Source organism: Microchirus variegatus, assembly GCF_963457635.1.
Source record: "Microchirus variegatus genome assembly, chromosome: 9".
NCBI classification, from domain to species: domain Eukaryota; kingdom Metazoa; phylum Chordata; class Actinopteri; order Pleuronectiformes; family Soleidae; genus Microchirus; species Microchirus variegatus.
The window spans coordinates 9,869,905-9,941,993 of NC_139810.1; the positions used below are offsets into that span (position 1 = coordinate 9,869,905).

The following is a 72,089-nucleotide window of genomic DNA, read 5'->3' on the forward strand; positions in this document are numbered from 1 at the left end:
TGTGTGTGTGTGTGTGTGTGTGTGTGTGTGTGTGTGTGATCATACAGCCAACTATTGTAATTACCAACCCCCCTCAAGACTTCTTACAGATGATGTCACTTGTGATGTCTTCAGATCTTAACTGAAGTTGGCTGCAGTAACTTGTCATTACAACACATACGAGCGATAGAATAGACCATGAAACAAGACCCCCATATATTGGGGAAATTATTTTCCTTAAGGTATTTCTGAGTGTGTGTGTGAGTGAGTGGGAGAGAGTGGGAGAGAGAAAGGGAGGGAGAGGTCACTGCAGCCTGAAGGCCATTGTAAATTCCTCGCTGGTCGAACCAAAGACATTCTTCACTGTTGTTTTTCTTTCTAATCTCTATGCTCAGATTACCAGCTAGAGGGCCTGACCAGATGAGAGGAGAGCCGGGTGGCATGCATGCACTACACGCATGCACATGTGCCCAAACACGCACAAACACACACACACAAACCAAGTTTTACAGACACGGGATGTTACTGCACCTCACTCCCTCCTTCCTGGTTAAGTCTGCATCGATCGAAGCTGAATTTAGTGTCACACAAATGAAACAAAAACACACCGACACACTGAAGTCATTACCTGTGAGGTTGTTTTTCTCTCTCCCTGAAACCTAGAGAAAACAGAGCCCCCTGTGGAGAATGCTGAGAGGATTCCCACATGACTGCCACCCAACCCCACACACAAAAGTCACAAAACAGCATCTAAAACGAAAAGAAAATCCTCACATCAAGCCTTTCCAGATGTGGCCACATTCACTGCATCTCAGGATCATTGGCATTTGAAATGAGATGATGTGGAAGTTTTAATATAGGTTTATGGTTGGCGTAGTGCGCCGGGCACAAGACAAAAGGTGTCGCGGCGCTTGGTTGTGCACTGCTGAATTTTCGTAACTGTTGACTGCGGAAAGTGCCAACTCTGAGCAGGACTCTTGTGCCGAGAGCACCGAGACAGTCAAATGGCCTTATATTTATGGAAGGAGATTGCTAAAAAAGTTACAAAAAGACGATGGTTTTTGCCGTAGGACGTGGACAAACATGAGGGATCGCTTTGTGAAAGTTGTTGTTTCCTACTGTTGCTAGGCAGTGTACTTTACTTACGTCATCTCTACCGTCGTTCATGTTGTGCGTTTATAGCACGTGTCCTGTATTACTTATTGATAGAAAGGCACCACGCAACAAAACAGTAAAATAACTCTGCTAAAGTCGTATAAAGATACAGCGTGTGTCACCATGTTGTATAATGTCAGACTTCTTATACACTGAATATTTTGGTTGTACGCCCCCTGCTGTTGACGCGAATACTGATACAAACAACATGTTGAGCATAAACGCCTCTGTGCATGCTTATAGGTCGCATGCCGTCTGCTGAGCCCTGCACCACATGTGCTCAAGCACAAACAAGGCTTTAGGCAGGTGTGAAAAAATGCTGTAAAGTCTTCAGAGTAAAGGAAACGCTGGTTTCCTCTGCTTCTCTGCCCTGACGATGAATGTCTAAAATAATGCTGTTGCTGCCTTGACCTTATAGCCAATACCTTGGATAGGATGTGTGTGTGTGTGTGTGTGTGTGTGTGTGTGTGTGTGTGTGTGTAGTGCCATAAAGCAATACATGTGTTGCACTAATGGCCCTTTTCCACTATGGCCCCGGCTCGCCTCGGCATGGCAGGGCACGGTTTAGGTTGCATTTCCACTACAAAAAAAGTACCTACTCAATGTGGGCAGAGTCATCACTGCACGGCTTTATGAAACTTCGGTGAAGCAGTTGTTCTCAGTGTAACTGAATCATTAGAATCAGTTAATTAAAATGACTTGTTCAGTACTTCCTCAATGACCGGAGCAAAGACTCCGACACTGATGCCGCTCATCGCTCACGACCAGCAGTGCTGTTGCTAAATACACCAGACTCCTCTGTTAAATATTGAGATTTTAAACATTTCCCTGGTAATTGTTGGAGATTAACCCCCATTTTTAACTGATCTACAGTTCGGCATGATTCTTCTGTCGGACATCTCTTCCAGTGGCCGGCAGTCTGGTGACGTCACGCATACCAGTTACTATGTTAACACGCCATATGGTCCCAGAAGTTACACCTGATATTGAAAGTGGGAGATGACAACAGTGGCAAGTGGCGGTGGGGGTGTGTGTGTGGGGGGGAGGGGGGCGTTGGTGGCAGAGTAGACTAAAGGCCACATTATACTTCTCCGACTGCGTATGTGTTATCCGACTGCGTCACCACGGAGACGACTCGAGCCTTCATACTTCTGCGTCGTGGTGACGGACATGCGCTGCAATTTCCCACCCGATCAGTAGGCGTCGCTGCGCAAGGTTGTTGTGCTTCTGGCTACAGTGAGCAATGGCGTCGAGAGAGAAAGACTGTTGTTGTTGAAACAGTTGCCGTTTCTCACTTTTCTGTGTGACGGAACGCAGTTTTAAGATAATTTGAGGCGAGAAATTGTCCATTTAGAGTCTAAACATGTGCTGTGTGTGTTAAGATATGACGTATTTATAGTTTGGCAGCGACGTTGTCGGCGGGGATGAGCTCCGCCTCTGTGGACGCTCGGGTGCGCACTGTGAGCCGGCACAGAGCAGCCTAGCTCGGCCTGTCCTGAGGATCAATCGCAGCTCTTGCCGTCTCCGTTGACACTTAAAAAATATTTTGTGCAGTCGGAGACGACGCAGAGGCTCTTCGACAGGCTCTGCGTCGACGCAGAGTCTCTGCGTAACCTACGCAGAGCACTTTACGCAGAAGTATAAATTGGGCTTAACACTCACACCTCATGACTCAGCCCCCCCCTGTGTCGGCATTTCTCAGGCAGGGCGGGCTGAACCAGCATGAGTCCTCACACTTCAACAGGTGTGGAGGGAGAAGAAAGAGGGGAAAGGGAGCAAATGATGAAAAGAAAGGAGCGAAGGAATTAAAAACCTGCAGCTTGTTTTTTTTTTGAGCACCTGTTTTTTTTTTGACTCCCATGCCTTCATCCGTGCAGGCCAGGACTTGCACTGCCCTGCCCAAAACAACACAGTCATGCCTCAGCGAGGGAGGCCTGATCAGCTATGTCAGACAGTCTCCAGGTTTGAGATATATAAAGTCAAAGAAGTACTAGTTATTATTGATCGTGTTAGTTAATCACCAATTTATAACCCTGAAAAGTTGTGACACAACAATTTTAAAGGAAATTTTGCACTTTTGCACATGCTCTACATTAAAAATGTGTTGTTCATTGTGTTGTTCAAGAACAGCGTCATTATTGACTGGTATTGCTATTTCCATTCAAATTTTAAAGTGCATATCGGAAAAATGCTCAGACGGGGAGGAATGGGAGGAGCCAAAGGTGCTGGTGTTTAAACTATTTCAGAGTTATTTGGAGTTATTACTCTCCAGCACATTAGCAACAAACACACATACACAGCCTGTCTGGTCATCTGATCTGACCACCTCTGGTTTTTTCAGACGTCTGGAGGATCCCTCTACCTCTTCCCAGCTCACCCCTTTACTCTATCAACACACACACACACACACACGCGCGCGCACGCGCACACGCACACGCACACGCACGCACGCACGCACGCACACACACACACACACACACACACACACACACACACACACACACACACACACACACAGTAACAGCATGCCTACAGAGACTCACTGAGGCTCATTAACCTCCTGGTGTCAGGGGGTGGGAGTGTAGTGGTGTGGGGGCATCAAAGTGGCAGGATTGCTGCAGACTGCACCCAGCAATCCTACCATGGGGGTCTGGAGCCGCAGTGTCTTACCCCCTAATGAGAGGCCATGACATGCACACATCCACACACAGTTTGACCCCGCAACACCAGCTGGAAAAGAGAGTCTGACATGCCTGTAGCAAGTCCCCACCTCCCCCTCCTCCTCCCCCCATTCCTCTCCTTAACTCCTCACATTCCAGCCACGACACAGCACCTCGCAGTCACCACCACTGGCTCGGTCTCTGGCCTGTACCAAGTTTACCTTACAGTAATCCACAGGGAGACCCCGAGGGAGGCACAGCACTTGTTGATCTAATGTCGAGCTGAGATTAACATTTATATCGACTAGTATACTTTTTAACAAACAACCCATGAGTTGTGTGGACTGGAAAGATTATCACTGAAGTGTCAAGTTTGACGAAGAGGGGAGAAATCCTCACCCTTGAAAACTGCTAATTAAGTACAGGTCTGGTTTTACCTGGAAATCACATCATTATCATTTCAGAGGCTTTGGCTGTGATATAATATCACTATAGTATATTTACATTTGATTGTGAAATTCAGTGAGACTATTAGAGAAAACACAGCTTAGGTGAAATATTTTATAGTAAAATGCTGCTAAATGACAGGGATGTATGGAATAACTGAAGCTACTTTACTATAAAATTATACTTCATCAAAAAACAGTGATTTATTTTCCACCTGTGGCTCAGTCAATTGTGTATTTAAAGGTGAAACTTGTATATTTCCTCGTTAGGACCATTACTAGGCATACATTTTCCCGAATTTGGTTAGTTTAGGCATGATAAGCGTCTGGTTAGGGTTGAGAAAAGATCACTGAACAATTTTGGGGAAGGGGGGGGGGTCTGTCTTAAATTTCACAATTTAAATCAGATTTTTTCAGTATAGTTGGTGAAAATGGAAATTAACTTTCATTTTTAAAATCGGAGCCCCTGAAATGTTTTGTAGGGGATCATAAATGAGAGACAAATCAACAAATGCATGCCTTAATCAGCAACCACTGATGTGAAGAGTCAAACACAAAAGTAAAAAGTTGTGTGGGAGTGGGTGAGTCAGGAGAGAGAAAACTGAGGGATGGAAGGTGGGGTTGGAAAAGCTTTCTACCAGAAAAGCAAGTGCAGTAGCAGCAGCGCCGGTGGTGGTGGTGGTGGGGCGATGGAGGAGTGCAGGGTCGAGGGAAGAGGCACCTTGCAACAGCTGGTCTCAATTATCTGTGGAGGGGCTGCTAAGCATACAGGACCATGTGTGTGTGTGTGTGTGTGTGTGTCAGGTTGAGGCTTTGCAGGGGGAGGGCTGAGACCACTGGCGCCAGAAGGGGAGCAACAGGTCAGGGAGGATGAAGATTATAAAAATACTAGCAGGCAGTTGGCCTTGGTCCTGCACATTATGAGTGTGTTGTAGATATTCCCCGCCTGCCACAGTGCCACAGGATGTGGAAGCGTGTGTGTGTCTGCTTACATCCTGTGTATAACCTTCCTGCTAGAATAATCATCAAAAACAAAAGGCTCATCCCATATTTTAATTGTTCAAATTTGACCCAAAGTTCATATTTCGTGATTAACTTGAGCTTCACAATAACACAATTGCAAATTCTTTCCCCCCACTATAAACATATTCTTGCTGAGATTATCCAATTTTTGTGATTTATTCTCATGATTTTTAATATTTTTTATTTTTATTTTGATGCATGATTTGCTTGCTTTCATTGACCGTTACCTCATTGACGCCCTTGTTGATGCGTCAACACACAGAACAATTAATACAACCCCCCCCCCCCCCCCACCAACATATTAAAAGTAAATGAATAAATACATTTAGGAAACAAAACTTTAAAAACAGATGCACGGATTAAAATTTAATACAATAGTTCAAACTAGAAGGGATAATATGTATAAATAGATTAAATAAAGTAAAAATAAATACAATTCAATTATTTTCCAACTAAATGATCAGAACAGACAAATATATAGAGAGAGCTGATGTAATTTCTGAGAATTGATATATCATATGACAAATATCATATATAGTAGGCTATGTAAATGATGTTGAGGAAGATGGAGCACCTGCCTCAGCCCTTGGACCACAGCACAGAACAGTTTTTAAATATAATTGAGCGTATGGCTCCCCCTAGTGTTCCAAAAATTTAATTACAAGAGAACGCTGCTGTTGTCCCTTTGATATTCTGTTAATGATACTAAACATCTGCAGAAATGGACAATATAAAAAATGTTGGTATTTATTAGTATTTTTTCATATTGTTGATTTAAAAATAAATAATTAAATAAATGTAATTAAATTTCGATCACAATTTCTATACTTTTTAGATAAATGCAGAAATTGTATTTGGATTGAGGTGAAATATTGAGGTTGTTGATACCTTGATACCGCTCCATCCTCTGGTTTTCTCTAAAGTGGAAACAAAAAAATCATCTTAAAGATCCATTGAGTAAAGGTTAAAGGACTGGGATTTAGTGGCATCTCAGGGTGAAGATGCATTATTGCAACAAACTGTACTTTTGTTTCAGATCTTGTGATTCCTCATATTGGAGTCCCAAGTTCATGTACAGTTTGGTTTCGATACGTGAAAGCGTTCCTGATAAACGAGATAACTTCCTGTTTGGCGGCTATGCCACTGATTTCGTCTGGCTGTGACGGGCAAATGCTTCCGAAAATCTAAAATCCTTCTGGTAACTTTTGTGAGGCTTGGTCCAAGGATCATGTACGTCAAGTTTCGCGAAGATCGGACACAATTTGTGACCTGTAAAAGTTTAGTTTCACTTTCTATTCAAACCAATATGGCGGAAGAACGACAAGGGTCAGTAACACTATCTTCAATTTCGACACTACACCTGTTGCGGCCAGACGTTCCAGAGTTGGACCGGTGGAGAGATCTCAAAATGTCTCGGAGCAGGAGCTGACCAAATATCTGGCTGACAGGAAAAAGAAAACTTAAGGACAATAGTGTGCTGCCTTTCAGCAAGCACACTAATTATATTTAATTAGTGTTTTTAATGAAAACAACAGTCGTCTCCACTTTTTGTTTGCAAAATGATTCTGCATCATTTTGCATTTTTGAGTGGTCATACATTGTTTGTGGGTATACGCCATATACCTGCAGACCGGTTTTTCCCCCGGCTCGCCTTGCCTCTCCTCGGCACGGCACAGCAGTTGTGTTTCCCCTAGCATAGTACCTGGGACCTGCTCCCAGTAAGTGGTGAGGTTCTAAGCACGCTGAGTAGGTACTATATGTGACATCAGCAGACTGCTGGTCACTGATTGGTCAGAGTGTCGCCACAGGAAGAGACGTCCGACACAAGAATCATGCCCAACTGTAGATCAGTTAAAAAGACTTAACAATCCTAAAAACGTAGTTAACAATTACCAGGTAAATGTCTTAAATCTCAATATTTAACAGAGGAGTTTGGTGTATTTAGTGACAGCAATGATGATTGTGAGTGACATCACTAACCCTGCCGCTGTGTTTCAGTGCAGTGACTGTGTCAGACGGAGTCTGTGCTCTGGTCATGGAGGAAGTACTGAACAAATATTTTAATGAACTGATTCTAATGATTCAGTCACACTGAAAACAACTGCTGTGACTGTTACTAGTCAATAGTCACTCGTTTGTGTGTGCGTGTTGCGAAGTCACTGCACTCCCGGACGTTATGGCAGAGACGGCACAAAAACCGAAGAGGGAGACCACACCTCCCAACACCTCCCAACAGGCCATATACCAATAACAATGACCCTGAAACTGTTTAAGTAATGTAAAAATCCTGCAGAGTTCTGCTTTAAGAAGAGAATAAGAGGCTGGACAAGGGAGAATATTGCTCTTGCTGTCATTCTGCTAGCAGAGGGAACCAGAGGGCAACCTGGTCTATCAAACTATTAAGTGTTAACTGTTTGCTTGGAATCTTTATCTATAGAACATTTGAGATTGTCGGTGTGTCAGGCTGTGTTACTGAAGTGACCTCATCCACTTGTTTATCGTGTTACTTCACTCCCACGTAGTGAAATATTGTTTTTAGTGGATATGTTTGTTTGTGCTTCCTCACTTGCACTTGCCAATATGACCAACAGAGGCCGCCAGAGGCTTGTTTGCGTGAATGCGGTGTCATCTCTGACTGCCTTGTTCATACATCAGTGTGCATACGTTGGTTGGGGCGTTCATTTATATAAGCTGGGTTGGGATATTTAAAAATAAAATAATGTAACCAAATTTGTCGATATCTACAACATAGGCTTCTGTACCTGGTCTGAAGACATGGTTGTTAATACACGAGTACAACGTCTTTAACCTCTGGTAAATGGTATGAGACCTCCCTTTATCGTACCCATGTATGCTCGCCCCTACAGTTGGTAAACCTCAATGTTGTAGTTCTTTGTAGAAGTTATATAGTGGCACTGCAGGCGACGCAGATGTGCTATTCATAATATTGGAGACATTATTTTGAAGGGTGAAATCCTACATCGTGTCGTTTTAATTATTCAATTTCTGCTTATTATCTTTTGTCTTTGGTGATCTAAAAAAGAAACCACATAAACTGAATATCTTATCGAATTGAATAATCAAGAAAATAAGAGAAAGTTTAAGCAAGAATGGAAATAAACTGTGTGAAATCACAAATGAGAGAAATAGTTTTATTTCTAAAACTTTTTTCCTAAAGGAAATACCTCGTCTCGTCAAACCCACTGTTTTACATTTTTCAAGAAATATTTTTTTTTCTTATTCAAACACAAGAAACCCTGCTATGAGGCAACTTTGAGCAGACTGCGCCACACTTCGGTAAAACATTGAAAATGGTATAGATAAAAAAAATATATAAATACCATTTAAAGTATTTATGTAAAGAAGTGAAGAAATTATGACAAGAACAATAAATAAAGGGCAATTTAACAAACCACAGCCAATCATAAAAAAGGAAATAAATATATTTAAGGTAAGGTACAGTTTCTCAAGTTAAAACCAACACTCTGCATCTCACACAGTATAGTGACAGCTGTAGATCCTGTGCGCTCATAATTCAAAGACAGGTTATTGCTTAGCATAATGGTCAAATAAATGTGTCCACTTAAAAATGAGACTAAAATAAACCCTGATGTAAGTATGCAAATAGGGCTTCACATGCATAATGGAAGGTAGGTCTGTTATATAAGAAAAACCCTGAGTACAGGCCCACGACAACTGTGTGCTTTTTTTTCTCCATCTTTTCTTAATTTTTTTGCTCATCAACACACTCACCTTGTAGAAAAATAGATTTCCCACTCATACATCTACCAAAAAGTGTAACAGAGACATACGTGCGCTCCTCCACTTATTTAAAAAGCTGAGTTTTGGCTTTTTTCGGCCCTGTGGCTCGAACGCTGCCCACGCTGCAGCTGCCATCTTCTTCTTGATTTTGGTTGCACCAGCTGGGTTTCAGAGGGGTCAGCTCAGGGGCTATTATGTCTCCATCCTGTGTGTGAGATCATCAGCATTGGTATTAACAGAGGACACAGTGTAGAGTCGATACAGTGTAATTACTGAACATTGCAATAGCTCCACATTCACATTTAAGAATTTAGCAGACGCTTTTATCCAAAGCGATTTACAAAAGAGGGATAAGCTGCATAGTAGTCGTCTTGGAAAGAACTCCACTAGATGGGAACAGTGGACTGAGAGGGTGAGAGTGCTGAGGAGGATCCAAGTGCAGAAGGAGATAAGGTAAGTTCTAGGACAGAAGATGCTCTTGTAAGAGCTGGGTTTTCAAGGGCTTCTTGAAGATACAGGGACGCCCCCCCGTTCTGGTACAGTCGGTAGGTCATTCCATCAGCGGGGAACGACACATGAAAAGAATCTGGAATGTCTTGAGTTGGGCGTTGGCACTGCCAGACAACAATCCTTTGATAAACGGAGCAATCGAGGGGTAAATAAGCCTTTAGGAGAGCATTTAACCCTTGAACACTAACTTTCATTTTTGTAACACCATCACTAACGCTGGGTATATTTTACTTGATATAATATACCTGAATAAAAACAATACTTCTCATCAGAATATACAAAATCACCCGACATTCTACGATTAAGTAGGTGGGAGCAGAGCCATGAAGAACTTTGTAAGATAGCATCAGTGATTTGAATTTGATGTGGGCAACTACGGGTAGCCACTGGATCTCAATGAACAGAGGGGTGACGTGCCATTTTAGGCAAATTGAAGACCAGGTGCGGAGCCACGTTCAAGACCATCTGTAGTGGTTTCACAGCACAGGTCGGTAGATCTTGTTAGCAGGGAGTTGCAGTAGTCAGGGCGGGAGATGACCAGAGCCTGCACTAGGAGCTGTGTAGCCTGTTGAGTTAGGTACAGCCTGATTTTTCTTATATGGAATAGTGCAAAGCGACATGACCAGGTGACAAAGGCAACATGATCTGTAAAGGTCAACTCATCAATCATGACACCCAGATTTCTTGCTATCTTGGAAGGAGCCAGAGAAAGGGAGTCGATAATAATGCAGATGTTATGATGTATTGTTGGCTTGGCTGGGAAGACCAGCAGTTCAGATCTGGAGAGGGTTAGCTGTAGGTGATGGGCTTTCAGCCACGCAGAGAGACAATCTGAGATTCGTGCTGAGATCGTGTGGTCGTCAGGTGGGATTTGACAGATACAGATGGGTATCATCAGCATAGCAGTGATATGAGAAGCCTTGTGAGTGGATGACCTGGCAAAGAGGAGAGGCCAAAGCGCTGAGTCCAACTTCTAATTTGCCACAAGAGGGCGGCAGCATTTCACCTTAAAACTATACATGATCCACACTTTTTTTTCCCAGATTCTTTGAAATGTTTCTTGACTATGACATAATTTTCTGCATAGACTACTGATTTTCTGTACGGATAATTCGCGACCACTCTTTCTCGTTGTTCACATACACTATATGAACATATGGCAGTACTTGGCCACACCTTTTAAGTATTGACTTCAGGTGTTTACATCAGGCTTTGATCTCTAGGCTACTTTATCTCCAACAGATGACATATAACACTTCGGCGTACCAAGACATTTTGGACAACGCTATGCTTCCAACTTTGTGTTTGAGGAAGGTCCTTTTCTATTCTAACATGACTGTGTTCCAGTGCAGAAAAGCAAGGACAGTAAAGACATGAGTTTGAGTTGAAAGAACTTAAGTTGGCCCCCACAGTTTATGTCGTGACAGTTTTGACCTTAAAAAGCCATGGTTGCTGAAAACGTGGCTGTGTTATTTTATTTTTAATCAACTCATATTTGATCTGAACTATTTAAAAAAAATAAATTTCATAAAGTAACAACACGATATTCCAAGAGATCCACAGAAAAGTGGTTAAATCCTTTTATTTCTGACATTTCTAACTGGCCAACCTCACCAATATCTCAATCTCAAAAATATTTACCGATACCAATGTTGTTCAGATACAGTTGTTTTTAAATATAATTTTAATGATAAAGCTGTTAAATCACTGATGCAATAATTACCACCTTGTCATAACCAGCCAGTTCAAAAACACATAAAATTCTGCATAACAAACACTCCTAATAGAAATAAACAGGATACATTCTTAGAGTCTGTGGAAGATGTGCAGTACGATGAAAATGCAATCAGGAATCCACCATTCTGACGAGGACCAAGGGAGTTGAATTGGACAGAGGTGGAAAAAGTACTAAAATATTGTACTCAAGTAAAAGTACCAATACTTTGATGAAATATTACTCAAGTAGAAGTAAAAGTAGTCATCTGAAAATGTACTAAAGTAGAAGTAAAAAGTAGTGCATTTGAAATGTACTTTAAGTAAAAGTTACTTAGTTACTTTACGTGGGGTGTGAGGGTAGTAGAAATATGACAAGGGGTCAGAAATCCAAAACCATTTTGGAGCTCGCGCTCGGCGCAACACAGGATATTCAGCTGTGCCTTTTCTCCAACCTTCATACAACCTTTGGAGAACGTTCTCCCAGAATGTTCTCCTAAAGTTCCTTTTTCACTGCTGGTGCTAATCACATCATCATTCGTCTGGTTCTGGTGTATATTTTCCCCCTGTAGGTCTTCATTGTGCTGAATTTTTATTTTTACTCAGTAACGGATAGGATTTATAAAGTAACTAAGTACAATACTTGAGTCAATACGTACTCAAGTAACTACAAAATACAAAATACACAAAAAAAGTATTCAATACAGTAACTTGAGTAAATGTATTTAGTAACTTTCCACCTCTGGAATTGGAGGCCATCACATAAACATATGAAATTAATTAGAATCCAAATAAACTCCAAAAGGGAGCTGACGAAGGGCTGCTTAGATCTGAGTTCCCCGTTTTCTGGAGTACCGGAAAGCCGACAAATTTGTTGTCATGCATTGGAAATGTTTGTCAAAAGGTAAACAAAGAACATGAGAACGTCAGCCTAGGATGTGAAGACGGGAGACAAATAACAGAGTTTTCTAGGATTCGACTTAACTCTGTGGGCCACCTGCGTGGTCTGAAATGATACTGTCTCGCTACAATAAAGTTCTCTTTGTTCATACAAGCCTTGTGTCAGCAGAATCTTTTCCTACATCATCAACTCTTCATTGGTTGTGTTGAGTAGAAGAAGGAAGCCTGACATTTATCATGGAAAGTTTCCAACCCTAATCCTGTTTGATCAATATAGGCACATATCTGAAGGAACATATCTGTAATTGGTTGGCATTGGCATTTGTGTTATGTTGTGTAAGTTCATTATGTCTACTTATTGAACTGTGCTTTATGCTCAAAACGATTGAGATTGAAATTTGCACCCAGAATAATGCTCCCATAATACTTTAAATTCTCCTCCAGATTTTAAAGGAACATTATAGAAGACATGCATTATACAAGGTCATAAAATTATAATATAAATTTATAAATAAAATTCAATATCACACCAAGACACTGGCTTCCACAAGATAACCACTGTAAAGCCAGTATATAGAAAGAATAACTGTTCATTTGTGAAGAGAGAGGATATTAAGATTGATTGATAAGATTGATCATTTTGTTATGTGGTTACAAAACAAGACATTTGAGATTCGGAAAAACACTGGTCAGAATTTTCTGGACCAAATGATTTCTTGTTTAAATCGAGAAAACAATTGACAGAATAATCAATTACGTAATTTGTGATGCATCCAATGGTGGACTTCATAGCCCCCACCTTTACACCTGGCATTAGGATGATTATGTTTTCTGTGATCAGAAAGTGATCGTATGGCACTTCACCACATGCATCTACACCTGGTATTAACATGCGTATCCAGTGTCCACATCAGGATCCAATTGCTATCTGATCATGATCATGATCATGATCTCCCCCTCCCCCCCCTTACGTCATCTTCCCCTCTTCTTCCAGCAGCAGACTACAGCATCACTTCCTGTGTGCCACCATATCAAAAAGAACAGAAGTTATGTATGGACTCCTCTTTGCTTTTTAAAGAAGAGGAAGAAGTGGGAAATGCATCACAGGGCCACACATACAAACAACACATCCACTCTCATACCACTGAAGAGTGAAATAGTATTGTTTGCTACAAATACTCATGTTTTTAAAGTAAATCTTTAAAAGGGCAGCATAAAAATAACCGGCTCAGAAGAGACAACAAACATATACAATAAACTTACACTACAGCAGCAGATGTTTCATTACCTGAGGCTTTGTGAAGTCCATGTCCATGCACCACTTGACAAAGTGCTTCTTGGCAGCATCCAGACTCTTTTCATCAGTCTTCTTGAAATAGACCGTGATCAGCTGCTCGGCAAACTGCTCTGGCAGGAGCTTTGACACCTGACAAGAATGGCAGTAGCATATTGTAGTTAATTTTGAGCTGTACATTTAAAATATAGGCAGTGGCATAGGGCAGTACCCTTTGATGGACAGATTCCTGTAAGCCAACAAATGTTGTGGTAATGGAGCCGACTTTTGCTCTTTTTGCTTGTACATTCAGAAAACATCTTCGAAAAACAGAAGAAACCCCAAAGAATTCCCAAGAGATTACTGTGGGAGAGAAAACACCGGCAAAGTTGAACACGGTGGAGACGGGTGGATGATGAAAATGAACGAAGAAGCCTCCGTAGTAGAAACCACGACAGGTCGTTCAGACAGACGAGACCGTGAGGCTACTCTGTCGAAGACATCCAGGGCCTTGAAAAAGTTCTATCATAACCCTGCAAGTCCTGGAAGAGCTAATAATCGATACAGCATCACAAGGTATGTAGCAGAGCCCACACGTGGAACGGTCGCAATTCTGTCGTCATTATGTTAAGCCCGCCCACCAACTCCATACATGATTTGAGTTTCTAGACAGAACCCTGGCAACACATTAAACTTGCTTCCGCTAGGGTGCATCTACATTTCTTGGGCAGGGCAAGGTATAGATATCATATCCATATTGTGAGCTGAGATAAGATGTGGTCATATTGTGATATAATTAGGGCTGTCAAAATTAACGAGTTAACGCAGGAGGATTTATTTGTGGAATTAACGTGTTAATTTTTTTTAACGCATTAACGCACTTTCTCACTTTCATCGCGCTACGGGTAGACGTGCAGTTTATGAACAGGCAAGGCGGCAGGCAACTGCGTGGGGCCCCGAGACGATAGGGGGGCTCCCGACACTCGGAGCCTAAAGGCATCAGTGAGCAGCTGCATCCCCGTCTCCCTTAAACAACAATGGTTGATTTGCAATGACATCTCGGTCGGAAACCTCCCTAAAGGAGCCCCACGTCTCCTCACGTTAACCTGTGTGAAGCTGAAGGAAAATGAAGAGGAGTTATCAATCAGGAAGTTAGAAGAGGAAGAAAAAAAGAGGATGAAGAAAAAAGAAAGAAAGACAGTTGTAAGTGGCGCTACTGGCGCAGATAAAGATATAATCATAACATTAACAGTCACTGTCTAACTAACGGGGACACAGACAGCAGCTAACATTAGCGTCAGAATTAGGGTTGCCACCTTTCAGAAATGAAAGTAAGGAACGCCCCACCGCGACTCCTCGGGGCCATGACCACCACGGAGCCGACTAATGTAGGACATCTAGGCACGTGTGTTGTAAGGGTGTCTGGGGTTTTTCTAGTAAAATTTCACTATTGAGAGTACATGGCGAGGGAGCAGAGCGACCGAGCGGAGGTGGGCTGGTGTGGAGCATTTGAAAATTTGAGGAAAAAATGGGGCATTCTGAGGCTTTTTGAAGGACCATTATGGTGACTCAAGGCCAAGTAACTCAAAACATTACAGAACTCTGTATTACAGAAAACATCTACTTTGGGAAGCAGCTGGGGGAACACATGAACAAGAAATGTCTTTATTGGCAAGAGCAATATAACTAGGGATGCACCGAAAATCAGGAAACAGTTGGCCGAAACCCGAAAACCGAAATGTTATTGTGCTAATTCTGTACCATTGTTTTTTTTTCCTAATTTTGTTATGGCAGGGACTGTGTGTGCTGACCTCACCAAAGTCAAGGCATTGCAATTAAAGTATATTATATTATAGAGTGCGCCCCCTCATCTGGTGCAGCGGGCCTTCTTTTCTGCGCACCGCACCTGCACTGTGGCTTCTCTCTTTCTGCTGTGTGTCTCAGCGCAGAGCGCTGCTGCGCTCCAAGCGATCTTTCCGTATCAGGGGATCCGAGTAGATCTTAGTGTTAACAACTCTTAACAGCGCACTTTTCATTGTTTTCACTCCGTGGTCTCAATCTTTTTGTAGAAGAGCTTTAGTTTAGTTGTAATTCAGGGAATAACAGATTAATCAGATGAGCTGATGTCTTTAGTTAACTGTGAGCAGCACCGATGTGTGGCGTCTGTTGCTAGGCAACCGTGACAGCAGCACGCGCACAGAGGACCTGAGCCGGGGCGGCCGAGATCCTGCGTAGATCCCGCCACGACAAGTTTGCTGGCCTTATTATTCCCTGTGTTTTATTTTCATCTTTATCTTTAGTGTTGATGTGTGTGTGACAGTCATGTGGATTGGATATTTAAGAAAATACGGAACAAACCTGACATTTAATTGCCAAATAAAGGACGACTCCATATTTTACGGGACGGGTGGCAACCCTAGTCAGAATGCTAGCTGACGCTAACGCTAACCAGTAGAAGCAGTGCTTCAAAGTGCTGATGAGGAATTTCCTGCTGTGGGTTTAGTAAGAAAACTATTTAACTTTTTGTATATAATGTTATATATAAAGTTATTTACAGTGCAATGTATAGGTTTTTTTTAAAAGTTATTTACAGCATTTTATTTTTTCTATTTATTTATATTGTCTTATAATGTGTTTTTTTTTTTTTACAATGTAATGTTTATTTTTTACAATGTAATGTTTATTTTTTAAGTTTGTATAGGTTTTTACAAGTTATTTACAGTATTTTATTGTTCTTTACATTCATATTTTCACATACTTTATTTATCTCTCCGTTCCTACAACAATATAAAGAGAATTTTTTTTGGCATATTTACGAATGGTAATTAATCGTGATTAATCTGATTAAAAATGTTAATCTTTTGACAGCCCTAGATATAATGTCAATTAAAAGGCTGTTGCATTGATAATTTGAACATTTGTGAAATATTATAAATTAAATATACTATATCGATAAAAAACAAAACAAAAAAAAAAACGTTTAAATCTTTTAAAAAGTCACTGAAAATTTTTAACACTGAATTATTTTTGCAAAATTTGACCATATTTATAAGTTGTTTCTAAAACATGTAAAATATCCTTCATTTAACACTAAGTAGCCAAACAAATAAACCAGGTTTTATCTGAAATGAAAGGTAATGTGTATTTTAAGATCATGTAACACAGATCATAAACAGTAGTTGATTTCAGAGTGTATTTACAGTGTATCATCACTCTCCGTTGAGAAGCACAACCATCTCAAAAGAAGACCTTTCAGGAGTCCAGAGAAACCTTTATATACACATTTATTTATACAACCTCATATCTAGGGCTGCATTACTCGATTATTAATCGTTTACTAAATCAACTGTCAACTCGTTGATAATCGATTACACGGGTTTGAGTTTTCAGTTCCTTTATAATGTAAATATTTTCTGGTTTATTTGCTCCGTACAAAGAAATCATTAAAACTGAATCATTTTGGTTTGTGATCAAAACAAGACATTCGAGAACATCATAATTTACAGGTTTAGTTAAAAATGATCGTGCATTTTTCAACATTTCCTGACATTACACTAACCAAACTCTACAGCTCTCTACATCCATTCAATTATGGTGGTGGCTCATATACATAAAGATTTTAGCTCCCTGGCAAGTCATACCTGTTTCTTGAGTATCTTGATGGCTTTAGTTGGGTCTTCCTTGCAATAGAAACGCACTTTGTTGATGGGGTTCTTTTCCTTCATCCCATAGTCCATACCAATGACCTAAAAGACAAAGGGTATAAAGGTATTATTTTTTTCCCCTGTATTATATGCCAGAATATAATTTAAGGGATTAAAAAGAAATTAGATGAAAAACCCACGCTTATTTCAAAGTCCTCGGGGTTTAGACCGACGCCCTGAGTGTTGTTCTGAGGGAAGGCCTCAGCCAATTTTCTTTGCCAGTGATTTTTCTTCTCCTGACAGAGGTGAAAGAAAGAAAAGTGTGAAAAATGTCATTTCATCTCAGTTGGTTGGTATTGTTGGCATCTATAATGTTGTACGACTGCATTGTTCCCACATCCAAAACATCATTCCGTCTTCGCAGTGACATGAACACACACCTGGGTGACCGTCAGAGATTTTTGCGGGTGAGTTCGGCCCAGACACTTGTAGAGGCGTCGACAGATAATGTTGCGGAGAACCTGCCTGGCCTCAGCCAGTTCTTCGGAGGACGAGTGGAGTATTTGTTCAAACACATGATCTATGGGAGAAACATCGTTTTTTTGGTTCATTTTTTTTTCAGGTAACAACAGCTGATAAGTCATCACGTCATCACCTGACATCAGGTGACAGTTCTGAGGAAGGCAGAAGATACTGTACATGCTGAAACTGGTCAACAAGGTAAGGGAAAATGTACCTAAGGGAAACAAACCGAAAATCTAAATTCAATCAGTCGACTGAGAATGAACAATCTATGGGGTAAACAGAAATCAACTACTCATTCAAAAGAGACCTATATATATGTAACATAAAAAAATGTTAAGGGAAGATTATTAAGGAATATTGGTTGACAACAAGGGCTGAACTAGTCTGTGCAATAACTGACTATATTTTGCATACAGAGCAGTTAATGGCAATGACAAATTAAGTGTCAAGTGTAACATAAATGTGTATCCTAAAACTTGCTTCATGTTGTCAAAGCAGTTTGATGCCCTGGTACAAACATGCTGTTCTTCTCTATATCACGTGACAAACTCCAGGCCGGTGAGGTAATGTTAGGTCTTTCCTCTGTAAAATAAATGAACTAATAAATATCTATAAAGTGGGCTCTTTCTTTCTTTTAGCTCTCTCTCTTTTAGCTTTACACCTTTGGTAAAAATGATTGAGTACAGCAAAAGACACATGGAAATAGTATTACTATACTGCTGATTTCAATGGACTTCACTAATCTGAATTTAAACCTATTAAACCTATAATTTAAAGTATTTTTAATTAAGTATGGAAAAGTTGTTTTATTTATTTAGAAACTAAAGGAAATTAAAGTGCTTTCCAAATAAAACAAGAAAAGCAGAACAAGTTGTCCTCTGTGTCCTTTGAGGTGTTTCAAATGCTATTCAAGTTTGGGCAGAAGTGGAGCAAAAAGACCATGTATAACTTGACAGTTCTGCTTGACATGAAATGACAGACAGATATATATGTTTACATACAGACCTGTCAGTTTGGTGTAAGCCTCCATGTCATCTATGGCAGTGGAGAGAGTGAAAGTCTTCCCTCCTGAGCCTTCAATCTGAATGTATGGATCTGCTTTTAAAAAGGCCTCTGTGATCCTGGATGATTACCAAAACAACTTTATCACTGTTGTTCCTACAAGAAACACAATCACCAAATACAGAAGCTGATGCATCACAGGAAGCAGCTACTCACATGGTCTCTATGATGTTGCCAACCTTGTGCTGATAAGCTCTTCTGTGGAGACAGTTCCTGGTGTGGAACATGTCATACAGATTACCCACCTCCTGTAAACAGAGTCAACTTTATTTTAGTTCGTCAGAAACTGTAAATCAACTGTTGTTTTTACAAGCAAAAGACAATCTGCAATTTCACACCTGATTTGAAAAGCTCTACTGTTAGAGGTGAGCGAGATGTTCCCTTTAGACCAGGGCTAATCAACTTCAGAAGTGGGAAGACCAAAAAGGAACATAGCTGGCAATTTTATGTCAAATAAAAATTAATAAATAAAATATTTTGCCAAGCATTTACCATATTTTGAATCTTGAATTTGACATTATGATCAAATTCAGACAGAAGCCAGTCCACTTTACAAGAGGGACAGAGTTCAACATTCAAGAGAGGTGCAAACATTAAGTCCCACACCAACAGACAAGAGCATGAAGCATTTTGTTCCATCAACAATTACACAGTGATCGACATGAAGTCACTTGACTGTGTTGAAAATGATGCTAACAGTACCTGGAACCCTGGGTTAGCATATGGACAGTGGGGAGTCGAGCTGCAACCAACGATTATTTTTCATAATTAATTAATCTGTCGATTATTTTCTCGATTAATCGATAAATTGTTTGGTCCATAAAAACGTCAGTGTTTGTCAAACCTGGAAATGACGATGATCTTGAATGTTTTGTTTTGTCCACAAACCAAAAACGATTCGGTTTTAATGATTTATTTGTTATGTGGAGCAAAGAAACAAAGACAATTTTCACATTTAAGAAGCTTAAACAATCAGTTGAAGTCCGCACCTTGTCTCGTGTACAGATGTTCTTCTGCCCTTCCACCTCGCACACTCGGGCAAACTTGAGGAAGCGGCGGTAGTCAAAGTTGTTTTGAATGCCCAGGTGGTGGCAGTCCCTAAGAGACGGGGAGAGAAAGAAGTCGTTAAATTAACAACACATCTTAGTGAGTTTTCACTTGTTATTCCACAAAATAACAAACCAAACAAGAATTCACCTGGCAAAGTAGTCCCACTTATCCACATCAATGCCCGTTTTTTTGTTGGACACTATTTCATAGAGAAAGGACTTGTCTTCTGGGCGGCCTTTGTACGGCCACTGTTGAGACAACAGACAACTGTAGTGTTAGGGATTACTGAATTGAACTTCAAACAGCCCCTCCATGTTGATGGTCAACATTCTCTGGGGCTTGGTCATTTTCGGACAGGAAGAATGCAGCCCAAACAGCCACACTATTCAAGAAATGGATTATTTCAGGTCGAGCAGTGTACTTATTTTTCAAACAAAGGCCGCAATTTGGTTCAGTATAGTAAGGTACATGTTTTTACCATTGGAAATAGTCCCAAAATATCGTCACTCCATTGCAATCAGTACGCCGACTCTCTATTCTCATGCACAGCTTGTCAACGTTCGTTGGCATTGCACTGGTATGTCACGCTACCACCTACCATCTAAAGGCACTGTTGTCAGTTGAAATGCAAAGCCTTACCCCGGGCTTTACCATTCCAAACTGTTACCATGATGGAAATGCACCATACTCTATCTTCACCTTGGTCTTTAGGAGGGGAAGAACTTACTTCAGCCATAGTAAGAGGAATTACAAATCCCTGCGCATGAGAGCTAGTGAAAGAAATGCGGGGTTTGCACTCATGCAAACAAATGTATTCCACTTAATGCTTGGTGCAGCTGCCCCTTAAAACTTCTGTTTTGTGTCTTTTTAATATTATTACAAATAATCGCATTGACGGATAAGCTTTATATATAATAATATACATAAATTAATATTCATGCCCATCCATAACTGGCAACAAATCATAAAAAAACCCAAAATGATGCTCACAGGTTTTTTCACACTGGCAGAATTTGCAGCTTCCTTCTGCTCTCCATTAAGGTCCAGTGGTCCAGCAATCTGTTCCTTGATGAAGTCCAGGTCCTCTGACAGCACCAGGCCATGCTGCTCCATCACCGGCTTTAAGTTATTGTCTTCGACCAGGTAATCAAACATGGCTAATGAGGCAGTCTCATGCTAAAAAAAAACACACGGACTCGTTTATCAAGACTGGCACCATAAAATGAAAGCAACACAACTCACTACTCAAACAGAGAGTACATTATAGGAGTTAAAAATATGACAGGATAGAAAAATGATAGCTTATCAGTCACGTTTGCCAAACAGAAGGTCTGTGGTAAATAACTTACATAATAACTGTGTGCTTAGCAGCTTTTCTTGACTATTATCGGTGACGCTTATCTCTCTGAACACTACACCTTAGACCATGGGTGTCAAACTCTGGCCCGCGGGCCAAATTTGGCCCGCCGTGTAATTTCATTTGGCCCTTGAGGCAATATCAAATTAACATTAGAGCTGGCCTGCCGGTATTATTATACACTTATCTATGTGAGCAACTTTTCTCCTCAATGAATATGACGAAAACGTCTCACAGGATACGTCTGACTGATGAACACCTTCGTTCGATAATGAAGGTTGCCTCAGCTCAAAGCCTGAACCCCGACATTTATGAACTAGCATCCAAGAAAAGATGCCTTGTATCTGTCTTGGGCACATCAGATTAGATCAGTGTGTCGCAAACTGAGCAGTAAAAAGGCCTGAATGGTTGATTTATTAATTGTTATTTTATTTTCAAATTTATTAGCTTGTGGAAAAAGTTAATGTTGATATTTACCTCAGAAGGCTGCAAATAGAAAAGAGGCATTACATTTTTATCCATCCATTATCTACCGCTTATCCTGTATTTAGGGTGCATTCAATTTTTATTTAAATTTTATTTGATATGCCATTGATATTTTTTCATTATTATTATTATTATTTGAAACTCGATTTTGCATGTCACTATAAAGTTATATAAGCCTTGCTTGTTCAATATTCAATGCAAAACTTGTTTGGGTCCCTATTAAAAGGTTAATTTGTTCAACCTTGGCCCACGGCTTTGTTCAGTTTTAAATTTTGGCCCACTCTGTATTTGAGTTTGACACCCCTGCCTTAGACCTTGACTGTCATGTTTAAAAGATAAGTGACATTAATGAGGTAATAGGAGAGTCCTGTTTACCAATAATTACAACAGCTGAAACAAGCTCCTGTTAACGTTAAAGCGGACCTAGACTGGAAGTTCAAATTAACGCTGTTTTTTAGTGTGTATCTGCGTTATTACCTTGTTTAAAAAGCCCTGAAGGTTCTAAACAAACATTTCAGCCACTGCTGAGAACGTTGTGTTTTATTGTAATCTCGGGCTCAGCGAGATCTCTGAAAAAACCCGGTCCGGTTACGTAAACACCGGTTCTCCAGAACAGCAGATCGTCCTGGTCCGGGCACTAGTCCGGGCACATCCGGTTGCGTACATTGAACCACAGAAGAAGAATAACGTCCGTTGTGGAGGTGTTTCACGAGCGTCAGTGTCTTCTGACTCTGGGTCTGACTCCGGGTCAAAGTCATAAAAGGGACTGCTGCAGGGAGTCGTGAAGAAGCTATTTTTAAACATTGTTAAAACAATGTTTTGATAATGAGGAGCAGTGCATCCACTGTTCCAGAGGGGGGCGCTGCGCTTCTGAGAGCAGATGTGCTGAATAGTATTGGCCAATCACAAGACTCTGTTTTCTGGGGGTGAGAGTTCACACTGAAATATCGCAACTCAGGAACAGCGCCAGAAAAGAGGATTTCAATCGGCTCGTTTACAGCAACTAGGAGGTTTTTGACCATAAAAACAAGTAAATGTATGTAAGTAGACCTCCATAACTCACATATAATTATTATTATATTATTATTATTATTATGTGCAACATGACCACTCTAGGTCCGCTTTAAACATACCCGTTTAAAGTGATAGTTCGAGGGTTTTTTTTTTTTTTTTTTTTAAGTGTGGTTACATAAGATACAGACACAAAGTCAGGGCTAATTGCACAACAGCCAGCCTGAGACATGGACTTTTACTCTCACTGAAAATATGGCTGCAAGTGGGGACACAAGCGGAACAAACTTAACCTGCGAGGGAACAGATATTTATGGAAAACATTACGGAAAACAGAAATTTTTTGGAAGAGGTGGATGTAAAGGAAAAAACAAGGAAGTTATGGGAAAAGCATGGAAATAAATACCTTTCATGAGTCCCGACAAATCTTAGATTAAGATTAAGTCGAACCATTTGGGACAGAAACAGGCTCAGATTTCCGTTGTCCATTTTTGTTTATTTTGTTTACGTAAAATATGTAAATATATATGGAGTTAGATTTGTGTCTTTATTATTCAATCAAAAAAAAAGTTTGCTTCAATCAAAAAAAATGTTTTCAATCAAAAAAACATTCACTTCAATAAAAAAAAAACTTTTTAATCAAAGAAAAAAATTGTTTGAATGCAAAAATATATTTGAGACTCAAAAAAATGCATTTGAACACTGTTTTTCTTTGATTGAAAATGTTTTCTTTGATCAAAGTGAAGGTTTTTTTTGGTTAGAAGCAAGTTTTTGATTGAAGTAATGCTGTTTTGCGTTTGGGCCATATTATGGGTAGGACATTTGTGTCTTAATTTTTAAAAAATATTTTCAATCAAAGAAAAACAATTAAGTGTGGTTGTTTTTTATTGAAAATGGTTTTTTTTCGATTTTAAGTGAAAAAAGTTTTGAAGTCGTTTTTTTTTTGTTTGAAGTGAAAAAAGTTTTGAAGTCTTTTTTTTTGATTGAATCATTTTGACACAAACGTTCCACAGTGGGCGGGTGCTTCCCCATTGGTCAGACATGTTTGAGTGACAAGTGTCTACACCAATGATGTCTTTCTGACAAGCAAGTCATGGTCGTCAGCAAGTCAGGTCGCAGTGCAGTGGCAAAACAGTATTAAAATGATTTGTGTCGTGTTATTATCCCACTCTGTTTGATATTTGGATTAAACATAAAGCTTGGTGTAAGATATCTCACGCCATCATAGTGCACAAACGGCTGGCTGATAACGTTAGCCCATGGCTCTGCACACTGAATGAATTGTTTATTTTACTTAAGTACAGAGGCTTGCTATGTGCTAGTGCTATGTTATGTTATAATAAGTAACGTAATTAGTGGTCAAACAACAGTCCACAGGCCAACTGTTGCCCGCAGCCCTGACTGTTTAGCAGCAACAGGTAATGCAGAGCCTGTGTTCTCACACAGTCCACAGCTCTCTCTCTCTCTCTCTCTCTCTCTCTCTCTCTCTCTCTCTCTCTCTCTCTCTCTCTCTCTCTCTCTCTCTCTCTCTCTCTCTCTCTCTCTCTCTCTCTCTCTCTCTCTCTCTCTCTCTCTCTCTCTCTCTCTCTCTCTCTCTCTCTCTCTCTCTCTCTCTCTCTCTCTCTCTCTCTCTCTCTCTCTCTCTCTCATTTTCAATCAAAGAAAAAAAGTGTTCAAATGAATTTTTTTGAGTCTCAAATATTTATTGCAATCAAACACTTTTTTTCTTTGATTGAAAATGATTTTTTTTATTGAAGTGATTTCTTTTAATTGAAAATATTTTTTTTTTTGTTTGAAGCAACTTCTTCTTTGATTGAGTTATAAAGACACAAATGTCCTACCCATAATATGGCCCAAACGCAAAACAGCATTACTTCAATCAAAAATTTGCTTCTAACCAAAAAAAACTCACTTCGATCAAAGAAAACATTTTCAATCAAAGAAAAACAGTGTTCAAATGCATTTTTTTGAGTCTCAAATATATTTTTGCATTCAAACAATTTTTTTCTTTGATTGAAAAGGTTTTTTTTGATTGAAGTGAATGTTTTTTTGATTGAAAACGTTTTTTTTGATTGAAGCAAACTTTTTTTTGATTGAATAATAAAGACACAAATCTAACTCCATAAATATAGAAATCTATGTTGGACAGTTTGGAGTTTGTTTAGCCTTATTCTCTTCCTCTTTTCAGTTGGAGAACAAGATGTTCTCGGCACCATGGGTGAATGCTTCGTATGTGACCACATGAGATTAGATCTGTTGACCCCGCCCTTTATTCAAATACACAGACAGGGCTCCAGACTAACTTTCTTTACTAGGAGCACAGTGGCCCCCAACTGAACATTTTAGGGGCGCAACCAGAAAATTTAGGGGCACACACCGTAAATCTAATGCTAACCACATTTTTATTGTGCACTTTTGAAGATGCAACATAGAAGGTAAACCGACAGCGCCATCGCTGTCATGACAGTACAAATATTTAAAAAAAATATACCATACACTCAGAATAAAAAAAAGGAGTTTGTCTCCTTACAGTACCTCAACCTCACATAATTAATGTGGGGGATAGAGAGAGAGTATTGGATCACTCAGGACGGATTTCCTGATGTGCTTACATGTGATGATTCTTGTGTCTTCTTCCCCTCTTGGCTTTGACACTTCTGACATATTGGCAAGGACAAGGAAAGATATTTAAATTATCTTACCTTCCACTTAATTCCTGGTCGTGCCTTTGGGATGAACATCCCATCAAACATATGGGAAAATGGTCCATGTCCTGAGAGAGAAAGAAATATATACATGTATATTAATTTGTAATTCCCTTTGCACTAAGCAACTTGAATTCCATATCCACCAAATACATTTGCGTTCTTTTCTTATGAATACAACTTACTTAAATCCAGTTAGTACATGGTAAAAATCTGCTCACTCACCGAGGTCATGGCAGAGCCCAGCGATCTGCACACAAAGGATGTCTCTGCGAGAGATGAGGAGTTCTGGCTGCCTCTCATTAAGAGCTTGTACAAGTTGCCCTGCCAGGTAACCAACCCTGTTCACACACACACAACAAACCATTGTATTGTATGTTGACTTGGGATTAAGTCTTCAAATTCAGGTTTGTTTTGTTTGATGTGCTAGCATGAGGTATAGTGATACAGTGATCCTGAGTGGACACGTTCTTAAAAAAAAAAAAACTTAAAAACCTGTTGGGGTTCAAAATCTAAAGGCTACAAGGGCTCCAGAAGGTGTGCAGTAATGAGAAAGTTGTCCAGCAGTAGGCGCTGTCAGTGCAGCTTGACCTACATCTATGCCACTTTACTCAGCAGAAGAAAACAGTGATGTTGTGTTGTTTTGTGGTGGGATTGGAGGTATAAGACATACATAAAGTATATGAAAACAGTGTGTGGAAGCATTTCTATTTTATGTATGTTAGTGTGTGAAATACACTCAAGTGTGTGTGTGTGTGTGTGTGTGTGTGTGTGTGTGTGTGTGTGTGTGTGCATAAGGGGAGGTGGGTAGTAAAATACAAATATATTTGACCTTATTAGAACCAGTAATAGAAAGCTGTAAAGTTGAAAGATATTTTGTCTTTTTTAAGTTACACTTTACAACTTAAGTCAGCATTTTAAACGTGCAGGGACACAGAGGTTGCCTCATTTAGTACATTTATGTCACATTGCTAAATCTCAGTAAAGAGTGCCATGATGACAAAAACCACACGTTTTCCTCTACGTAATTTGATGGTGGATTAGAAGTGACAAACTTCAATGTAGATTTAGAGAATGCTGTCTTACAGCAAACATATTCTTAACTTATCGTAGACTTACTACGTGCTGGTGTAGATTTTAGCAACGATAATTTCAGTGAGAGAACCTCTCGTATCTCTTCTTGGTTCAGGATGTGCGTGCAACAGCAGTGCAGTCAGCACAGGCTACATGGGTCACTACCTCATACCAACAAACAAAAGGCTGGGTCACTTTTAAACCACACTTCTAACTGACAACATACCCAATGGAGTGTTCAAAACGGTTGTGTGACGCTCCGGGGAAAACAAAGTAGGTCCCTCCAAGCTGCTTGATGTTGCGCAGTCTCTGGAACTGAGGTGTGTCTATGATTTTGATGAGAAGAGGGTGTAACTCCACATGTCCATGAATTGGATCATTGAACACCTAAAAAGGAGAGGAACATAAACTGTTATAAAAACAACAAAACCTCACGTAACCATAACTGCAATGTTGGATATCCAAAATACAAAATTAGGCATCATTTGTTTAACAATGTGTATGTTTGCTTTATCAATTTAAAATAAGCAGGATTTCCACCACTAGATGCAACTATTTCTCCTACACTGAATGTATATATAATATGTACAGCTGCAATGTATGTAATCATTTATCTTCTAAATGTAGCTGTGACTTTTTCTTTTAATTCTGGCAATTGTGTGGGGAAACTGTGCCTGTTGACCCTGGAACAGCATTTTCTATCACTATCAAAAGGCCTCTTGTATTTCACAGGACAGTGTTTGTGTCTGGCGATAATAAATGTTCCACTTCTCAAGGTTTCTGACACAGTGGGTATTGGCTATGACTGTGTACAACTGAAATGATAAGTGAAGTTTGAGATTTGCGAGAGTCGTAACTGCATGTTCGTACATGTTGACGACGACTGCTTGGCAATAGCAAAATGAGGCTGATCTTTAATTATCTATGGTTTTGACTTGCATAGTCAAAGCTGTGGATGTCTTCAAATACATCTTCTGTTCTGACGTGTAGGAACTGAAGGACAACCACTAAAATGTTACGATGTTAACACACAGCTTGTTATGTGTGACACTGGACTAATACTCACTTATTTATATAATTATATTTACAAATGTATTGTTAATTTTTACATTTACAGATCGACTCCCTCTTTCTAAACAATGCTTGAAAGTCCCACCATTAAAAGGCATGCCTGTGCGCTCCGATAAAACTACTTTTTTAATCGTTTTTAGAAACGTTTCTTTTTTACCGCGAGCAGAACCAAAAAAAAGGAAACTAAAGAGGAAGTGATTCGCTGAGATTTTGCCATTTTGGTTGTTATCTCTATAATACTGCAGCTGCAGTTGTTACCTTGGAGGGCTCCCCTGCTATCTGCCATAGCTTCCTGAGACTGTGTAGGATGTGCAGACGATCACCGAGGCACCTGCACAGAGCAAAACAAACAGGATGAACAAAAGAGTGAAAGAAAGAGCTGAAGAGAGAAAACTGCTGCAATGAATTCAAAATTCATCATTGAGATATTTTTTTTCAAAAATAAAAGTTCTCTACTTTGAGTCTGTTCTTTTTTTAATGACGGTAAACAAAATATATTTGGTTTGTGGACATAACAAGACTTGTTGGGGGGGGGGTTTAAAAAAGAAGCCCTCACAGCTCAGTGCAAACCACTTACTTCACTCCAATCTTCTCCAGATCAGCTTCCGTCAGATACCTCAGTCCGACTCCTGTGATGTTTTGTGCTGAATGGCAGAACGAACGGCGGTGTTAACGTTAGCTCAAAGTCACAACACAACACGTCTGATATTAGTACTGAACATTGCAGCTGTCAAACCAAACCAAACCGAACCAACCTCTGAAGGTGTCTTCCCACTGTTCAAGACCTTCGCTTCGCAGGTACTGACACGTTTCCTCGACTCCCCATTGCGAGTAGTCGGAGTCCTGCTGCCCGACCACCGGTGTTCTCTTCTCCGGCGTTTTCCAGCAGGCACCGGGGCTCGAGTTTTGCTCTAAAGGTCGCTTTCGACTGTCCATGTTTGTTTCTGACGAGCGGCCGGTTATTCGTGTCGCGGTAGAAGCCGGTAGATGTGTCCGCCACGCTGCCTGTGTCACAGACGATCACATAGCCGGACGATGAAAATACCCGGGGTTTTGTTTCTGTACAGATCTACGTGAAGTATGAACTCAAACCCAGACACCATTTCCTGTTTTGGATGTCAAAATAAAAGCATAGACCGACACCTTCAATGGCTCAACTAATCCCCATCTGTCAACGTACCTTTTTTAGACTGAACCGAACAAAAGGATGTCATGCTATTATTCTAAAGGCATTTAAATTGTTTAAAGAGCGCGAAATTGTGTTTTGTCCGACTTTTAATCAAAATGAGTCCCATTCAGAGTACACCTTCACTAATCCCGATGAAATAACACCAAGAAGTGCGGGTTGTATTTGAGTATAAACATTATGTATTCGTTACATAATATCATAACTTGTGATGAAGTTTTTGTATACTGCAGTGCTGCAACTTCAATGAGAGGTTGTGTGTTTTTATTTCACAATCGAACCCTGGACTTCTTCCTCTTTTTAATGTTTGATACTTGACGCACATTTGTTCTTCTTTACGTCATCTTGCGAAGGGCGGGGCCAGATGGAGACAGCGAAGTGAAGTCACGTGATTAATCATGGCACCAGTGTCTTCGAATGGGGCTCAGGCCATCCCAAAGGCACTAAAGCACAAATAAAGTATCACAGTAAATTAATGATCAAATACATAAATAAATACTTTATTGCCATGTGCCTTTTTTAAAGTTAAATTTCTGTGGCCATATTAGCAAAAATTGTAGTACTATCCATCCAAAAGACGCCAGTGTTGTATAATCGTCGTATTATAATTATTGTATTATGTCCGTAGCCTTAGAATAAGCCCTTATATTTAATAATAATATATTCACACAAACTGCTTCTCCACAATCACGACACACCATATTTCGACAGTAATGTTCCAGCGATGAAGAAGAGTCTAATGTCACGTGACAGAGGTGGAAATTGTTGTTGTGGGATGGAGAGAGAAAGTGCTGAGGGAAATTAAATATGGGAGATAGATAGATAGATAGATAGATAGATAGATATCTATCTATCTATCTATCTATCTATCTATAGATATATAGATATCTATATCTATATCTATATATATAGATATAGATAGATATATATAGATATCTATATATCTATAGATATATCTATATATATCTATATATAGATATATCTATATCTATATCTATATCTATATAGATATATATATATATCTATATCTATATAGATATAGATATAGATATATATATTAGCATTTTAGAATGATGGAGGATCATATTTATTGTGTGCACCTGACTCTACAAAGAAAAGAAGTGTGAAAGTGGAATCACTGATGAGGGACACACATTTAGTCACCTGTTCCCTGTTGGACAGGTAGTTTCACATACATACAAACTCAAGTCAGGAATATCACAGCACAGTTTCTCATTTCACCAAATGGTGAACCACCTTAATGTAGATAAAACAAAAGAAATGGATGAAATTTGGCAATGTAATGATACATTTAATTTCTTTGTTTCATCCACGAGCGATGTCCAACCTCCCCCTTCCTAAGACAAGATACCAGGTCCTTTTGAGTTTTTAAATTGTGGTGTCCAGACTCAAATTTGCACCTGAATCGATCCTAAATAGATCCTGCAGGATAACTCAGATTTAAAACACACCGACAGATACCTGCAATAGACAAAAGGTGTTCCTCAGATATAAATGTTCAGGTCTCCCCATGCTCGGGGTCTTTCTTCATCTTTGACTGCTCATGTGTTGATTGACCTTTTCTTTGCATAGAAAATAAAACCTTGTTGGCTGGCAGAAGTCTCTTTATCATTCTTCACCAGCAGCAGAGAGAATTTCCACAACAGCAACCCACAACCCCATCTCCCCATCCTCAACAGTAGAGACAGTAGACCATTTCAGATACCTTGGACTCACAATTGACACAAAACTCACTTTCAACCATCACACAACAGATATCCAAAAAAGGGTATATGGCAGGCATATTCAATATGTTTGAACTTATCTGTAACAGTTTCATGTCTAAAAGCTTGACCCTGAGTCTGCTCTAGGAGTCATCCCAGTGAACTGTATGTTACAAAACTATCAAAAAATCTCAAATCTCTAATATCAATCATGTTGCCGTGGTGTGGGTTCCGTATATGCTTACCTCAGGGGGGCGACCGGCAGAGGCGATTCTAGAGCCTTTTTCTTTTTTTAAATAAATTAAATAACATGGCAAAACCTTAAAAAGTATGTGAAAATATAAATGTAAAGAACAATAAAATACTGTAAATAGCTTTTAAAAAATGATATAAACTTAGCAAAAAAAATACATTAGGTTATGAGGTTTCCTACTGAGATACAAAATCGCCCATTGTTTTTTAAGGGGGACTGGGGTCACTGCACATTTCAGTAAAAACAGCCCTTAGGCTCCGAGTGTTGGGGGCCCCCTATCAGCTCGGGGCCCCAAGTAGTTGCCTGCTTTGCCTGTTCACAAGCTGCGCCTCTGCCGACCTCAAAAATAGGTAAAACTTATTAATAAATAAATAAATAAAAGAACCTACATTTCAAAGTTTTTTTTCTTTTTTAAAGAAAGAAAATAAAGTACAAAAACAACAAAAAAAATCAAGGATGAAAATATTTAATATTAATATAACTAACTAATATAATATTTTAAGTCCGAGAATATGCTAAATGTTCATAACCTCCCACATCACTTGAGATAACATCAACTTTGTACCACCTGTGTGGAGAGGTCACTAAGTTTCAAGATATAACTCTTTCTCCTCCCACTTTCTCTAAACTGACAAAGACGTTTTTCAGGGTAACAGGTGTCCAAGAATAAATATAAGTTTGACCACACACGTTCTCACTCCCACTGCGTCAAGCGCCTGACGAACGGTCACTGTCCCTCATCGTCACATGCCTGACTCATTAGGTACCCGTTTTTCGTCATGTGGTGACGAGCGGGGCAACCCGGGGATTTCAATGCAGTCCCCTTCGCGGCGATATGTGACGCTCAGAGTAAAGTGATCAGCCGACCCGACCGCGGCGCTGAAAGACGCTGTGAGCTGGATAACTTTTTTTTCAACACGTTCTCACTCGTCTGTGCAGTAGAGGGAGGATTAGGTCGGGGGCTACCATAACGTTTTATTGTTTGAATGGAAATGTCAAGATGGAAGGAGGAAGAGTGATTATAATGTTTGTCTCCATGTGGCCTGTGATGACTGGTGAACTGTCCAGGGTGTGATCCTGCCTATCGCCTATCAGCTGAGATTGGCACAGCACCTGTGGAGGATAAGGTGGTTGAAAATGGATGGATGGACATGTCTGTGATCTATACAATTACAATACACAATTACAACCTATAAACGTGTCTTTATACGGGAACCTCACCTGTTGACACGGTCATAGGCTACGACGGCATTTTGATCTGCGAAAGCCACTGTAGAAATGACAAACTTCACCTTTAAAGTGACAAATGTGTTAATTTTCTACTAAATGTTACACAGAACAACTAACCTTTACAAGTTTGTTCCCCTTTCCCTCAAGCAGGAGATCCACCACAAAAACAGCTTTGTCCCCTCATTTCCCCACATCTTAAATCAGGCCAGGGTCTTCTGACCGTTACCTTCCAGTTTCAGATTGCATGAACCATACAGTCTTTTGCTTTGACATATTGCACAAATTACATACTGCACAGATTTATTTATTGTTATTTATTATATTTGTTTGTCTTTTGTAAATATTTTTCTTGTCTTTAGTAAATAATTGCACCCTTATTTTTTAATATAGATTTTTTTTGCACCAACAACTAGAACAACTCTATCACAATTGTGTAAGTGTAGCATGGCGATACCAGTTTAACTGCAAGTGGCAGATCTAGAGAATTTATATAACACCGACAACGCCACCTTAGGACTTGCACCTAAAGAGTGAATTTGTTTTTTAATTTCTCTGAGAGGGGTTTCCCAAAACAACCCATACACAGGTCTATACACAAATGAATACAGGCACGATGTATTACAATTTAACAATCTTTATTTCTTACAATAAAACAATTTCACTTCAAGTTATATCTCTAAAACATTCATGTAGTTCTTTTTCTTTAATCTCTGACACGTATGGTATTTTAACTGCAGCAACCTGCAGTGGGTTCAGTTAAGAAGAGAAAAGTGATTTTCCCACTAGCTCCAGCAGGGGTCACTGCACTCAAATTATACACAAAACAAAATATTTATTTACAAATTAACTGCAAATTCAACACAAAAGAAAAACAAAAGCAAACCATGCAATATTTATAATTGTGGCAGTTCCTCCACTACAATAACTTTCTCTCCAACCCCACTGACGACTTGTGGTCGGATTTAAGCGGACCACGAGTGAACTCTGATTCTACAAATAGATTATATATACAACGAGAAGTGTTTTACAATTCACGAACTACACACAGAGCAAGGCAAAAATAAAAGAAAACGACTAGCGGTAGAGGCAAGGCAGGGCAAACGGCAGCCCAACACCAGACAAACTGTTTCCTGAATGCATCAGCGCTCGCATCTGCTAATAGCGGCAGCTAAGCGGAAGGGGACACACACACACACACACACCTCAGACCAACGCACCAACCTGCAGAACACAAAGCCAGACGCCGGAACACTGCGACTCGGCGCAGCTGCACACCTGCAGCACTCGCTTTGGCAGAGGGAAAAAGGGAGACTGAACAACTGGGGGGGGTATATGAAGCACCCCGCATTAGCGGCCGAGGCTGCACTACAGGTGCCGGTAAGGGGCGTGTCACCCTCCTGCTGCGATCGCCATACCTGCTGCAAACTAGACTGACTACAAAGGTGCCAGAGAACTAAAATGCGCAACCACTATAACCCATCCGGTTACATAAGCTATACCTTCTGATGGCTTTTTCAGGCCTTAAATCAACATCAGTTTGTCTGTGTCTTGACAACATTGTGTCACATCGAAAACTGAAGCTTCGTCTTTGATCATGCAGCTCATAACCATAATAAAGTTAAAATTTTTATGTAAATAAAAACGATTCATTCCATCGTGCCATCAAATGTTTCCTTTCATTACAGTAAACTGTTGCATTTGCAACTACAGCAATTGGCCACAAGATGACACTGTTGCTCGTTCATTTGCTGTACACTTGACTTATGAGTGGGTGCTCCAGAGCAGGTGCTCTGTTATCACATCCAGTAATAATTCATTATCACTGGTAGCTAAACGCTTCTGGATGATGTCTTCAGAAAGTGAAAAGTCCATCTCTTGGAGTTTCTGTCAGTGTCGTCTTTCAGCGTGTCACATGATGATCGCTAATAGTACATCAGTAAATACTAATAACAACTGATAATCCAGCCATATTCAAAACAAGGCAGGAAACTCTTACTTTGAGCATGTTATTCTGTATTCTTCGATTGAGGTATCCTCTCAATCCTTCAAAATCGACTTAAACTCCCCCACAGAGATCACTCTGTGAGTGATTCCACGTCAAGGGAGAGCAGCATATGTAAAAGCTCTTGCGTACATACAAGGATGGTCATTTAGCACTGGCATACAGATACACAGTGATGTGTGAGTCTAACTTATTCAGATCCTGCATTTTGTTGTGGAAACGCTCTCGAAGATGAAGGAAGACCCCGAGCATGGGGAGACCTTAACATTTATACCTGAGGAACACCTTTCATCTTCGACCACTCGTGTGTTGATTGACCATTTCTTTGAAGAAGATAAAACCTTGACGGCCGGCAGAAGTCTCAGTTTCATTCTTCACCAGCAGCAGAGGGAATTTCAATTCATAAACAGCAAAGAGCAATTGTATTTGTTCCTAAAAAAAGAAACCCTCATCTTGGAGAGGTTTTCAACATGTATTCCGCAGGACAGCGTCTGGTCAATGATGATACCTAAATACTTGTATGATGTGTTTATTTTTTCACACTAACAGTCAGTCAACGGTGTGCACTATATGTATGAGGTCAATGGGCCTAAATGTTTGTTGTTATGTAAGTCTTTGGTATCCGGGTGACTGACGTGAGTTAACTTCTGTTTCCATCGGACATCTGCTCTGGACCTCATCAACTTATGGCCAAACGAACAAAGTGCTTGTCTATAAACAGTCCTAACATTAACATTAAAGTCATTAGACCTTAAATGAGTTAAAAACCCTTATATGTGGGTGGTATAAAGTAATGCCTCTGTTTACATAAGCCATACCAGACTTTTCTACATCCAAACATCTATAGACTTGGTGAGCTTTGCTTACTTTCATCTGAGCACTGTGAAAACATGTTTGTCCCAAAAAAAAGGGCAGCTTTTCAGGGGAAACTATCTAAGAAAGACAAAACAAAAACATGTTTGAGGTTGGAGAATTTGGTCAATTCACATAGGGTAAAATGTACATTTTAAATGTTGGTATGAGTGAGTATAATTCACCTTCAGCCACTGCCATTAATGGCTTCTCTCCAGCCTGCGAAACATGAGGACTGTGGTGAGGAATGCATTTATCGTGGAAGCTGATGAAAGGAAACAAAAGGGGAAAGCATGTTGCCGCAATCAACTCCTCATTCCTCACACTTATTTCTGCACTATACTGGATATATTAATCCGTCTCCCTTTATACAAAATGATCAAACAAAAATCTTAATGTAACCTGACGAGAAGTGATTTTTTTTTTTTTATAAACACTGTGTCTGTTTTCCTTTTTCCAAATGCACTTTCATTTAAGAACATGACCTTGTAATGAAAACAGTCTGCAGGGTAAACACTGCTCCGTGTTTATGCAGACATCAGACTCTGCAAATGTTGCCTGAATTCATTGTGTCTTGCTCGGGGGCCAGAGAGGTAAAAAAAAAAAAAATACACATTAGAAGGATATTGGGATTCACATAATTTATTGACTTAAAAAAGAAAGAAAGAAAGAAAGAAAGAAAGAAAGAAAGAAAGAAAGAAAGAAAGAAAGAAAGAAAGAAAGAAAGAGTAAACAAAAGGAACAGGATACTTTTCTCACATCTGTTTAAATGCCCACAGCAGCACCAGTGATGTCACAGTAACGCAAAAGAAGCTACAGAGCACACTATAGTGCACACTATAATAGTACTGTGTGGTACAAATATACAGTATTCAATAATGCTGTGCAACCAGTAACACTCTACTTTAACCCAGTGGTTCTCAAACACTGGGTTGGGACCCACAGATGGGTCACAGGAGATTTTTTTGGGGCTGTACCCAAAGAAATGTGCAACATTTTCCCCAACCTTTGTTAGTTAAAATAACGATTATGTTCTAAATAGCATGACTAAAAGTTTGATATGAGGTGTTACAGTTTCTGCAGATTATGCACAAATCTGCCCTTGACACAACGTGTTTTGTGATTTGGGTGACGATAGTTTGCCATCTTTAAAAAAGTATAGAAAGTTTGGGGGGAACACTGCCTCTTCCTATTAAACATTCATAAGCAGCACAGGGTTTGAGTGTGATTTGTTCAGGTACCAGAGCACACATCTATCACATGTGAATTACATGCCACTTTATGTTATATAGCCATTGTTCCAACAAGTGAGCACAGAATTAAATGTCAAAGATTCATCTCTTGAGAATACATGAAACCAACACTGATGAAGACCTTTTGTCTTCAAATGAACCCAATTACCCAAATATTCAGATTAGTGTGTCACTGATTACAGCTGCTAACAAGATTCCCTTTTCCTCAAAACATCTCAAGGATCATGCACAGCAAACACGACTACACACTGTGGCGATACTCCTTAACCGAAGCTTGAGCTACTTTGTAAACTGCTTATTTCCCTGCACCATTGATAAAACCAGTGACTTAATGTCCCAGAAAACACAGGAGCTGTTAATCCACTGCTGCCTCCATCATTTAGATTCCATTGTGTTATTCAGTCATGTTGGTCTTTGGAAACCATTGGATCAGCAGTAGACCAGCAATTCCTTAACCCTGTGAAATATACTCAATGGACTTTGATGGATGTGTGTGGTTTCAAAAGTTACACACACGTTCCTGTTGGCGAAGGGACAGAAACATACAATAGCAACATGAACATTATGCTTAAGATATTGTATACTCAAGCCAACATGAGATTTTATTAGGTGAGACATTGTTTTTTCTGTTGCCTCCAGTCACTGCCATGTTATTATAAAGCTCATTCCTGCCAACCTCCAGCAGCTTTACAGCAAAGTACCTCATACATCCGCATTTAAAATGTCCTTATATCTGCATACAAGCACATTTCAGTGGATTCAACGTTTATGTTGTGCTTACACATGCTAAAGACAGTAAATGTGTTGAGTAGAAATATTGCAGTGAGTTCATGTCTTTGTCGTTGATTCACATACTCAAGATGGTGCTTAGTTACACTCAGTTTCATAAACCTTAATACCAACGTCATCAAACAATGATTTTTTAAGGCTCATCTGAACAGAAATCCGCTGTGAAATCCAAAATATTTGTTATGCGGCAGGTGAGGTTACTCTGAGACGTGATGCATGAGCTCCAGGTGACCACATCGTGCAACTCTAATATTGTCCTCCAGATATTAGCACATCAGAGACATCAGATAAGTCAAACAACCAAATGGTTGTGATGACACCAATTGGTCAGCTGGTGTCCACTCATATGAGCTGTACATTATTGTCTATTTTCTTCTAAACCGTAACCATAATTTACCAAAAATGTGATAATGAAGAAGACCCGAACTAGTGACTGCGACCATTGACTTTTCAGGAAAGTTTACCAACATTATTAATGAGAAGTTGAAGCTAACTTTGAAAGTTGAACCCAAAAACTTCAAATGGAGTTCCTTTAACAACCAGCAAAGTCGCCCCCTGGTGGCTATTTATTATAATTATACTTCCAGGTTTGTTACAGGGAGGAAACTATAGAACTGAGTACCTTTTTTTAGATATTATCTATGGTGACATCGCATCATGCAATTTTGACAGGAGTTGAAAGACTCCAACTTTGCATGTTTGACATAACATTGCATTTGATTCATAGTGATTGACTTAGGTAATTACGGTTTGCACGACAGACTTTGCTCACATTCTGTTTCACCTGTGCCATGAATGTTTTGCCTATTTTCCTACAAACGGGATCAGAAGACTTGAGACTAGCGATTGAAACCATTAACTTCTCAGGAAAATGTTTACCTATGTAATAAATCAAGTGAAAATGTTGTTATTTTAGCAACCACTGGAGTCGCCCCCTGGTGGCTATTCATTATAGTGTTGGTGGTGTCAGGTAGGAAACTGTCAGACATTTTTTTTTAGATATGGTCTATGGTGACAAACCCTAACCCTAACCCTATCATTGCATTTAATGTGACTGTGTGCATCACTAGCGTCATCCAAAGTAATTGACTTATGTAATAAGGTTTGCGGGAACAGAATTAACTCAAATTCAGTGTAAACACACAGTTAGAGTCTGTCAATTCTCCCACATTCAGGTGCCATTTCCACAACTCCACAGATGCTGGGTGATCACAGAAAAACATGCTCAGACTGGTGCTTTACATTGACCGTACAATGCTCAAGAGAGTTCATGTACTCAAGACTTTCTGATCGTCTCAGTAGAAGTGGATGTTTGTAAGGTTACGTCAGCATCCCTCTCTGTCTGTCTCTGTCTTCAGTGACACCGTCCACCTCAGCTCTCAGTGGCTCAAGCTCCTCCTCAGAGCTGCCTGCGCTGTGCTGCTTCCCCCGAGAGAAAATCCTGCGATGTGACTGGGCGCTGAGGTCCAGCAGGTCAAAGGAATCGGAGGAGAAGATGCTATCCTCACTCACCACGCTGGAGGGACGACTACGTCGGCCCTTGATGCCGGTGTGGAGGAGCTGCTGCAAAGCCTCAGGGAACAATGCAGGGGCTGCAGAGGGAGATGACAGGTGGTGGTCATCAGGAAGATCCAGGCTGCGTGAAAACTTGCCGTTACGTTTCAGAATACCCTTCCTTCGTCTTACTGCCTCTGTGCACATGGTGGGACTATCTTGTACTGCTGGGAGACAACTGTGCTGTTTGTAGGTACATGAATCTCCTGCAATGTTCTCTTTAACTCCGACTACAGAGCTCCTTCTTTCTGAGGCAGACTCCCCTCCATACATGTTCTTTAGTATGCCCTTTTTGGGCATTTTAGATGAGGGCTGACTGAATGTTGTGGGGGACGGCAGGCTGGCGGACAGCACCTCTGCATGAGTGAGGGCAAGTGCATGTGTCCGACAAGTCTGTGGAGAAGAACTACAGAGCTGGGAGGGAGAGTTTTCTTTAGGAGGACTGTGGAACACAGAGTCAAAGCTCCTTTGGGGTTTCAGAATCCCTTTGGGTTTCTTTCGTTCAAAAGTGGAAGTTACCACAGTAGAGGAGGCAGCTGTGGGACAAGCGCCACCACATGCTCCCTGTGCAGCCTGGGGAATTGCATTCTCCTTGCGTGACTTCCTGAGGCTCGACATTCCTCCTCCACATGTCCTCCCTCCACTCTTCAGAGGTAAGCTAAAGTAAAAGTGGTGGTGAGAGCGCAGGGCTGAGGACGGGTCAACGTTCATGTTGCTGGCAGTGGCGACCCGATTCTGCCAGTCGATGTAGCGAGCCAGCAGCGGGGAGGGGCACTCTTGGTGCGGAGGTGAAGGGCAGTCACACACACTCTCTTCATAACCCCAGTTCACCCACCAGTGGTTGGCTACGTCCTCTATCGTGGCTCTCTCGTCCACACACACCGTCAACAACCAGTCGATAAGAGCGCAGGCGTCTGGGGAGCAGAGATGAGTTATTTACAGCAACTGAACTCAATTTAACTCAACGCATTTAAAAGGACATTAGTGAGAACAATACACGAAGCAATTACGTCTGACTGGGCAGAGGACAGTAGGAACAGTTCACAACAAAGTTTATCCCGACCAAAAATAATTATGATACATATTTATGCTGGAATAATACAAAAAAACACACATAAAATCACTCTAAAACACACTGAAATCACCTGAACTTATATTTAGTTAAGAAAATTGGGTAAAACTTTACAATAAGGGTGCATTAATTAACATAATGCTCTTGTGAGTATTTACTAGCAGTTAATTCATGTACGAACTAACTATTTATTATTGTTATTCAGGTTAATTGAGTTATTCATATATTATTCAAGGGTCTATAAAGCTACTGTTAATGTCAGTTATAACTGTTATCTCACAGTTAAAATGGCATTAAAAGCGTAACTGTATTTTGTTATCTAACATTTATTAAAGGTTTCTGTGTCTGTGAAGTTAAAATAAACCCTGACACTTCATTTACATACACCATCACTAAATAAGCATACTTTACCTTTATTAATGCTCGCTGTGACCCTTATTCTTAAATGTAAAACATGCATTCCTTAACTATAATTAAGCATTACCCATGTTAACCTTTATTAATGTACATTCATTAAGACTAGCACTGGTTAGAAAATGCTTAATTATACTTAAGTAAAGCTTATTCATTACTCCCATTAATCATTATAGCTTTATAAACCCTTGAATACTTTATTAATTAACAACCTGAACATTATTAAATGTTTGGTTGAAATATTAAAAGTTAGTACATGCTTATTTCAGCATTTAATAACGTTAATTAATGTTCCCTTATAGTAAAGGGTTACCTTTTTTTTTTGAGTAGCAGATATGATATATTTTCGTAAACACAGCATTTTCACGCCACTCAAGTAAAATATTAATCATCTGAATGAAAACTTCACTACTATCAAGTAACCGAGTGCTTTTTATTGCGATGGTTGATTAAACTGTATATCACCATATCCACACATTCAACATTCTGATGAAAAGTGTACATACTCTGACACATGGACAGTGATGACAGCTTACCTGAGGGGGGGTTGGGTCTGTGATAGCGACCGTGGCTGATCTGCTCAGTGAGTGTGGTGTGACTGGCGCCATGAAACGGCATGCTGCTGTACACCAGAGCGTAGAGCAACACGCCCAGAGCCCAGCAGTCCACCTAGAGCACACGGAGACATGCAGATTAAAACTATATGCCAAATACACTTTATGCTTTTTGTTATGTTATCTTTCATTTTGAAGTTAGAGTGCCTGCTCCCGCATTGCATAGGGAGTTGTCAGTGGTATGCATTGTGGACCAAGCATCTACTGTATTATTATTGTTCAGCATATATTCTTCTTCTTCTTCTACTTTTTCTTCCTCATTGCTATGTATGTTCATTTTCATATGACAGCACTTGCAGTTTTTCTTAAAATCACCTAAAAGCGCACAGAGTTCTGGTCAAACCTCCCATTGACTCCCACGTTAATACTCTGCTTTGGAGATTTAAAAAAAATCAAGACGAGGGTGATTTTAAAACTGTAATTTCTGTCAATTCACACCCATTTTTCACACGTTTGAATGTGGGAGCTCCTGAAAACCTCCTGACGCTCACAAACAAACACATTTAATCTCTATCATCAACTGTTCTTGAACTAGGACAACTTTAAAACATGTTTCTTCCTCTGTTTTTCACTGGTTTTGGACACAGGTGTTTGGAAGGAGGAGGGGGGGCAGGGAGCGGGGGAATTAGGGAGGGGGTGGGGTTCAATGTACGCAACCGGATGTGCACGGACTAGTGCCCGAGCAGGAGGATCTGCTGTTCTGGAGAACCGATGTTTGCGTTACCGGACCGGGTTTAACAATAAAAAAAAGAGCTTACAATCTATAAATATAACATGTTTTTATGATAGTTGCATTGGTTTTGAGAGTTACCCTGTTGTAGTGTTATGGAAAAATCCATTATAATAACAGTATCTCATGTGAAAAGCAGTGAGGGCAGAGTGTGACCTACCTCTGGTCCCTGGTATGGCAGCCCTTTCACTATCTCTGGTGCAGCATAGAGAGGACTTCCACAGTAGGTCTGCAACAGAGAGCCCCGCTGGAAATGATTGGAGAGGCCAAAGTCAGCCAGCTGTGGAGCAAGAGAAAAAGAGGGCATTAGACACTGACAAACTATGATTAACTATGCTCCGTTTTTTTTTGCTGTCCTCATTTCTAGCTGTGTGTATTTATACGTAGGGACATTACTGAGTGTAATGGACAAAACAAATCCTTGCATAGAACATTAGCAAAAATAACTCATGCAGTATTCCAGGAGGATGTCGAAGGTACTATATGAAAACAAAATGAAGGCTGGCCAGAACTGATGCTGAAAAGAAAACAGGCAAAACAACCCTGCAACCTAGCGTAATAAAGGCTTTAATTTTACATACATAAAACCTGCTAAAACAGTACATGTTACAGCCTACAGCTCATTAAAGAAACAGTTCAGATTTGTTCAGTGTTGTTCTATGCTGACTTTGCCAAGCACCCTGCTGTGAGGAGCCATTTCTGTGGCTGCCAGCAGGGACATCAGCAAAACTGATTTTTAGCCACTTAAGAGAAGGGCTCATCCAATAAAATGTATACCTTCTTAAGTGTATGAAATCCTAAGAATATGTTTGCTGTTTTTTCAAAACAGACAGCCTAATAATCTATCTGGAAACTGAATTTTGTACATACAGCGTACCCACACCAAAGTCCATAGTTAATATCAGCAATTTTACATGAGTTTATCAATCGGAAAAGGGTGGAGTGCTCTCTTGGAGTGCATTTGTCCGTATTTGACGATAATTAGCTGAATAATCGTGTATAACGTTCCGTTGTGGAGTTTTTGGATTATTTTATCCAATTACTGAGAGACAGTTTAATGCGAATCCTCTTTTTCTTCATAACAGGAACTTAAGCAATATCTAATTTTACCTTGTCTGCATTTTAGATCAGTACCGTAGCTATTAAGTTTGAAAAGATATTGTATTTTCATACTACACTTTCTCTCTCACCTCAGGGAAAAAAAAGCCCAGCATTGGTGACTATGTTTTGAGGAAGATCTGCACACCACAGCAAGTTACATAACCCTGGTAACAGACGTGAGGCAATGGTGGAGGGTGAGGGATTCAAAAAAACACCTAAGACACCTTTAACCCTGGTTATACTCTTCCCTCAAGGACCTATTTCACCAGACTGATGGAGAACAAATACCTAGGAGATATTCTGGGGCGTGAAGAGTGCCATAAAGGCCACCGACAGCAAAATTGCTCTCACCACTGATATATATATATAGTGCAGCCACTATAAGTGTAGCCACTGAAGCCTACCTGGGCATTACATGCCATTACAGACGACTGGGACACAAAGTCAGTCTGCCTTTATTTGATTGTATTTTCTATGTGAGTTGTTGGAAACAACATTTGTAAAAAGACAGTTTAAAGGAGACATATTATTCAAAATCAACTTTTTTAAAACCATTCACCTTTAATACTATTTGAGACTCTGGAGGCCCTATGAGTAGGCAAAGTGTGAAGATGACTCGCTCATGTTTTTGTGGTCCGTCTAAGCACAGGAGATATAACACGCGATGTTGACTTCCGCACTCATTAATTCCTGGAATTGTTGTCTCATGGAGCACCGCTTTGTCCCTAAAAAACGTGAGTGTGCAGGCGAGGGCATAGTATCCAGAAGAGTGGAAGTACGAGAAGTGTTCTATTCTTGGCTGCACCGTGCAGCACAGAGTTCTACACAAACTTCCAGCGTCAGAGGATTTACGTGTCCAGTGGATACATTTTAAATATGACGGCAATGTCATATGTCAATTCTGAACAGGGCTGTTTTGGCAGGGTGATTGAACAGCTATGGTGCTTCATCCTTATGGTATTTTGACCAAAGCAAGTCACATTTTCATTAGGACACCAGGGAACTAGGTTAACTTGTAGAAATAGTGTATAATATGTCTACTTAAATAATCGTTAGTTGCAGCCCTAGAATTCACTCCAACACTCACACTCCCCGCATTCCAGATTCATTTTCTCAGAGCATGGCACTCTGTGAAAAACAAATGAACAAGAAATTCAACAGTAACTCAAAGTGATTCCTTTGAAAGGAGCCAAAAATAGGTACAGTATGCCGAGCTTCTGCCAAACAAAGTGTGACCGGGGAAAGAGACGGGGGCCAAAAACATCAGGCTGCTCATTCTCACGTAGCGGAACAATCACTCACACACACACACACACACACACACACACACACACACACACACACACACACACACACACACACACACACACACACACACACACACACACACACACACACACACACACACACACACACACACACACTCTTCTCTATATCTGAAGAGATTATTACTGTAGCATGTGCAGCAGCTCACTATCGGCCCTGCTGGTGTTAAAAATACTCAATGTCACAGCTTTATTTCCATGGGGCAAAGGGACAGGGAAACAGCCGACTTCACAGATGGAGGATGACGCAGTGTTTACATAGAAGTCAACTCACAGTGGCAACGATAATGTGTAGAATGAGCTGTTTATACCTGCTACGTGCACTCCCTGCTCATCACTTCAGTGTTCTGGCAAACACTCGTTCTTCTAAACATATTAAAGAGTCCTGTGCACGTGTGTGGAAACTGTGGCGATCACTGCCCAAAGCCTCTGCTTAGTGATATTAATAAACCGTGGCTTCAGACTTGACCCACCACTTTAAAGGCCCATGTCTGGCTGTGCCTGCTTTTTTTTTTTTACCACAAGCCATTAAGCTGCTGTTATACGGCTCAAACGTGCACAGGCATAACACAGCGTCTTGATCGTTTCCTGCAGAATGTGCTGTTAAAGCTCAGCGTGGCGATCCTGAGGTCTGAGATGAAAGAGACGCCACAGAGTGCACATGTATATCAAAAAACCCTCCGATTGGTGCAAATGCCACTGGATTCCCTACATTCCCCCCTTTTGGCTGCACACACATCCCATATAAGGAGAGGAATATCCAAAAAAGGCAAAACAAATGACCCCTGGGGTCTTTTATTAGACCTGGCACTGTGTTTGTGCTGCTTCAATGTGCAACACATTAACATTAATGTGGGTATAAAGTGTTCCAGTGGATGTTCTGAATGTGCAAATGGATTGAGGCATTTTTACAGCATTACTAGCTGTACTATACATGAAGTGTCATCCCAGTGTGCTTATTATTACATAAGCAGTGGAAAAAGATTGTTTCCTTAAACACATCAGCCTGTGTGTCAGTAAAGATGTATGCTCATGTTTAAAGACAACAAGTGTTACCTGGAATCTGTGGATTATTCTTTGTACACAGTGATTTATTAGACCGACAACAATTTTGTTACGTTTTTTTTTTTTTTTAAAGGTACAGCGTGTAAAATAAAATATTTAAGAAGAGTACAATTACTGTACGGATTGTATTAATTGTTGTTTTTCATTATTATAGAAAGAGCCTTTTTTTTAAGTATCCAGGCCAGTTTTACAGTAGCTCACAATGGACAAACTAAACATCTTTTGAGTTTTGATTTGAGATGCAATGAAAATTCGTCCACAAAAACATATCGGCCGAAAATGGCCAAAAAAGGACTGTTCGTTTTTCGGCCGAAAGACTTTTATCACCGAAACAACACGACCGAAACAGGATGTTGCATGCACAGTGCAGGAGCGTTGTGCAGGAAAAAAGGCTTGTCTGTCTGAACCAGATGAGGGGCATGAACCTTGTTGTCTGATATGTTCGATGAGATCCTCTTAAATATTTTCAAAGATTCTTACTGGATTTATTTTTTGAATCATGAATATTAATCTATAATATATAATATACTATCATTGACAGATAAAAACACAGTCCCAGCTATAACAACAAAATTAGATTTAAAAAAAAATACAACAACGATGCTACGGTGTTTTTACGGATTTGGCCAACAATTTCCAGATCGGTGCATCCATAATTTTGATGCTAGACTGAAGGCTACATAGGTTCAATAACATAGTTGTAATAGAGGTGAGAGGCCATCCATGCATCTTATCAGAGCCAACAAACAGATTCCTTTCACTCTCACATTCGCTCCTATGGTCACTTTAGTCTGCACTTAACATAACCCTAATCTACAGGTCTCTGAACAGTCAAAAACAACCACTGATTGAATGGATACAATGACAATAGATACAATGTTTTGTATGTAGGCTCAGTTTGTGTTCATCTCACCTTTACATTGAAATCTTGGTCTAAAAGTATGTTCTCCAGTTTGAGGTCGCGGTGCACCACGCCATTCTGCAAGAGGGCAGAGAGACACACAAAAACGTAAACATGAAGGACGTAACCAGAGTATTTTGTATTTCATTTGTCATTTTAATATCCCAAACATTCTACTCAGGCCTCATGTTGTAGGTCCAAGTCTCCTCTCAGCCCATAAAACTGTTTCATCGCCATCAGGTATGAGAAAGTGCTTTGTTTGGGTTGATTCACAGTCATTTTCAAGAGTTAGCTGTAGGCAGGTGGACTTGCTTGAGTTAAGTTGAAGACAATTGACCTCATCCAAGAGTCTTCTTCAGTTCTAACAAAGTGATGGAAAAATCCAGGGATTTACAGGGCATTGCAGTTGTAGTCAGAACCTGGAATTCCTTCAATGGGAATGCCCCTGACCTCTGATTTCCAACTCAGAAACTCGGGAGAAACCTCACATATAGTGGCATTCCTGGATGGCTGTCACCATACAAACACTGCTTCTTTTATACACTTAACAGCCCGACTGTCATTTTTGTTTCAAAGTAAAACAGTAAAATACATACAGCGCTTTTCTATGATACAGTTCTCACGACTCGTCTCTACTCGACTCGATCGTACTCTGCTTGGTAGGCTATCAGGCACGTCGTCGTTTTCCATTTTACTCTACCTCCTCAATGTGGGCGTGGTTGTCATAGCACAGCTGCACGAAACTGCCATGACATCGTTTCACACTGTGCACGACACAAACACACAAACTAGTGACAGACAAATAAGTTGTTTTCAGTCTAACTGAATCATTAGAATCAGTTCATTAAAAAATCGTTCAGTAGTTCCTGCATGTCTGACACAGTCACTTAGAAATTTAAATGTTAATAAATGTTGGAGATTTACACATGATTTCAGGGATTTTTAAGTCCTTTTTAACTTTGATTCTAGTGTTGGACGTTGCGCTCATACATATAAAGTCCATATTTTTACAATAATTGAGAACTTTGAGAACGGCTGCAAGTTGTACATTTTAAATTGTTTACAACAGAGTCATGCATTCCTGTAAAATGAGGTAAGGGTAGAATTTAAGGTGAAGGATGCAGGATGCAACCTGGAATAGTCTTTTGGCAGATTCTGATGACGTCACATCCTTAAAACACAGCTCACTGAGCATCCTTTGTTAACTTTGAAAATAACAAAACATCTGTAGATACGTAAGTGTTTCGACCATGGAAGCAGAGTGACGCACAGAAACTTTGTACACTGCTGTCATTTCCCTCTCAAATCTCTTGGCTGATGTGCATGAATAGCCTTCTTTCTTTCAGTGGTTACATCCTCTACAGAGACTTTACTGTAAGTGGAGGAGATGAACCATGACTTTTTTTAAATGTTTTCTGCACTGTATGAAAGCCTGTGTCTGCATGTGTGTGTGTTGGAGGCAGAAACTAATTTCTGAGGAACTGGTTAAGTTTAGGGATTAAGATTTGAATTGTTGTTAGGTAAAGGTTAGGGAACATTAAGTGGTTATGACAAATCAGGGATAATGTATTGTTTAGGTTGGGTTATGGTTAGGTTGGGTTATGGTTAGGTTAGGTTTGATTGCCCAACCTTTAACAGCAATATACCTGTACGGCACACAGGAAGTGACTTGTTTCATGTCAAGACAAATATAAACAACAGTAACATTTTGTGGCAGCTGCATGACAGGACACATTTGAGGGGATGTTGAGCATATGTTGAGCATTTTTCACACAATATTTTAACTGTTATGTGCATCCTGTGCGTGACCTTCATCGCTGCACAAAGGCTGAACTGCAACTATTTAAATAGATAAACACTGACAGCCAGAGGGGTGTTATGGAGGTCTGATAGTATTGCTTGACAGAGTCTGCAGATAAAAGAAGGCAGCACACAAATAAAGTTATATCAGAGGCAGAACAATATAACAATCACCAAGGCGATGTACTGCAGCTTTAAAGCCACTTTAGACAAATCCAGGGAGAGGTGATTTAATAACTAATGCAGAGTTAATATTTAAGTATATATTTAAAATAAATTATTTTCATTCATCTCGAGAAGGCGTAATAATCCTTTCATGTTTCCTGCATAACTCAAAGGCATCAATTCAATAATTCATTCATGCCAGAACATTCATATCTATTTTGGGACGATTTTCAAGGGCAAAGGGGGGGGGGGGGTAATCCAACCTCACTGTGTGGAGGTCACATGATCATCTCTGTATTTAATGCTAAAATAAGAATTATAGTTCTGTCACATCCAACCCAGCTGACTGAAAAGGCACAGGTCCTCACCTCTACTCATGTTCTTCAGCTTTATTTACTTCATGTAACAAAGGAATCATTAAAACTAATTAATTTCCAGGTTTGAGAAACACTCAAGGACATTTTATGACATTTTATGGACCAAAGAAGTACTTGACTATGAAAACGATCATTATTTGCAGCTGTAATATGAACAGGATTCATGTATTTTACTTTGCCACGGTCTTAAAAAGGTAATTTAAACAATGTGTTAAATATGTCACTGTGTGCCCGCATAAAACAATCACAGTTTAACGTGTCCTTAACCCACAGAGATCTGAAAACTCTAGTCAAGTTTTTCTGACGAATTAGGATTAGGATTTAGTGGATTTAGCAGTTCCACATGTTTTGCTTGTGCACAGTTGAATTCCACAAGGAGAACGTGGCTGCGTGTGTGTGTGTGTTTGTGTGTGCGTGTGTGCGTGCGTGCATGCGTGCGTGTGTGTGCATGTGTGCACGTGTGCAAACCTTGTGGCAGTAGTGGACAGCAGAGGTGATTTGCCTGAAGATGCCTCTGGCTTCTGTCTCCGACAGTCTCCTCCTCTCCTGGATGTAATCGTACAGCTCTCCTCTGCTGGCGTACTCCATCACGATCACAATCTTATCCCGGCTCTCAAACACTGGACAGGACACAGGACAACAATACTGCATTAGGCAGATATGTGTATACAGTATGAGTGCTGTTGGGGGGGGGGGGTGCCATGTATTCTAATCAGATAACATTGAGAGTGTGGAAACAAACAGAGTGTGGAAACATATTTTTGCCGTGACTGAAAAAATATTTCCTTTCTATCTGATGAAATTCACAGAATTGCTTAACTTAACTGGTCTGTAATGGTCGCACGCACTCTGCAATCTGCATTTTTATCTGACATAAAAAAACACCTATGTATAAAGTAAATGAAAAGTCAAAAATCAGTATGATTAATGAGTCCACCTCTCATGATGATACAGGTATATTTATATTTATTTATAAAGACCAAAGTTCTTACAGTTTGTGTGAATATGCAACAGAAAGGAACACAAAAACAAATCATACATATTTACAATGATCTATTTTAAAATATACTCCAAACTCCAAAGCACCAACTCCCATAAAAAGGAATTGGCTGCTCCTAGGTTTATTTTTGCATCACTTAATAATCGGAGAGAGAATTAGTCTTCTCCTTTTTTTAGACTCTTGTTTACAGTTTGTGTATTTGTTGCAAAAATAACCAAAGAAAATAGGGATTTTAAAATACAACGCATGCCAACATGTGTAGTAGCGATGGGCGAAATTATTGAATCAATTATTTCAGTGATTACAAAAAGCCCTTCAGTTAATAAGACTATTATTAACTATATTAAAAACATATACAATGGATCTCATTAGCTGCTCCTCTTAGCTCAGCATTACATTCACTGGAGTTTGTCAGTTAAAGTGCGTCTTGTCAGTTTTGCAGGAACACAAACTGTGGTGAAGTTGGTTTGAAGAATATACAAACGGTTGAATCTAAGTCAATGAGTCAATGAGTGGAATAGCTGACTTGAAACTTACTTCATGTTGTATTTTCACATTTGTTTGTCTGTTTGTCTTTGGCCTGTGCACACCAGTGGGCACTGAATTAATATTTAGTGAACTTTGTGAGATTGGTCACTTTTTTTTCTGGACCTTTTCCTTTTCTGTCACAATATTAAACCCAACATCAACATGAAGAAGCTTTGGCTTTGTTTTAGTCCTTATGAGTATTTCTTAAAATCTATCATAGGACTGAAACAATTCCTTGATTCATGGATTATTAATCGATTACTAAATTAAGTATCAACTATTTTGATCATCGATTAATTGGTTTGAGTGTTTTAAATGTGAATTTCTTCTGGTTTATTTACTCCATATAACAAAGAACTCACTCACACTGAACATCGCACTTTCTCTGTTTGACAAACACTAATGTAGATTTTCTGTGGACGAAAGGATTACTGGATTATTCAAGAACATAATCGACAGATAACTCGATTATTAAAATAATCGTTAGTTTTTATTGCAGCTTCAAACTTAATTATAAAACTGAAAATTAAAAACATTTATTTGTATTGAAAGACCTTTCAAGGTCCACCTGCAGTACCGTCACAGCCTACACTTTGAGAATCGCTGGTATAGCTAATAAACGGATAAGTTATAATGAAAATACAGTAGCTGCAGCCACAGCTATGAGTAGAGCTGGTGCACCATGTGTGTGTGTGTGTGTTTGCAGTCTTACCCTCATGGAAGCGGATGATGTTTGTGTGTCTGAGCGAGGAGGTGATCTCGATCTCTCTCTGGATGTGAATTTTGTCCAGGTCATCAGTGATGCGCTCCTTGCGAATTGACTTGATTGCCACCTGTGAAAGAACAACAACATTATCTATGTGATCATCACATGGAACCTGATTATATACTATACTATATATACACTATTCAAAAGTTTGGGGTCACTGAGAAATGTCCTTATTTTTTAAGGAAAATCTCTTTTTTTTTCAATGAATATAACATTAAATGAATCAGAAATAAACTCTATACATTGTTAATGTGGTAAACAACTATTCTAGCTGCAAACGTCTGTTTTTAATGGAATATGTACATAGGTGTATAGAGGCCCATTTCCAGCAACCATCTCTCCAGTTTTGCTGGATCTTTTACGAAAGCAAAGTTTGAAGGTCAAAATTATTATTTTGAATAAAAATCATTATTTCTAATCTTGTCAATGTCTTGGCTATATTTTCTATTTATTTTGCAACTCTTTTGATGAATAAAAGTGTGACTTTTAATGGAAAACAAAAAAAATGTATAGATGACCCCAAACTTTTGAACCATAGTGTATATATATGTATATATCCACACACAGGCAAATAAAATATCTGGGTATTACATGTGATTATGTGAGCTTTAAAGGCTGGATGACAAGAGCAGTTGATCTGAACTTGCTCAAAGGCAGAAGGTTGACAGCTGCACTGTGTGTTCACACTCCTTAATCCCATCCAGGGAATGACTGTACCCCCCCATGTAGCTCCCCACACACAGAGACACACACACACTACATAAACTAATTCAAAAACAATAACAAAAGGAGTATGAGATGTGGTATAATGAGGAAATAGGATGCGAGGTGCTGATGAAGGCTGTCACTATTCAGAATTTGGACTTTTTCTCAGGGAAAAGGTCAAATTCCAGTTCAAAATATACATCTAATGGCCGTCAGCCATTAGATGTATATTTTTTTTTTACCATACCATAGAAATATTTAACAGAGGAGTCTGGTCCACAAACCCTGCCGCTGTTGTCAGTCCAGACACTGTGTCAGAGTCTGTGCTCCGGTCAAGGTGGACATACTGAACATATGTTTTAATTAACTTACGCTGAAGACAACTGCTGTACAAGTCACTAGTCACTCGTTTGTGTGTGTGTGTGTGTGTAAAACGTCACATAAAGTCGCCGCAGCTTCAAGCAGCTGTGCAGTGATGACTTCACCCACATTGAATAGGTACTTTTTTTTGTAGTGGAGATGCAACCAAACCGTGCCGTGCCGTGGCGAACCGAGCTGGTGGAAACACACCATTAGGCCACACGAAAATAGGACTTTTTAATTTTTAAAACGATCTCCTTAAACACGTCATTTTCTTCATCCACATGTAATGCCCAGAACGAGTATATACAAAATGGTATAGTACATATGACTTTGAGCTTTACTCGAACAAGTAAACATTACAATTACAAGTTATCATAAAGCGAAAAAGACCAAATAATCTCCAAACACAAGTGGAAGATGACGATGGCAGTGACAGCGAATGCAAGCAGAGGAGAGACTATGACATCATAGTTTTCCCAAAGTAGCATTTTTGGTTGTACACGTGAACACGCCCAGGGAGGCTTTTTGTGGTGCTTCCTAAAAGCATCAGCATCAGCATCAGCATCAGCCCATTTGAAGTCATTCTTGTGTGTTCCAGTAGAGGGTGCTGAGAGCCTTGGATCCATTTTGAATTCTAAGCAGTCAATTACATCACCAAAGCATGAACAAATCTGAGTCTAGTGTTAGCTGTTAGCTCCACCCTAATGAGGCGGCAGAAGAGTCATCACAGACAGGCATTGCAGTGAGTGTTCAACCTTACATGACTAATAGTAGGAGTTCCATTAATTGATTGTATGTATGTGTGTGGGTGGGGGTACTTTATTTTTAAAAAGTGACAGTCCTAATACTGACTGGTCTGTCATCCTCTACAGAGTTCCTATGGATGAGCAGACTTCTCTCAGGGGTCACGGCTCTGAAATTCTCAGCTGCTGGAAAGAAAACATCTCCAGACATCATAGGGCACGATTCACACACTCTATCAACTGCTACAGTTACGCAACACAGCATAAACACACTCCAGTGAACTCCCAGGATCTGACGTGACCTGACCTTCTATTGCTGTGCGAAGATAGACTTGTATATAGTGGGATGTCCACTGAAGAAAACTTATCATTTTTTTATGAGAAAATGTTTCCTAGTATCTCCGGAGTGATGTGGCTAAAAGTCTTAAAGTGGGTGCTGAGTCAGAGCGATAAGGCCTCTTGCATTCAGAAGTTGTCAGTTAAACAGCACATACTGTTTCTACACTTGGGAGCTATTATCGCTGTAGATGTTTGCCTGTTCAAGAACCCAAATGCCAATGCGAAAGGAAGAGTAAAGAGAAAACAGGAAACTGTTTAGGGGTAATTTAAGGGGTAGTTTAAGGGAAATTATACATAGTCAGTGTATGGGACACACACTTTAGTTTCCTGTTCCTGTTTTCAAGAAGTGTATTGTCAAAATTAGATTTCAAGTGGAAATTAAATTCTTAATTATATTGTCTCCCGTTATAAAAAAACAAAAATAATTTAGAGTAAAAAATAGAGAAAAAATTAAAGTGAAGTACACAAAAGGGAGTTTAAAAACCGGAGTTTAAGACAGCATGTACTTCTGAACTTCTGTACTTTCAGACTGAAATCACTTTTGCTCTTTGTTGTCCTCAGGATTGATGTAGAAGTATAGCTCTTACAAGCCCATTTCAAAATCATGAACTACCCTTTTATTGTGAGTAGAAAGTAGAAATTGTCTTTGACTGTCATTTTAAAGCCATGGACTTGGCATTGAAGTGAGACCAGCAGAGCACAGAGAAGAGACACACACTTGGGCATGGTTCCCCACCATAAAGGCATTAAGAGTATTTTTAAACGGGCATGTGTGTGGAGGTGTGCGTGATTTTTTTACCCCCTGCAAATATGCAGCATATGCGTCATGTCCAAGTGTGACCTGCAAATATCCTTTCTCACTAACAATGGGTTATTGTTCATCCGAATAATGTGCTCCGTGTGAGATAATGGCCAAAAAGCACAGAACTGTAACAGGATATGTAGAAAACATTGGGAAGCTAGATGTGAGTGTGTGTGTGAGCCATGCCGATGTCATCACATATTCTTTCACGTCATTACAGGATGTGGTTACTGTGCATGCTGTAATGGTACAGGCAATAACATGTATTATGTGTATATTTCGCACAAATAATAACAACATGACGTGTTGTCTTACAGCATGAATTTTGACTCTCTTGACTCGTTGTGGGTGTTTTGTGAGCGTGAGAAATGTCAAGTGGGGTCTTTTTGGGTGGTGGGCAGTCACTCGCTGACTTCCTGTCACATTATTCCCACAAACATTTTCACGCAAAAGCACAACACAGAGATGCACACACACAGAAAAAGTGTTATCCCCAAACCTCTACAATAACCCGTTAATGTCTAACCCTAACCCTAACAAAAACACATAAAAGTACACACAAGCACAAAAGTGTTTTGATATCTGAGTGAGGACACTTCATTGCATTAGCCCCTTAACCCAACCTTAATAATCCCAACTAAGTGCCTAACCCTAACCCAATTCTAATCCATAGAGTGGTCCTGTTGCACATATATGTTAGTTATGGAGGTCTACTTACATATATTAACTTGTTTTTATGGTCAAAAACCTGCTATTTTCTGCAAACGAGCCGATCAAAATCTCCCCTCACTGACGCTCGACTCAGCCACGATATTTCAGACATAAATCTCACCCCCAGAAGACAGACTGTGTTGTGATTGGCCAGCCAGCGTAGAGCCTTCCCAACTGTCTTGTGATTGGTCAATACCTGGAAGTCACATAATCAGCACAACTGCTCTCAGAAGCGCAGCTCCCCCCTCTGGAGCGGTGGATGCACTGCTACTCATTATCAAAACATTGTTTTGACAATGTTTAAAAATAGCTTATTTAAGACTCCCCACCGCAGTCCCTTTTATGACTTTGACCCAGAGTCAGACCCAGAGTCAGAAGACACTGTCGCTCGTGAAACACCTCCACAACGGACGTTATTCTTCTTCTGCGGTTCTATGTACGCAACCGGATGTGCCCGGACTATTGCCCGGAGCAGGAGGATCTGCTGTTCAGGAGAACTGCTGTTTACGTAACAAGAAGGGAGATCTCGCTGAGCCCGAGATTACAATAAAACACAGCGTTCTCAGCAATGGCTGAACTGTTTGTTTTGAACCTTCAGGGCTTCATAACGAGGTAATGACGCAGATACACAACAAAAAAACAGCGTTAATTGGAACTTCCGGTCTAGGTCTGCTTTAAACAAGAAATCACTGTGCTATTTTTAAATCACGTTATTTTCAAATAATGTATGGATTTAGGAACCAGGCAGCTACCTCTAAAGCTCACTCATGGACAAATAAATGATATGGATCTTATTGGCTAAATCTGGTCTTTAATTTGTGGTTTTATGGGGATTTATACTTTTGGCTGGGTGAGATAATTAGCTGGACTCGTGATAGCTGCTGCTGCTCCCAGCCAAGAAACAGAAACAGTCCAACACGTAAAACAAACCTAATAAAACATGTTTTACAGTTGATGTAGCTGTCCTGAATATGACTGGTGAGATCACATAGTGTGACTCTGTGTGCTCCCAGTGCACAGAGGCCAAGAAGGGGAAGGTGGAAGTGGATTACCTAATAAAATCTGCATCATCTTCAGTATGCCATCTTATCTTAATGTCAGTCGCTGTACTAAAGTCCATTGACAAAAACACATATTTTTACCTCACAGAACACTGGAGTTGTTGGTCCACTGCTGCCTCCAAATTCAACTTCAATTGTGTTATTTTGTGACTTTGGTCTTCACAGTACTTCATTTGGATTCACCAGAGTAACACAAACCTACCAAATGAGGCAGCAGTAGGCCAGCAACTCCTTGTGTCCCTGCTGCTAAAATTGGTGTGTGGGTTAGAAGGAGAGAATTTCACATTTTCTAAAAACATCTTAATTAAGATGACATAAAACACTTACTAATCTTACTTCTCGCTTAAAAACTGCCTCCTCCTCCTCCTCCTCCATATAACAGTCTCTTGGTCTTGTTTCCAAAAATAATGTCCGTTTTGTTTCAAAGAATCCTTGGTATGTGCTGGCTACGAGCTTAAGGAATTCAGTGGGCTATTTTCCCCTTGTCCCACACACACACACACACACACACACACACACACACACACACACACACACACACACACACACACACACACAGAGAGACAGCACAAATAATTCTGTCTGGATATTCTTCCATCTGTCTCCAACCTGTCCTCTGTTGTTTCCAACCTTTCTTGCAGACGGACAGCTCATAGTTACAGTGGAAGTATCCAGAGGAACTGTGCCAATGGGGTCTCAGCCTCGTTGTGCTCTTATCAGAGCTGAGAGAGGAAAGAAAGCCTGACAGTAGAACTTTAAAAAAAACATTTATTAAAACGAATCAGGCGCCACATTCTGGTTTTTACATTGTGGGTCCAGAAACTCAGCCAGCACACATCAGTCAGTTTCGATGAACAGTGTATGAAATGTGTCTGGTACCACTACACTAGGTGGCGAGGTGACCCCTTTCTGATTGTTATTGTTAGGGGGTTTTACAGTTCACCGATTACATTACTGACCAAAACAACCTTCGCTGGCGGCTAGTTGGTACTATGCTGACTTTCTGCCATCCATTAAAGCAGAACTATGCAACATTTTTACCACAATTTAACAGATTCTGAGTCATTGTGATAGTTAATAATGGGGGTGTTACCACTCCCCCTATTATCTTTTAGCCACCAAGCCCAGAGTCCTCAGAATCAGGAGGTCTTTCGAAGTATTGGGTCTTGTGAGGAACACAAATTGCTTCACGGCAAGATAGCGATGACGCTAATTTAGACTGTCACCATATCATGACAACATTGGACCTGGCTTTTGGCCAGAATAACCCAGAATTGATATACACAGAGGCATGCAAAAATAGATGCCAACCTGCATGGACATGGCTCCACGGCTTGTATTCGCCGGCTCAGTTGAAAAACAAATGCACATGGCCAGCAGAGGGGAAGGGAAGGGGAGGTGTCAGTGGTGAGTTTACATGTACGTCGAAAGTCCAATTTTAGTAAGACAACAATTTGGTCTTCTTATGGCCCTTTTCTACTATGGTCCTGCCTCGCCTCGGCATGGTTAAGGTTGCGTTTCCACTACAAAAATAGTACCTACTCAACTTGGGCGTAGTCATCACTGCACGGCTGCATGAAACTGTGGTGAGTTCATGTCGCGTGTAAGTCTCTTCCTGTGACGGCACTCTGACCAATCAGTGACCGGCAGTCTGGCGACGTCATCCATAGTACCGGCTCAGCGTGCTTGGAACCTCGCCAGAGCAGGTAATAAAAATGACCTGGTACCAGGTACTATGCTAGTGGAGACACAACTTAACCATACCGAGGCGAGGGGAGGCGAGTCGGTGGAAACACGCCATTAATGTCATGTAAACATGTTAGTCCGACTTAAATGGAGCTAGTCTTAGATGGACTAACATACCTGGATAATGAGATTCATAGTCCAATTATATATATATATATATATATATATATATATATATATATATATATATATATATATATGTACATGCTTAGTCAGACTGGAGTCAGACTTGGTGTTCTGTCCATGCACCAAATCTAACATTGTGTAAACATTCTAAGTGGGACCAGTGTGCTGGGCGAGTATGTTTCACTCAGACTCTCCTCTCTTCTCCCTGGAGGAGTCCTAGCCCTATTGTAGTAATTGTATCCCCTTGTTCGAGTGCTGAGTGAGTCAGAGCAAAGGCATTTCAGCCTGGCAGCGGGACAGGAAGCAAGAACACAACACAGTGATCCGTCATCTGCCCATGAGCTCATCACAAACACACAAACAAACACAGAAAGAGAGAGGCTGTCTGAAGATAAAGCATCAGCAACATAAAACACAGTGGAGAGCTAAGTCTATGAACTGATTTTGAGGAAAGGTTTGGAGTTAGAGCTAAAAAAATATATAGATAGAAAGATATATAGGTATATGGACGAGGATATGTGTTAACTTATAGAACTGGTATAGTTGTTCATGTTTGTAAGGTATAATGAAAGGTATAAAAGGATAATCAGACGTTCAGACGTTGTAATGCTGCAGGTCTGGAAAAATGTCGACTGCAGCTATTTCCGTACTCGTGAAAAGCAGGTATTATAAGGTTCAGATGAATACAGTCTGTCACGGTTAGGGTGGGAATCACAGGTTATTACCTCACGATACAATATGTGATACATGGTCCACCACGATATCAGTATTATCATGATGCAACAATTCTGTGATAATCAGTATACTGCAAGACAATCATACAACGATACATCACGATATCTGTCTACCTGAAGAAAACGAAATATCTGTGAAAAGTGCAGGATTTCTCTATTTATTCACAAGATAGAGAACGAAGTGCATAAAGTCTGAGTCTTTTCCACCATTATCCCGCGGTAAACTCCCTCTTCTTCTGCCAGGTAACTTTCCCTCAATCATTTTAGCGGTGCCACCACACCAGTGAACAGTTTACTTTAGAGCGCCTAATATTTGTTATTTAAAATATCGATATTTTCCCTGGCGTATTGATTATCGTATTGTACAAGGATGGTCACCAAAAAGCGATATTTTGACCCTCGCCTATTCATTTTCACTGAGTCTGCGTGAATTTAAAGTACATAGCAATCTTTCTGGAGTTTTACTGAGTAAATGAAAAAAATGTGAGGAACTATTCAGTGAAAACTTCTTCCTGCTCTTTTTTGAACATGTACATACAATTTGAGTTACTTATATTTTTGTATGTTTTGTGTTTATTTTGGAGAGGTATTTTCTACAGTTTTGTCATTCACCCATTCACACTCATATTTGATACCCAGTCAGAAAATAGCTTTAGTTCAAATAAATAACCCCCCAACAAGGCAATCAGAGATGGCAGACTTCACCTCACTCACGCAACAAGCCTCTGGTGGTCATATTGGCAAGTGTAAGTGTGGAAGCACAAACAAACAAACAAACAAACAAACAGACAGGACCACTAAAAACAATACTTCACTCTCACTCCGTAGGTGAAGTGACAATTCATGCATAAACAGCACATTTATAATTGATCTATGGGTCCCCCAAAACTCCCTTGAAACGCCCATGAACTACACCATGTACTGTGGAGCATCATCATGTTCAGCTGCAGCAGAAGCACACTCACCGTCTTCAGACTCGCCCTCTCCACCGCTCTCTTCACTTTGCCGTATGTGCCTTTGCCCAGAGTCTCCATCACCTCATAGCGGTGCTTCAAGTTGTGTTTGTGCTGGTGCTTCTTCACTTCCACGGGCTCGGATGTGGCGGCGACAGTCGCCTCCATTTTCTCCGGCTGTCTCCGTCTGTCCAGCCGCCGGGACAGTGACTCCTCCCGGGCTCGGTGGCCGTTAGACGAGGCGTTCTGGAGACAGCCGAGCTCGGAGCGGTCGCTGGAGTTCATTGTGCCTCTGCTGTCTGCTTCGCGTCTGCCCATCCTCTCTGCGCACAGTGCGCACCTGTCTGTCAGAAAAATCCTCTAAACTTTAAAGTTGCCCATAAAGAGCAACACACTGTTCTACTCTAATTAGATATGAACATTTTCCGTTTGAGCAGCGACACTGTTGTCCCCGACGTCTCCTCTTCACTGTCACAGCAGAAGCAGAAGCAGCAACAGGAGGGAAGGATGAGAACCACATGGTCCAGAGCGAAGGGTGGAGCCTCCTTCTCCTCATCATCATCATCATCATCATCATTCCACAGCAACATCCAGCCGGCAGAGCGTCACACGAACCACACACAAGCACACACTGTCACCACCGTGGAGCACGGAGAACATGGAGGAATGCGTGGAATGTCATGGCGAGGCAGGCAATCACACTAAATCCACCAGTCACTCACGTGTTCTTTGATGCTTTACCATGCGGTTGGAGAAATAAATAAATACATACATCCTGGAAAATCTACTTTAAAAACCTTTCAAGAGAGCTGTCAATGCAGACCAGAGAAGTAAGAATTTTGTTGCCCGTGAAGGTTCTCAGTCTTTCTGGTTATGGTCATTGGCTGCCAGCCATTTTCAGAGCAGTGGTCGAATTGACTTCTATACCAGTCAAATGGACGTCTTAACTCAAGCAAATGTGTATGCAGGTCATGCAAGAACTGGAATGTTTTCATTTTCCAGGAATTGTGTAGAGCCATGGTTCTAAAACTGTACACAGGCTTCCTCTGGTGGTACTTGAATAAAACTCTGAAATACTGTTCAACTGTACACTCTTAGAAATAAGGGTTCCAAAAGTGTTCTTCTACAAGGGCTGAGGTTCTACCTGGAACCATTTGTTTTTTTAAGAACCATTTTGATCCAGAGAACCATTTAAAACCCCTTTCCTGAATAAAGGGTTTTAAAAGGGTTCTTGGTAACACTTATGGTTCCAGGTGGAACCTTTGTAAAAGGTTCTACCTGGAACCAAAAAGGTTTCTACTATGAGGACAAGCCGAAGAACCTTATATGGTTCTACTTAGCACTTTTATTTCTAAGAGTGTATATACCAGGGCAGCCTGAAAGCTACGAAAAGTAATGCACAGTGTTTTTGTATGCTTACACACATAATTTTCGCCACGGAGCTGTGGTCATGCCAATGTGCTATATGCCCTAACCCTGTCCATTACCCTAACCCTACCCATAACCATAACCATAACAGTAACCATAACAGTAACTGTAACGCGAAGTAGAGACCTGAAAAATCTTGGTAATAACTGAGAAATGGAAGATAATCCGTTCACCAAACACATGCGCACTCACTCACATGTGTGTTAATTTTCGTAGGATAATGCCCAAAAAACAGGGTACATATAGTCAACAAAAATATAAACCCACAAACTTGAAATGGTGAACAAAAATAGAATGTCATGACATTTGCTCAGATTCTTGATGCATTTGTTTATGGAATGATTTATTTTACCCAGTAGTCCAGTGTCACTTGGCCACTCCCATTGACTACAATCTCAGATTGAGTATTTCAACTCACGAGAGTCATGGAGCATGACCAGTACACACACTACTTATGGTCTGGTCAATTAAAGGGCACACCAAAATGTGGACTTTTGTCACAGATGTCACAAATCATGAGGGAGCGTGCCATTGGCATGCTGAGTGCTGGGTTGAGCATTACAGCTGTGGCAACACAACTGAATGTGCATCATTCCACTGTCAGCCACCTGTGGACTTGTTTCAAAGAGACTGGAACGACAATGAACCGTGCACATGCCCGCCGGCCACGTGTTACCACGCCCGCTACATGCGGCTCCAGGACCTCTGTGATTGGTTCCGCCCAGCGACCAGAACTGCCGGTGAGACTGTTGGTCTGCACAACAGGCGGATTTCAGCGCAGACAGTCAGGAACCGCCTGCGGGAGGTGAATCTCCGACCACGTCGACCACACCAGGGTCTCTACCTCACAGCAGCCCAGCAGAAATTGATCCAAATGCTCGCAAATTAAAGCCACTTTATTGATAAAGTTGTACTGTTATTTTTGGATAGTTACTCTGTTTTGTCACATAACCATAACTACACGTTTTTCTATGTGCGTTTATATTTTTGTTGAGTGTAGTTTTTCATACGTTTTCATACTAACCCTTCATGAGATTATGTTGACCAGTGTATGGGATTGGCATGGAGCTAAAGGAATTTTGACCAGATTGCATAGAAAATTACATACTCCACTTTGACACCATTGATCATGATATTCTATTGCAGAGACTGGAGCAGACTCCTGGGTACTGCCCTTTACTGGTTCAAATCATACTTATCTGATAGATTCCACTTTGTTCATGTAAATAATAATGCCTCAGTGCAAACAAAAGGCAACTGTGGAGTTCCACAGGGCTCAATGCTTGGGTCTATACTTTTTCAACTTCTGTTTACATGAAAACATACAAAACAGTATGTACCCTGTTTTTCGTGCATTATCCTACGAAAATCTAGTGATTCAGTGAAAAGGGTTACTCGGTGAGCGGATACGATCTTCCGTTTCTCAGTTATTACGAAAAATGTTCCGGTCTCTAGGTTGCGTTACAGTTACGGTTATGGTTATGGGTAGGGTTAGGGAAAGGCACAGGGTTAGGGCATTTGGCGCACCGTCACGTGACCACGGCTCCGTGCGAAAGTATACAAAAATACTGTGCATTACTTTTCCTAGATTTCAGTACGAACCTTTCACGAGAACAGGAGCACAATGGAACATCAGGACAGTGGTTCTGATAATCTCATTACGATATTTCTGGACATAAATTACCATCAATAAAATTTACATGTTTTCATTGTACATAGCTTAATACCCACAGGACTGAAATGAGCTAATTGTTTTCCAATCTGATGCCATGATATCTGTCATCTGTTTGATACAAGTGAGGTTTGTCCATGAAGAGAACACTTCTCCAAAGTGCAACAGGTCATCGATTGTCCACTTTCTTTAATCAGCACCATGTTATGTCCCACCTGCCAGGTGGATAGATTATTGTAGTAAAGGTGTAGCGCTCACCAATACAGGTTGTCACAAAATTTGACTAAGCATTTTCTTTGCATACAGGAAATCTTACATGGAAGCCAAAACAAAAGTATAATACAATACAGTACAATGTGGGCATATTATATCATTATTCTCAGACAGATGACAAAATCTTAATTAAAGAATTACAAATATTTTCTTAACTTTACCCCAGCAGTGAAAGATGAGAAAATCTATTTTCTTTGATGATCATATGGGTAATTTTCCAAAAATGGTTTGTAACAGAAACTTTACTTGTTGGTTGACTGGTTGTAAATGACAGCTCTTTGCTCTTAAATCTAAAAGAACACATGCAGTTTTGCTTTTCTGTTGTTGATTAATATGGCAGTCAACAACTAGAACATTGGTTATTGATACATGTTCAAATTCCAAAGTCAAGCCAAGTTTGGATAGTGCTGCATGAGTTTTAGCAGACAGAAGCTTATGTCCAACATATCCTGGCCTTTTGCTGTGTTGCTCAGAGGTTGGGAGGTGAAGCATTAGTGTGTGACGAGGTTTCGAGGGTTGAGGTTAGCCACAAGACAGACGTCATAGCTGTCGTGCATGGCTGCTCGTCTTTCCACCACTGTCCACACATTGTCCGCAGGATCTAGTTCCAAAATCTCCTTGGTGATGATCTCATGACGGCCTGCAGCCCAATCGTGAGAGAAAGTGCGTAAATTGTGGCAAACCAAAATCTAATTTCCTGAAACAGTGCCTCATCAGTAAGCTGGCATTCCTTAATTCTGATGCAGATCTAGAGCGATTGTGCAACTACAGGCATTTCAGCTAGTAAATACAAACTCACCACAATATTAAACTAATGGTGGCCCAGAGCAGGGTCACAAGGATGGTACATTCCCACTCTGGGATTATGATTGCCCTATTTAGGCCTCCCTACCAGAGTCAGAGGGTTATCAAATGGAAATTATAGCTTTAGTTGGTGTCATTGGGGGATTAAAGAACAGGCCACATAACTGGAACAGAGCTTCTACGTGTGGTAAATGGGACAATATACCATGACATAAAAGATTGTAAGATTGTACTCAGTGTAATAGAGGCACAACATTTTGTTTTGGGAGATATAATTTGTAGATAGTTTATTAAATAAGTTTAAATTATTTAATTAATTTTAATTATTAAATAAATTAAAAAATAGCTCAATTGTGCCAATAAATATTGAGTTAAATCAGTGTAAAAAACCAAAGAAGAAGAAACTTAATTGAGTACTTATTTTTTCAAAAGTTTTGGTAATTTACCAAAATGTAAATATTTGAGTTGATTTAATCTGCACTTAATAATATCAATATCAATATCTCAGTATCTCAATCCTAATATTTAAGTTCTGAAAAAGATTGGCTGTCCTTTTTGAGTTAACCGTTGAGTTCTGCTAACTTGTCAGGGTTTACAGTGAGTTGTCCTTCTCTCCATATCATTGTAAGGTTGTGTTACTTTGTAAAATGCATTGTGATAATGTATATGTCATGATTTGGTCCAACACAGAGCTACAAAGTTGTCATAAACACAAGTTTGGTTTTAGTCAGAGCTCAGACTTGACCATGTGTACCAGTCTGCACAAGTAAACTTACTGATGGACACAGCACTGGAGCAAAAACTCCTGTGTACCATGATGTAAAAAATGTTGCAGCAAACATTCCTGTTTTCAGTCCCTCACACTACCAAAAAACCAACCTGAACCATCCCTTTAAATAACTGACCTGCTCCCTTGTAGTGTCCACAGAGGTAGAGCTTTCCATCCACCACTCCCACATTAGAAGAGTTGGTTCGGAGCGAGAGCAGAGACGTAGGCAGGCTCGGCCCTGCTCTCCAAGTGTCTGTGTCTGGATTATAGATCTCCACAGAGCTCAGACAGCAACGTGATTGACCGCGGTCTACTCCATTACATCCTATACCACCTGCAGGAAAACACATAATCTGGGCTTGTCCACTCTCATTCAAAGTAAAACAGATACAGCATGAAGTCTTGCAGCATGGCGCCTGACCTAATATGTAGATTTCTCCATTGAGGACAGCTGTGCCGCAGCGGTACCTGGAGTACTTCATCCGAGAACGCTCTGTCCACCTGTCCTTGCTTGGGTCAAACTGGAATATGCGGTTACTCAGCTTGTCCGGCTCGTCGTCGGGATGATCCTGAAGGACAGGGATTTAAGTCAGAATGTAGAAGGAGATAAGAACTGAGAAGTAGCCCTGGATAAAACCAACGTTACCATGTGTATAGATGGTAACTTAAATTCATCCTATTCTTATTCATTGCACCAATCAAGGACACCAAAGACTGCAATTCTCATAGTGAATTTGAAAAATTCTGCAATACACACCGAGCCTCGCTCTCCCTCTCTCATTTATTACATTTATTTGTGTCTCATAAATACACATCACTGACTATTTCCTTTCTTTCTTTCTCATGCATGAGAGTCCCTTTGCCTCCAGAGTCCCAGGAATTGTGGTTGCACTGGGACCACGCTTGGCCATCACTGTCACGGCCTTGCCTCATATCAGCTTCTGCTGTTGTCACAATACTCCTCTGCTATGAAAGGTTATGGCTTTGACCAGTGAGCATAACTCAAAAAGTAAAGAACTGATTTCGATGGCATTATCTGGGGATGTAGGTTATGAACCAATGACAAGATTACTTGATTTTGGGTGGTGACCTGATTGACGATTTATTTTCCTAAATCAAAGTTAATCTTTGAAGATAGAGAAGTGTATTGACACTGGGAAACTAGGTGGCTTTGATGGAGGTTTGTGATCTCTTAGTGTTCTCTTTAGCATCCATTGTTCTACTGTTATTGTATGTATACTGTAATACATCATCACATAACACTGTTATTGTTATAAATGTATACAATATGTTTCTCTTGATCTGCTCTACATGCACGTCATACCTAGTGCATCTGTTATTCCTTCTCTCAGGATCTTCCTTACTGAGTTTGTGTCCAGAAATATCATATTTCTTTCTGCTGCTCTTTAGGACCCCTAGTGGCCCAAACAAGCTCCATGTTTGCTCATGCTTGCAGACCAACTTTTAATTCTGTGACAGGTGAAACTTGTAAAGAAAATTTATCCCAGGATGATCCTGTGTGGTGACCTCTGGATCATTCCAGGGTTTCTGGTGCAATCCAACAAAAACTCCTTCTCTAATGCAACCTCTCTCTCCTTCATTGCCTCCCTGACACCATCGTGGGATCAGTGAGTTGTTTGATTTGCTTTTTGCCTCCCAGCACATAACAATCTGTTTCCAATACTTCATCATTATCAACTCCAATGTGGTATTTATGGTTTTTGGATTATATCAGACAAAGTTTTCTTTTTCTAATTGCAAATCTAGGGATTTTGACTTTTGATTGACATAGTGTTTCATTTCAAAATACCTGCTTCCTGACAGTCTAATAGCAAACAAAGGCTTCAGTTTTATGATTACAGTTGAGCCAATTTTATTTATTTTTTACTTTTTCAGTTTATACCCTGGATGCATTGCCTTTTCTTACAAACTCCAATTTAATCAGAATATTTCTTAGCTCACAGCAGCAGAGTAGCACCTCAAATTAGCAGCTCTTAATCATCCATTTTCTACTGCTTTATCCTCCCACACACACACGGCACAGCATGCAAACTCCATGCAGCAAGGCCCTTGTTTCAACCAGGGCAAGAACCTGGGTGTCCTGTTGCAAAGGCAAGAGTGCTACCGACTACACCAACTGTGTGGTCCTGTACTAAAAAAAAATCAGAAATCAGAACCAAATTTCACAGAGAGATTCTGAACGATTCCCTTGTCTACTGACTATCCCTCTTCTCCACCCAACCATATTAACTGGCACGTGTGTGTCGTACCTGTGGTGTCCAGCCGCCGAGCACATAGAGATGCTCCTTCAGGCTCACAGCGCTGTGGCAGGCTAAAGGAAGAGGCAGAGGAGCAAAGCCGAGCCAGCTGCCTCCTCTTTTCAGCGACCATCTCTGCACATTGTCGGTGATGATGTAGTGACCGTGCACTTTCATCTGACCTCCTATCATGTAAAGACCGTCGCCCAGCTGCCCTAATGCGTACATGTCTCTGTACGCTGCCGAGCACAACTCCACCCAGCTGTTCTCCTCTGAATGATCGTACCTGGAAGAAAGAAAAGCAGACGAGTAGCTTGAGTCTGGTTCTGTTAGAGATTTCTTCTTCTGTTAAAAGGGAGTTTCTTCTCTCCACTGATGCCTAGTGTTTGCTCATTGTGTGAATTGTTGGGTTTCTCTGCTTTGGATGATGTTGTCTATGTACAGTGCCTTGAGATAATGTATGTTGTGATTTGGCGTTATACAAATAAAATTGAATTGAATTGAATTGAATGTGAACTGGCCATTTAAAAAGACTCACACACCTGTAGATATCCACCCTCTTCACCCTGTGTTGGTCAACGGCTTCAATGGCAACCACTATGACATTGTCTCGTGTCACTGCTCCTGTAGTGATCTGCCCCACATCTCCACAGGCCCTCAGTGGAGACGGGAGGTAGCAAGTCTTTCTTCCATGGGGGGCAAAGCAAAAACTGAGGTCAGCAAGTCCCCCACGGCGGGCAGGCACTCCCTCCTTATTAACCCCACCCAAACAGAGCAGGAGATCAGTGGCCTCCATGCCGTAGCGGAGAGCTGGACGAGGTGGAACTGACATCTCACAGAGACCTGAGGTCTGAAGAGCGGCATCAATCATCCCAAAGCACTCAGCATCCCGCAGCAATACCTGCAACATTTGTTCAGGGGAATTATATTCTCAGTCCACTGATCCTCAGAAAATGAAAAGAGTCACTTCTCAGCTTATCTCTTCTCACCGGGTTTCTCCTCCTGGCTTTTCTGAGGAATCCAGGGCCAACGAGCTCCAGCCGCACACGCCTTAGTAACTCCACAGCACAAGCTTCACTATGAGAGTCTCCTCTTCTCTTCTCCACCCAATGCAGCACCAACTCCAGCACGACCTCCTCCTGTGTAATGTTGAGGTCATCTGAACCCAGCAGATCCCCAAGACTCTGGGCATCCAGGTCTAGGACCTCTTCTTCTTCACAAACCTTCAGAGAGCAGGATTAAGAAGGAGGCAAATGGGCTGATAGTGAGTTATAGAAAATCCAAATCTACAGTGTAGACCATATGTATGTATATATATATATATCTGAAGGGGTACGAAACTGTGAAAAGTTTGGGAACCACTGGTGTAGACAAATCATTCCCACAGACTGGTTCAATTTTCTTCCAACCTTCCAACCTTTTACAAATGTAATAAAATAATGGGTATTACTGAAATGGGCTAAAAAATAGTCAGAAACATTATGCTCAAAATTGCTCTTGTCATGATTGTATTGAAGCTCTATGTCATGGAATGCCTCTTGTCCAATCAGAATATTTGGTCAGAACTGGTGTATGACCTGTTTTATTCTGTACCTGTGTGAAGTGCTGGCATAGGTATCTGTAGGCATTGTCGGCCAAACCTGTGGCACCCAGGTTTTTGGCCCAGTGGTACAGACCAACACAGTTGGAGGGGTCCATGCAGGACTCCATGTGGCGCTGACACTGTCTGAATAGTAATCACAAGGAAATAATGTTTATCTTTCATTCAACCATGCTTTAAAGATGCAGTTACATGCTAAATGAGATGAGTGGCAATTAATTAATATCAGGTCTTTTCAATCTTAATTTATTAAATACTGAGCTAATAATCCCTGCTATGTTACTTGAAGGCTCCGTCTACATGGAGCAGGAAGGCAGCAGCAGCCACTCCCTGGATGTTGTTGTTGGTAAGTGGGAGTTCAGCCTGGTACATGTAGCCCAGGAGCAGGTCCAGACTGTGAGCAGGAGTGTCTCTGAGAGGTATCTCTCCTCCCCGCGTCTCCTTCAGACCACATGTAAACATGGCCTGGAAACAGCAGTTAACCAAAATCATGGAGTATGAAACACATGAAGAATCACTTGTGTTTGGATCATCTTAACCCTGCATGAGGGCTCTTCACCATCTGTGCATGGTCACTTTACCTGGAAGTAAGGGCTGAATGCAGACAGCACCACCTTGTGGCAAGGAAAGGACATACCCTCTGCTAGGAGCACCACATCAGTGAGCTCCTCGGCAGCTCTCATCCTCTCCAACTGCCTGAGCAGAATTGAGCCATGTTCTGCCCTAGCAGAGTCCAGAAGCTCCATGTCCATGACCTCCTGATATGGGTATGGAAGAATAAAAGGTTTCATTCTGTGGCTGGTTTGGATGAGTATCATTGTAGCATATACTGTAGTAGTAGAGACAGAAAGCAAGACAGCAAAATTCTGTCTACCTTTACATTTAATCATTAGGCAGGTGGTTTATTCAATGTGCCATACAAGGGAACAATGGATTACGGTTACAGTGTAATAGGAAATATATATAACATACTCATAACATGTCTGTGTTATGGGGTTGGGTTACACCAGGGGCCTCAAACTCAAATGATCTGGGGACCAACAAACTTCTAGTGTGGTCAACAGTTGGCTGGTCAAGAAAAAGTCCAACAGATTTGGGATTTGTTTTTTCAATATGGAATAATTTATAGTTGATAATATAAATTGATTTTGCATCATAAACATGCTTATGATGCAAATTGAATCTATAAATAACGAGAGACAGGAACAAAATAGAAATAAAAAGTACATGAATAATAACCAGTTGATGTGCTTACATTCATACACAGGCCTCTAACTTCAATGCAGCATAGGTACAGGCAGCTTGAGCAGTAGCATGCCTTTGGCTAATGCTAACACAGAGAAAACAGCCAATCATACCAGTGGTGTCTCGACGCTGTCCGGGGCCAAGATTGAGAGGTTTCTGTAATTTGCAGCTGTCTTTAAAACTTAAACCACTCTTTGCCTGCTGTTTATTTTTTTATATAATTTATTTTGCTAGCAGGTCTGTCTTGTGGCCTGTTCTATTTACTGCCTGTGAGTGGGGGCTGCGTCATGCTCAGTGGCGAAGAAGGTTTAAAATAGACCTGCTGTTCAGGTTTCTGAGAGTCTCTGAGCTAACAAAACCTTCAACCAGTTTAAAATGCAAATGTTTCCAATCGATTAGACACAACAAACAAACAAACAAACCAAAAATCATTTGATCAGTGAACTTAAAGGATAACTCATTGCATTTCATTTGTAGTTTGGAACTTGTAATTTACAAGTTCAGGAGGCAAACGCAGAGATTTTATTAAGTGAGTCTTGGCTAAAATCTGGACTAAAATCAGATGTGGAATTAAAAAACAACAACATTTTAATGAGATGAGATTCAACTTTATTATCATTACCCAAATACAAGCATCAGGTAACAAAATGCTGTTTTGCATCTCACCAGAAGTGCTACAAGCAGCAAGTGCAAATATTAGTAATATGCAATTGAGTAATATGCAAATGCTGGGTATATATGGATGGATTAGTGAGTGCTATATAAATATATTGTACAGATTATTATACACAGATAAGATGCAGTGAATACGCTATATTATATAGACATATGGATAATAGGACCTATGGATTATATAGTATACACAGATTGCAGAATAATAAATATGTTACAGGTTGATAGCTTATTGAGGTGATATGAACAATCTACATTATAAATAAACATAAACATGGGAGGTGACTTTTGTGAGGTGATGGGCAGGGGGGTCAGTGGGTGGCAGAGATCGGAAGGGAGGCGGAGTTCAGAGTTTGGGGGCAGAGTTCAGAAGGCAAGAGACTCTGGGGAAAAAGCTGTTCTTCAATCTGCTAGTTCTGGTCCAGAGGCTTCCAGAGCGCAAGGAGACACACAGTCTATGTGCAGGGTGGGAGGAGTCTTTGAGGATGCTGCGAGCTTGACGCAAACAGCATTTCTTCTGGACATCCTCAATGGCAGGAAGTGGATTCATTGTTATCCGATGTGCGGTTTTTACCGCCCTCTGTAGCGCCTTATGGTCTGTGACGGAGCAGTTTCCATACCAGACTGTAACACAGCTTGTCAGGATGCTCTCGATGACGCAATTGTAGAAGTTCCTCAGAACGTCTGAGGACAGGTGGTGACGCTTCAGTATCCTCAGGAAAAAGAGGCGTTGCTGAGCGTTCTTGACCAGACTGGAGGTGTTGGTGGACCAGGAGAGGTCCTCTGTGATGTGGGTGCCCAAGAACTTAAAGCTGGAGACACGTTCAACAGCCATCCAGCAGGTTATTTTCAACGCACCAAGTGGCCAGATGCTTTACCTCCTCTCTGTAGGCTGTCTCATCGTTGTAACCGATGAAGCCAATCACCGCCGTATCATCCACAAACTTGACAATTGTATTGGATCCATGTACAGGCCTGCAGTCGTGGGTGAAGAGGGAGTAGAGGAATGGGCTCAGCACACAGCCCTGTGGTACACCTGTGTTAAGTATGATGGTGCTGGAGCTGGTGTGTCCTGACCAGCTGCTTGGGCGAGGGACAGGTTGAATATATCTTCTTCAGGCTCTTCATTTTTCAAAACTAAGGATACAAAACCTACAACCAGATTTGGACCAGCATCCTCCGGGTGATCCGGCTCAGCGCAGCATGGATGGGGAGGTGAGTGAGAGGGGCTGGTCGTCTGCAGGAGGTTTGGTCATGGTCTCCCTGTCTCTATCGAAATAGGAGTCATCTCTGGTTATCAGGTGGGGTTGCCGGATTTCTAGTCACTGATGGCCTGGATGCCCTGCCACATGCGTATGGGGTCGAAGTGTTCCTCTACCTTCTGCTTGTAGCAGTGCTTGGCCTTGATAATGCCCCTCCTCAGGTTTGGATATGCAGTAGGCCTGTGCATCACCAGATCTGAAGGCGATGTTGCATGCCTTCAGCAGGAGCTGCACCTCCTTGTTCATCCATGGCTTCTGATTTGGGTATGTTGTGATCTGTTTCCATGTTGTCACACTGTTGATGGTGGCATTGATATAATCCAGCACAGAGGAAGAGTAGATGTCAATATCTGTGTGAGAAGCAAACATACTCCAGTCTGTGTGATGGAACTTGTCCTGAAGTACATGCTGGTGAAATTTAGGGATCACTGTCTTTAATTTTGAGTGGTTAAAATCACCAGCAACTATAAATGTAGGCTCTGGGTGAACAGTCTGTTGTTTGCTTGTGGCTGTGTAAAGTTTGTTCATTGGAGCCTTGGCATTAGCATGTGGGGTGTGTAGGCTGTAGTTAAGATAGTGGAGCTGAGGTCCCGACGCCGCCTGCTAGCACTTCCACTCAGGAATGAGTCGGAGATTGGTGATAAAGTCGTTGGCGAGATGAATCCAAAATCCAAAAGTTCCTGTCGGGTGTAGGTGTAAAGCTGTACCGTACAAACAGACCTAAAATTAACAGGAAGATCACTGCAAAATTGCAAAACTGAGAGACGCTGGGCCCCGCAATGCTCTCGCGCCGCCATCTTGGTATTGAACCAATGTGTTTCAATTTACCTTTTATTACAGTGTTATATCAGAAACATTACAGGAACATAAGTTGAAATTTGGACATTTCAAACATGAGAGACAATTATAATCTTCAGCCAACTTTGAGTTAAATTACTCACATAATTATTCTTATAACCAGACCTGGTGTTCAAAATAAACAGCAATAACTTACAATAGGACACGAACTAAGTGCCTTAGTTTCAACATTTCCTCCCTAGATATCAAGGCACCATACAGGCATCTGGACTAGTGATGGGATCGGCAGTTCATTTGAGTGTACTGAATCACTTGAATCAGTTCATTAAAATGATTTGTTCAAAAGATTCATTCACCGAATCGTTCAGTTCTAAGCAGGAGCCCAGTGTCCCGCTACGTGACTCACCTCCTCCCTGAGTGCAGTATGGGTCATAGAGTGAGTGAGTGACAGCGCGGACAAGATTCATGTCCTCAGCGTCAGTACACCTGCTCTCTGTGTGTCAGTTCATCTCTCAGCGTCAGTTCACCTGCTCTCTGTGTGTCTCAGATCTGAATTGTCTTCAATAAAAAACGTTCCATAGGTCATCTCACCTGATAATCAAAAATCTGTGGTAAGTGCAACATTCTTAGTTTACCTGAACTTCTCTAAGTTTGACGAAACAAACTGTGTAAAACTTAAGGGGATTGAACATCAACCAATTTATAATCTAATCGTGTGAACAATTGATGTTAAAATGATAAATACTGGCTGATGTGGGTCTCAGATCGTCACCATTGAATCTCAACAAACTCAGTTTACTCAGTTCAACTTAACTCAACTTAAACTTCATGTTTATGTTAAAGCTTTCAAAAAGTGGAATTTTAAAGTCCTTTTCCTGCCATTTTAACGGCAACTTTGTTGTAGAGAAAATCCTT

The 72,089-nt window shown here is 40.6% G+C and overlaps 3 protein-coding genes across 3 annotated transcripts; all 3 read right to left on the reverse strand.

Moving 5' to 3' along the window:
- Positions 1-8,860: 8,860 nt before the first annotated feature.
- Positions 8,861-28,342, reverse strand: samhd1 (SAM domain and HD domain 1; the record flags this gene model as incomplete). Its single annotated transcript, XM_083895365.1, has 16 exons — positions 8,861-9,230; positions 13,437-13,574; positions 17,063-17,167; positions 17,266-17,361; positions 17,506-17,645; positions 18,596-18,711; positions 18,809-18,900; positions 19,642-19,750; positions 19,850-19,950; positions 20,705-20,878; positions 25,259-25,329; positions 25,487-25,602; positions 26,562-26,722; positions 27,665-27,737; positions 27,984-28,050; positions 28,162-28,342. 16 exons carry the CDS (start codon positions 28,340-28,342, stop codon positions 9,090-9,092), a joined length of 1,881 nt encoding a protein of 626 aa, XP_083751491.1. The 3' UTR covers positions 8,861-9,089.
- Positions 28,343-35,511: 7,169 nt separating this feature from the next.
- Positions 35,512-58,732, reverse strand: LOC310931663 (NUAK family SNF1-like kinase 1). The gene is made up of 7 exons (XM_083894886.1): positions 58,406-58,732; positions 50,054-50,174; positions 48,282-48,433; positions 45,484-45,549; positions 41,240-41,359; positions 40,272-40,404; positions 35,512-39,163 (listed from the first exon to the last, which is right to left on the reverse strand). The coding sequence occupies exons 1-7, from the start codon at positions 58,709-58,711 to the stop codon at positions 38,016-38,018; spliced, it is 2,046 nt and encodes a 681-aa protein (XP_083751012.1). The 5' UTR covers positions 58,712-58,732; the 3' UTR covers positions 35,512-38,015.
- A 3,011-nt stretch (positions 58,733-61,743) lies between these two features.
- On the reverse strand, positions 61,744-68,703 carry LOC310932359 (kelch repeat and BTB domain-containing protein 12-like). Its single transcript, XM_083895666.1, has 10 exons — positions 68,556-68,703; positions 67,779-67,955; positions 67,481-67,662; positions 67,191-67,323; positions 66,587-66,820; positions 66,140-66,498; positions 65,610-65,883; positions 63,761-63,908; positions 63,476-63,673; positions 61,744-62,406 (listed from the first exon to the last, which is right to left on the reverse strand). The coding sequence occupies exons 2-10, from the start codon at positions 67,947-67,949 to the stop codon at positions 62,258-62,260; spliced, it is 1,848 nt and encodes a 615-aa protein (XP_083751792.1). The 5' UTR covers positions 67,950-67,955; positions 68,556-68,703; the 3' UTR covers positions 61,744-62,257.
- Positions 68,704-72,089: the final 3,386 nt, after the last annotated feature.

Bases quoted from the DNA above. Each gene is read 5' to 3' on its own strand.
- LOC310931663 (XM_083894886.1), bottom strand. From the start codon at position 58,711: ATGGGCAGACGCGAAGCAGACAGCAGAGGCACAATGAACTCCAGCGAC. The intron at 50,175-58,405 runs GTGAGTGTGCTT...GTTCTTTCACAG, and splicing joins AGAGGGCGAGTCTGAAGACG to GTGGCAATCAAGTCAATTCG. The intron at 48,434-50,053 runs GTAAGACTGCAA...TGTCCTGTCCAG, and splicing joins CATCATCCGCTTCCATGAGG to TGTTTGAGAGCCGGGATAAG.
- LOC310932359 (XM_083895666.1), bottom strand. From the start codon at position 67,949: ATGGACATGGAGCTTCTGGACTCTGCTAGGGCAGAACATGGCTCAATT. The intron at 67,324-67,480 runs GTAACATAGCAG...ATTACTATTCAG, and splicing joins CATGTAGACGGAGCCTTCAA to ACAGTGTCAGCGCCACATGG. The intron at 65,884-66,139 runs GTGTGTGAGTCT...TCTTTCTTCCAG, and splicing joins AAGAGGGTGGATATCTACAG to GTACGATCATTCAGAGGAGA.